The following is a 72,089-nucleotide window of genomic DNA, read 5'->3' as shown; positions in this document are numbered from 1 at the left end:
AACTTAGGGAGGAGGCTTCTGATTTTGACATGCATGAGGCCAAGGCTTTTTCGATCGCAGAAGTCACACAATGAGGGTGACTGGGGACATGCAGGGCCTGGGTTTACCTCCACATCACCGAGGAACAGAGGAGTAGTAGGATGAGGGTGCGGCTAAAGGCTCATCAAAACTGGTCGCCTAGAGCGTTGGGGACAAAGAATAAAAGGAGCAGATTTATGGGCGTGGTAGAATAGATTCTGGGCATAATGGCAGACAGGGGTATGGAGGGGCGCGGGTACAGCGGAGGCAAGCCCAGGCACTGGGTGATGATAAGAGAGGTTGTATCTCTGGCATGCTGGTCTCAATGGGTGAGGTCACCGCATGTGTGGGGGGTGGGACAAAGGGGGTATCAGAGGTACGGAGAGTGGAACTACAGGGTCCATTGCAAACCAAAACAATGATAATGAAAACTAGCCTGAACAACAGTATGCAAGGCATATGATATTTGAGAGAGACATACAATAAGGCATAAAGTGATTGCAGGTCTTGATTGGGAGAGCTAGCTAAAACAACAGGTAAGATAACAGCAGCAATAACAGGGTGCTAGTCTAACACAGCAACAACAGGTAAAAATGGCGACGACTAGGCGAGAGGGTCGGATTAACTACACACAGATCCTGAGTTAAAGCACAGAGCCGACAGATAAAACACAAATAAACAGAATGGAGTACCGTGAATTAATGGACAGTCAAGCATGCATCAGCTATGTAGCCAGTGGATATAGTTCAGCCCGACTAACCGGTGCCTGTATATATAGCCTCGCTACTGTTATAGCCTCGTTACTGTTATTTTTCACTGTTGTTTTAATTTCTCTACTTACCTATTGTTCACCTAGTACCTTTATTTTTTTAAATAAATTGCACTGTTGGTTAGAGCCTGTAAGTAAGCATTTCACTGTAAGGTCTATCTATACCTGTTGTATTCGGCGCACGTGACAAATAAACTTTGATTTGATGACAGCTGTAGAATATTTAATAAACTCTAATTTTCAGGAGGACAAGTGCAGTTTTTCCCATAAACTTTTAATTGATATCTTGGGATTTTATCACTTGACATAACAGTCATATAGTGGGAAGGATCCTATAAATTAAGACTGTGAATGCATGTACCACTCTGAATAAAGAAATACTGTGCCTTTTAAGATGTGTCACTGGTTATGCATCTACAATACTGGCTGAATGTCTAAACAAAGTCAATTCTGAATTTCAATAGATTTTTTGATTAATTCTCATCAATGACAASATTCTAGAACTGAGTTATCACACATCTAAATCTGGTATCTGGGGTATCTGATCTATTGCTCTGCTAACTAGCTGCTAACTAGCTAGCTAAGACAGAGAAAGAGGATGGAAGAAGTTAAACACTATTCAATTCATTTCAATACAGCACATGGATTCATCATGGATTGGGCACAGGTCWCTGATCGCACTGGTGAACGGCAGCTGACAGTGTCGGCTAGAGATGACCTACAGGAGCTTCCTGCAGGAATTTGTAGTCTTGCTGAGGTCTTCTCTGTTGCTAATTAGCAATAAAAAAAMGAGTAAATTGAGGTGAATATATTGATAAAACTCACCTTGTCTGAGAGAGAATTACACGGTTATCAAAACTTCTGCCAAGGTAAGCCTACAAACACATAGTGAATTTTACAAACACTTCAAATTAAGTATGTGAAAAATGAATGGGGGAAAGACGATTGGAACCATTTCTGTGCTTGACCGCRAGGTTTTATGGGTATTATGAAGTGTCCGCTTTAATGGCGAGAAAACGGGGAAAATGTGTACTTTATTCATGAAACACCATTGTCAACCCCCATTTTCGTATTTGGATGTTGCACACTGCGTTCAGGCAAGGATACAGGCAAGGATCCAATCAAATCCACATTGACATTATCCCACCCCTAGTTATCCACAATTGGCTTAAAAACTAATTTCCACCAATATTGCCCCTGTYTGTCTGTGTGGTGAGCACATTTGTCTATCATTCATTCACTTTGTGTAGCCAGTTAGCGATTATGGCTGCAGTCCAAATTCAAAGTAGACATCCCTCGGCTCTAAACCCTCAGCCAAGGACTGACGTTTTACATCGTCACATCCGAGTGTACCTTAAATGTCTCTTGCCCAAGCGAGTAAGAAATTGAAAAGTTCTTTAAATTGAGCTTTGGCAGCGATTAAAGACTCAAGTCTTCTTGGATATGACGCTACAAGCTTGACACACCTGTATTTGTGGAGTTTCTCCCATTCTTCTCTACAGATCCTCTCAAGCCCTGTCAGGTTGGACGAGGAGTGTCGCTGCACAGCTATTATCAGGTCTCTCCAGAGATGTTCGATCGGGTTCATGTCCGGGCTATGGCTGGGCCACTCAACTCCTGCGTTGTCTTGACTATGTGCTTAGGGTCGTTGTCCTATTGGAAGGTGAACCTTCACCCCAGTCTGAGGTCCTGAGCACTCTGGAGCAGGTTTTCATCAAGGTACTTTGCTCCATTCATCTTTCTCTCAAACCTGACAGGTCTCCCAGTCCCTGACGCTGAAAAACATCCCCACAGCATGATGCTGCCACCACCATGCTTCACCGTAGGGATGGTGCCAGGTTTCCTCCAGATGTGACGCTTGGCATTCAGGCCAAAGAGTTCAATCTTGGTTTCATCAGACCAGAMAATCTTGTTTCTCATGGTCTGAGAGTCTTTAGGTGCCTTTTGGCAAAATCCAGCAGGCTGTCATGTGCCTTTTAATGAGGAGTGGCTTCCGTCTGGCCACTCTACCATAAAAGCCTGATTGGTGGAGTGCTGCAGAGATGGTTGTCCTTCTGGAAGGTTCTCCCATCTCCACAGAGGAACTCTGGAGTMCTGTCAGAGTGACCATCAGGTTCTTGGTCACCTCCCTGACCAATGCCCTTCTCCCCCGATTGCTCAGTTTGGCCAGGCGGCCAGCTCTAGGAAGAGTCTTGGTGGTTCCAAACATCTTCTATTTAAGAATGATAGAGACCATTGTGTTCTTGTGGACCTTCAATGRTGCAGAAATGTTTTGGTACCCTTCCCCAGATCTGTGCCTCCGCACAAMCCTGTCTCGGAGCTCTACGGACAACTCCTTCGACCTCATTGATTGGTTTTTGCTCTGAGATACACTGTCAACTGTGGGACCTTATATAGACAGGTGTGTTCCTTTCCAAATCATGTCCAATCAATTGAATTTACCACAGATAGACTCCAATCAAGTTGTAGAAACATCTCAAGGATGATCAATGGAAACAGGGTGCAGCTGAGCTAATTTCGACTCTATATAAATCAATTTGATTTGATTTGGTTTTAAGTTTTGGAAGATTTTTCTGTACAATGTACAATCGGAGCAAATTGAATTATGGGGAGTTTCAGGCACCGGGGTGAACATCGCAAACTCAATCAAAAACTAGGGCTGAGGGGCTTATGTTGCCAATTTCCCTTGCTTGGATAATCATTTGGACCAACGARGAAGATGMCTGTGGGGATTCCCCCAAGGGCATAAGGCAAGGGTAAGTGGAGGAGGGTGTGTCTTTTATGTGTTTGAAACGCAGCCATAGTTCTTCACTCGCTCCCTTGAGCTAAATCGAGGGCCAACGTTACGTTAGTGAATTGGAACTCCATTTAAGATGGCAATCAAACTGCATCCTTGGGATTCCCCCAAGGGAAAGTGGCTAGAGTGGGGGCTGAGGGGGTAAAAATTGTGTTTTTGGACTGCAGTCTTCTGGGTAGACAGAAAGACATTCCCCAAAACCTTCTCAATTAAAAGTTAACTGCAAAATGGGCTTACCTGGCAGAATTACAGTATATCATGATTATTTACAGTGATGTAAAGTACTTAAGGAAAAATACTTTAAAGTATTTATATTTCTGACAACTTTTACATTTAGTCTACTATATTCCTGGCAACTCACATTACACACACCTGGCAACCATCATTATGCACACCTGCTCTGCCATCGTGATGCACACCTGGACTTCATCATTACCTTACCGTGTCAACTCATGCACTGTATGTATCCAATCCAAATCTCCCCATGCACACCCCAGCAGGGAAATTACTTCCCCTTCCCGTGCCTCAGCGGCCTTGGTCACATKTGTCCATAGACTTTGTAACTGATCTCGCCCTTTCTGATGGTTTTACCACTATTCTGGTTGTTGTTGACAGGTTCCCTCAATCCTGCCATTTTATCCCTCTCTCTGGTCTACCTWCCGCTCTCCAGGTCGCTGAGGCACTATTCCAGCAGGTCTTCCGGCACTATGGCCTTCCAAAGGACATTGTTTCCGACCATGGTCCCCAATTCACGTTGCAGGTCTGGAAAGCCTTTATGGAGAACCTGGGGGACACGGTCAGCCTCACATCTGGGTACCGGCCTCAGTCCAATGGGCAGATGGACAGGACCAACCAGGAGCTGGGGAGGTTCCTAAGGAGTCACTGCCAGGACCGGCAGGGGGAGTGGTCCTGGTTCCTTCCCTGGGCAGAATACGCCAAGAACTCATTATGTGACTCCTCTACCGGGCTGACGCCCTTACAGTGCATCCTGGGATAATCCTGACTCCGTGGACTCTGAGACAGACCGAGGCCCCTGCAGTAGACGAGTGGTTCCGATGTACAGAGGAGGTGTGGAATGCCGCCCACGTGAGGCTCCAGTGCGCTGTCCGCCGTTAGAAGGATCAGGTGGACAGCGCACTGGAGCCAGCCCGGTGAAGGAGTGACGAAGTGAGTTCTGGGCGCAGTGAGGCTCCCGTGTTCCATTCTGGTGAATTTGCTGGCTCTCCACCAGGAACCTATTGCCCTGCCGGAAGCTGAGCCCCAGGTTTGTGGGGCCCTTCAAGGTCCTCCGGAGGGTTAATGAGGTAACTTACCGTTTACAACTCCCCACCAACTACCGGCTCTCACCCCATTTTTATGTTTCCCTCCTCAGGCCGGTGTTTCCTGGTCCCCTTGCTGATGCCTTCCCCCACGACACCCCTCCGCTTCCCCTGGACATTGATGGGTCCCCTGCCTATGCCGTCAGATCCCTACTCAACCCCCAACGTCATGGGGGTTGGCTTCAGTAGCTAGTGGACTGTGAGGGGTACGGCCCAGAGGAGCGCTGTTGGGTTCCAGCGGCCGACATCCTGGACCCCAACATTGGCCCAGGATTTCCYTCTCCGCCGTCCAGACCGGCCCGCTCCTCGCCCTCGTCCTCCTGGCCGGTGTCGTCTTGCCACGCCTACTCCSGTTCCCTCTCTCCAGCGCTCGATGCCYCCGGTCTACTAACCACCGGTCCTGGCAACCCACATTATGCACAGCTGGCAACAATCATTACYCACACCTGGACTTCATTTCCTTGATTACCTCCCCTTAATTTAGCCCTCAGTAGCCTCAGTCTTCAGGCAGTATTGGTTTAATTTACGTTCAGTACGCTACTCCTGTTTTGTTTATCTTCATATTARTAAACTCACCTGCTTCCTGACTCCCTGCATAAAAGTCACAAATGGGTTGCTATCCCTAKTGCTTCTGATCTGGCGGACTCACTAAGCACAAATACTGTGTTTGTAAATGATGTCCGAGGGTTGGAGTGTGCCCCTGTCTGTCCATAAAAATAAAAGGAAATCGTGCCGTCTGGTTTGCTTAATATAAGGAATTTGATGTATAGCAATTTAGATTTTTATTTAGTCACATGCACAGGGTRGCAGGTGTAGTTGCAGTGTACATTTAAATATGTGAGCTCCAACAGTGAGGTGTTCACTTTTAATTACAATGGTGGAAAATTGTCAAACTTGAGTAAAAGCTAAATACATTTAAAACCAGATACTTTTAATCAAGTAGCGTTTTACTGCGACTTTAACTAGTCATTTTCTATTAAGGTATCGTTACTTTTACTCAAGTATGACAATTGAGTACTTTTTCCACCACTGTTTATTTCTATCAATCAGGTGGGCTTTGGTTTTGCAAACTCTGTCATGATATATGCAGCTGCCAAAACATTACCAGACCAACACATTCCTCTCTCGCAAAATGCTCTATTAAAGGGGTATTACACTCATCTAGTTTTTTTTGCCCTAAAAAAAAATGTATTCTGCTGTGATTTAGGCATTGAAATGTGCTCGGAACATCCAGTTGAATTGTTTATCTATGAATAATTGTAATTTTGAAAGTGACATTCTTTTTGAAGTGCCTGTACTCAGCTCCTTGTCAAGTCAAGCACTGGTTATGCTTGAATTCTGGCATTGGCATAGCTAGTGATGAGGCCAGGGAAGTTGAAASGGCTGAGGTGCCCTCTTGTGGAGYAAATGTATATCAAGAGAATTCAATTTCTCACACAGTAAAAAAAAGTAGTTATGTATGGAAGTGATTGTTCTTTCAAATATACAATGACCTTTGGACAGATAATTTCCAATCTTGATCTTAATGTTTGTGTTTCTTGATCTTGATGTTTGTGTGTGTGTTGCTTTTTAAATAATTACATACTACTGAAACTGAATTAATTAAAACATGAGAGTAAGCCATTCAGCATTTTAATTTTCACATTGGTACAGCATGTCTGAAGATTTGAACAAGAATGTCCTCTCTAATGAGAGGAAGAGTTGCTGGTACCTCATGTTCCTCCATCAACTAACATAGGCCAGCATCCCGGAGTCGCCTCTTCACTGTTGACGTTGAGACTGGTGTTTTGCGGGTACGATTTAATGAAGCTGCCAGTTGAGGACTTGTGAGGCGTCTGTTTCTCAAACTAGACACTCTAATGTACTTGTCCTCTTGCTCACTTGTGCACCGGGGCCTCCCACTCCTGGCTCTAACCAGAATAGAAAGAGTTTGCACTGTTCTGTGAAGGGAGAAGTACACAGCGTTGTACGAGATTTTCAGTTTCTTGGCAATTTCTCGCATGGAATAGCCTTCATTTCTCAGAACAAGAATAGACTGACGAGTTTCAGAAGAAAGGTCTTTGTTTCTGGCCATTTTGAGCCTGTAATCGAATCCACAAATGCTGACACTCCAGATACTCAACTAGTCTCAAGAAGGCCAGTTTTATTGCTTCTTTAATCAACACAACAGTTCTCAGCTGTGCTAACATAATTGCAAAAGGATTTTATAATGGTCAATTAGCCTTTTAAAATGATCAACTTGGATTAMCTAACATAATGTGCCATTGGAACACAAGAGTGATGGTTGCTGATAATGAGCCTCTATACGTCTATGTAGATATTCCATTAAGAAATCTGCKGTTTCCAGCTACAATAGTCATTTACAACATTAACAATGTCTACACTGTATTTCTGATCAATTTTATGTTATTTTAATGACAATTGTTTTTTTTTTTCTTTCAAAAACAATGACATTTCTAAGTGACCCCAAACTTTTGAACGGTAGTGTAGGTAATGCATTGATCTACCATAAAACTTCAATTAACTCTCAAATAGGCACCTGTCCCTTTTAATAGSCAGGCAAAGGCATTTATTTCAGCAAATAAACACTTGTTTCAAATAAATGGATTGTTTACAAGGTTAACATGGACACAGCTCTGATATTCCCACAGTCATGTGCATGCAAAATATATTTTTTATTCTGTCATCGTTACTATCCATGGCACCACCAAAAAGAAAACAGGACATCACCGACCGGTAACGCTCTCCATGGTGCTGAAGTGCAAAATCGGAGGTATATGATTGACAGCCTATTCTTCGCAAGTCTGATCTGCATTGGATTTGTTATTCTAATGTTTATACTGGTCACAAACAGCACGGCAGTCTTTTCAACATTTTATTGAGAAATAGCTGAATGTGCGGGGGTACAGGTTAGTCGAGGTAATTTGTACATGTAGGTAGAGGTAAAGTGGGGGTACAGTGACTATACATAGATAATAAACAGCGAGTAGCAGCAATGTCAAAACAAAGGGAGGGGGTGGTCAATGAAAATAGTCCGGGTGGCCATTTGATTCATTGTTCAGCAGRCTTATGGCATGGGGATAGAAGCTGTTAAGGAGCCTTTTGGACGAAGACTTGGCGCRCTGGGTACCGCTTGTCGTGCGGTAGGAAAGAGAACAGTCTGACTGGGTGATTGGAGTCTTTGACCATTTTTTGTGCCTTCCTCTGACACCGCCTAGAATATAGGTCCTGGATGGCAGGAAGCTTGGCCCCAGTGATGTACTGGGACGTACGCATTACCCTCTGTAGCGCCTTAGGGTCAGATGCCGAGCAGTTGCTGTACCAGGTGGTGATGCAACTGGTCAGGATGCTCTCAATGGTGCAGCTGTAGAACTTTGAGGATCTGGGGACCCATGCCAAATCTTTTTATTCTCCTGAGTGGAAAAAGGTGTTGTTGTGCTCTCTTCACGATTATCTTGGTGTTTTTGGACCATGATAGTTTGTTGGTGATGTGGACACCAAGGAACTTGAAACTCTTGACCCGCTCTACTACAGCCTCAGCGATGTGAATGGGGGCGTGTTCAGCCCTCCTTTTCCTGTAGTCAACGATCAGCTCTTTTGTCTTGCTCACGTTGAGGGAGAGGTTGTTGTCCTGGCACCACACTGCCAGGTCTCTGACCTCCTCCCTATAGGCTGTCTTATTTTTGTCAGTGATCAGGCTACCACTGTTGTGTCTTCAGCAAACTTAATGATGGTGTTGGAGTTGTGCCTGGCCATGCAGTCGTGYGTGAACAGGGAGTACAGGAGGGGACTAAGCACACACCGCTGAGGGGCCCCCGTGTTGAGGATCAGTGTGGCAGATGTGTTGTTACCTACCCTTACCACCTGGGGGCGTCCCTTAAGGAAGTCCAGGATCCAGTTGCAGAGGGAGGTGTTTAGTCCCAGTGCCCTCAGCTTAGTGATGAGCTTTGTGGGCACTTTGGTGTTAAACGCTGAGCTGTAGTCAATGAACCGCATTCTCACATAGGTGTTCCTTTTGTACAGGTGGGAAGGGCAGTGTGGAGTGCGATTGAGATTGCYTCATCTGTTGAGGCGGTATGCGAATTGCAGTGGGTCTAGGCTTTCAGGGATGATGGTGTTGATGTGAGCCATGACCTAATGATAGTGGCCTCTAGTGGCTAAAAGGCCAGAGCATTCAAAATGTAACATGTACTTTTTGGTGTCAGGGAAAATGTATGGGAGTAAAAAGTACATACTTTCTGTAGGAATGTAGTGGAGTAAAAGTAGTCAAAAATATAAATAGTAAGTTAATTAAAGTACAGATACTCCAAKAAATGACTTTAGTAGTTTACACCACTGGATATTCTGTTTTAATGCACAAAGGAACCTGTATCTGATAACATGGCCCTTTGGTGTGTGCAGTGACAATTTTAGCATGTAAATCTTGGTGAGGCAAACTCAACAACAAAAAAATGTAGATGCATTCCATTAAAGACTAGGCTCCTGAGTGGCACAGCTGTCTAAGGCACTGCATCTCATTGCTAGGGGTGTCACTACAGACCCTGGTTCAATTCCAGGCTGTACCACAACCGGCTGTGATTGGGAGTCCCATAGTGTGGCGCACAATTGGCCCAGCATCGTCTGGGTTAGAGTTTGGCCGGGGTAAGCCATCATTGTAAATAAGAATTTGTTCTTAACTGACTTGCCTGGTTAATAATWTTTTTTTTTAACCTTAATTTAACTAGGCAAGTCAGTTAAGAACAAATTCTTATTTTCAATGACGGCCTAGGAACAGTAAAGGTTAAATAACAAYTACATTAAAAAAGACAACACTAAACAATACATTAATTGCACTATAATGGCGACAAGCAGGCCCCACAAATGGTTAGGTCCTACATAAAGCTGTCCAAACAGCAGAGCTTTCTTTTATGCACCATGGAGTGAATCCTTCCCACCGCTACACCTGGCTATCAGTGGAGCCTTGTCTGGCAGCAAAACAATTCATTCAGCCTTGTTTACTGCCTTTTTTTAAAAACATAGCTGATATGGCTGACTTGCTTAAACAAATGTGGTTTCTACTGACAATTGAGATGTACAAACTATGMCATAAGGGAAAGATGAGCGGATAAGAGGCATTCTGTAATTTCAATTAAGACATTAATGAYCGAGCGACAACGGACAAAGTCAATATAACTATTTGTTCAGCACTTTTGAAATGTACAGCGACAGAATGCAGAACATGGGCCGTTCTTACAGTATTTTCCCTGTACACCAAGTCAGATAAAGGGGGCATATAAGCAGACAACGAAACTTKTTACAATATTAGATTATGACATTTCTCAAAAACAGGTTATAGGCTACATGTYCAGCACCACCGAGTCAGAACAGTAACGTTAGTTGAAATTAAGAGGTGAAAATAAACCCAACTTTCAGGGTGAGGCACATGGGCAACATACATACTTACACAACATACTTAGTTTTACTTTCTTAGCTACAGTATACATATCTCCCTTGCATATTACATCATTTATGCAGCAGCATACAAGACATTTTTGGACTCACCTTGGCTTGTGCTCACTTAAACATGAAGGTGGCCCAGCGGTTTTGTCATCAAACTTTGTCATCAAAGTCTGGCATTCTCTGAATTTATGGTGGGAACTCGGAAAAAAACCACACAGCCACTCCATTGAATAGCAGGCTACTGTTACTGATTGCTTTGCACTGCTTGCAGTTAGCCACTGATTCCTTCCAAATGACTCATTGTTGAATTTGCCATTTCCAACTTGTTGTGTAATCTTTATGTCCAATGAGCACCGATACATTTCATCTATAATTTCTCTTCTTTATTTCTCTTCAAATGACAAGGATTTAAAAGGATTTGACAGTAGATTGTCGACTTGATTTATGATGATGACTGCTAGCTAAGACTTTGAAAGTAAGATGTTGACATGATCCGTCCAATCAAAGCTACTGTAGATATAACGTGATTTGATGTCATTCTATCTGTTGCCAATGACATTGAGCCTTCTTGGATGGGCACTTCTAATATAACTCTATGGCAGAAACCAAGGGGCTAAAATTTTCAAGCTCTAACCTTAGACTTGGGGATGACATACTGTTCCACGAGTGACAGAAAACTTAGCCAATCATGAAAAAAACTTAGCCAATCAAGGCGCAATGCTCTGTATTTTCTGCTGGCTTGCCCCACCACCACAGGAAGCACTGAGCTAGGCTGAAACACCTGCATTTTGGATCTGCTTTACTCAAGAAAGCAAAACAGASACCATGTTTGTATGCAGCTTTATTAACTCAATCAATTTTTTCTTGTTTTATCGTTTGCAAACTGATATGTGACACGTATTAATGCCAAAATAACAAGCAAAACAGGCAAGCCCCCAACAAATATATATAATTTGTATTTATTTTGAATTTACCTAAAAATGTGAGGCTCAAAACACCTGCCCTGAATGACGGGTCGCCACTGGGTGTGTGCTGTGTGGCACCTTACTTCTAGCTGGTTTACAGTAGTATGCACGTTCTGCGGAAACCTGAGGAAACGACATGGACCGAAGAACACTGTTAGAGGGAGGGGCTACAATTGGCCAACGCGTTTCCCCGCCCATTTAAAAGACATGAGCATGCGCACTTCCATAGAACTCGGACTAAAATSTTTTGCACAACTGTTCCTTTCTTCATACTGCCCGTATCAATTCGCCGGCGTTTTCTTCCTGTAGGTTTCACACATTGTTTTTAACAGATCAAGAATTGGAAATGAGTGGAGATCATTCTCACAACGATAGCCAGGTAACAGTTGGAATATTTTGCAGTGTCAGTTGTGTATGATATTAAAACCGCTTGCTGTTTTATTTGCCTCAGCTACACTAACTTAGCTAGCGTTAGCAAGTGACCTAGCTAGATAACTTGGCTAGCTAATCGCTGTATACTGTATATAAGTTGGCTGCTACAAATGTGACAGTAATATTTACGTGTTGTCGTACTTTTTAATCCTGTTATGTGATTTTCACAATGTTGTAAACGTTATGTCCACACAATTGTAAACTAACTTTAGCTAACTAGGCTAAGGCAGCTAATTGCTGTTGAAAGCCATATAAGACCAGTCACTGGCCAGCCATCACATCAGGGTTGCTAGATAGCTGACGTTAGGCTAGCTAGCTGTTAGACAAAGTTCAAAGTTAAATATCTAGCTAACAAGCCATCAACTAAGATACCTAATCAATCTTTGTTTTAAAATTTGCAGATCGACTCCGGCTCTCGGGTCAATGGTAAGTGTGATGTGTCACAATGGRTTTTCTCCTTCGAATTCTGACCTGTCCGCAGACTCCGCACAGTTAGCTAGCGATCCGTTTTGCATTTTAATATGTGATTTTGCCTGTATGTACTTTGACTATTGCAAAATGAATGGCATCTTGAGGACATTTAAAGTTGTCTGAATCTATTTACTAGCTAGCTAGCATGTGCTAGTTCGCTAGCCAGACAGATAGTTTAGCAAAGGACAGAAATGGCGTCCAGAGACTAAGTCCTCTGCCTCACTCACAAGCGCCTATTGTTCAAATGGGTGGCTCTTTAATAGTTTTTAGACATTTTATAATCTCGATCTGAACATAGATTCATAAAGAACTGGATGTGTTTTATTGGTATGTCAAATTAGATTTTGTTGTTGGCCTTCGTAAAATGCCACATTCCGGGTCTGAAAGTAAGGGTTTGAGGGTTGAGGACTTAGTCTCTGCGCCATTTTCTTTTTTCTGACTGTAGAAAACATAGCTGAAGTGCAGATGGCGGTGATATGGAGGCGAAACACGCAGGAGCGTTTGGATCAGACATGATTCACAGTGCTGAAAGAAGTACAATCATCTGATAGCCCAATTTAGCTTAAACAGCATTCTGTGAATTTATTATGGWTAGCTACTGTTTCTTCATAAAAAGGCTAATTTACTTTAGCTAGTTGTAAACCTATGAAGTATTTAAGTAACACCCTTGCCAGACTTCTTGTACAAGATATTGTAGCAATACATATGTTACTACCATATGTCTGTTATATATATTTTTTAGGACTGAATTCATTGATAGCTTTGTTGCCATGGCCTGACCCACATGGCTACTGAGATCTACCTAAAACAAGTAAAAACCCAGCAGTGGTATTTAACAAGTATGAATGACCTTTTGGGGGTTTCACAAGCTACATGCTTCCCCTTGCCACTAAGTAAWAAAAAAAATTCTGAAAGGTTCTCTACCTGAACAATATCAAACAAGTCATGTCAATATAGGACAATGTGTTTACTTCTCCTATGACAATGTATTTCCTATAAACAAGAAGGGCTCCACTACTAGGCCTTGGGATATCATGGTTGGCTGCCACAACATCCTACAGCGTTTGACAGACCAATAATCTTTCCCAAGGAGTCTTAAGTGTCAGCTTCTATGTCCAGATAGAGGGTGGGTTTTGACATGCAAAGAAGCCATCGCTCTCAATTTGAATATAAAGTTGTTAGAACAGTGCATTGACCCCATTTTCTAATGTGGCATGTCTCATAACAGCCTTTCCTGTTACGTTACAGCCGTATTTATTTTTTAAAAATTGATTAAAAAAAATATATATATAAAGTTTCTCAATCTACACACTACCCAATAATGACAAAGTGAAAACAGCTTTTTAGACATTTTAGCAAAGAGAAATTCAATAGATTAGACATGATTTGGAAAGGCACACCTGTCTATATAAGGTCCCAGAGTTGACAGTGCATGTCAGAGCAAAAAACCAAGCCATGAGGTCGAAGGACTTGTACGTAGAGCTCCGAGACAGGATTGGGTCGAGTCACAGATCTCGAAAAGGCTACCAAAAAATGTAGGCAGTATTGACGGTCCCCATCATTCTTAAATGGAAGCGTTTGGAACCACCAAGACTATTCCTAGAGKTCGCCGCCTGGCCAAACTTAGCAATCGGGGGAGAAAGGCCTTGGTCAGGGAGGTGACCAAGAATCCGATAGTCACTCTGACAGAGGTCCTCTGTGGAGATGGTTGTCCTTCTGGAAGGTTCTCCCATCTCTGCAGCACCCCACCAATCAGGCCTTTATGGTAGTGGCCAGATGGAAGCCACTCCTCCGTAAAAGGCACATGACAGCCCGCTTTGAGTTTGCCAAAAGGCACCTAAAGACTCAGACCATGAGACAAGATTCTCTGGCACCATCCCTACGGTGAAGCATGGTGGTGGCAGCATCATGCTGTGGGGGTGTTTTTTTTTAGTGGCAGGGACTAGGAGACTAGTCAGAATCGTGGCAAAGATGAACAGAGCAAAGTACAGAGAGCCTTGATGAATACCTGCTCAAGACCTCAGACTTGGGCAAAGGTTCACCTTCCAACAGGACAACAACCCTAAGCACACAGCCAAGACAACACAGGAGTGGCTTCGGGACAAGTCTCTGAATGTCCTTGAGTGGCCCAGCCAGAGCCCYGACTTGAACCCGATCTAATATCTCTGGAGAGCCCTGAAATTGGCTGTGCAGCAACACTCCCCATCCAACCTGACAGAGCTTGAGAGGATCTGGAGAGAATGGGAGAAACTCCCCAAATACAGGTGTGCCACACTTGTGGCATCATACCCAGGAAGACTCGAGGCTATAATCGCTACCAAAGGTGCCTCGAAGTACTGGGTAAAAGGTCTGACTACTTATGTAAATGTGCTATTTTTGAATACATTTACAAACATTTCTAAACCTGTTTTTGCTTTGTTTATTATGGGGTATTGTGTGTAGATTTTAGGAGGGGGGGCATTAAATCAGTTTTAGAATAAGGCTGTTATGTAACAAAATGTGGAGGAAGTCCAGGTTTAAATACTTTCCAAATGCACGGTACAAGATGGATTCATTCCTTGATTTGTGCTGATGTATTGCATTTAAGATCTACATGAAAAGCGAATGTACCCTCATTCTATTACTAGATATTTGTGAACATCATTGCAAGCCCTACAAGTGCTAGCCCTACAAGTGCTTGCCCTGTAATAGAATTTGATAATTTATAGCATGTAAGAACTATAGCCTACATTCATACGGCAATCCCTAACTATTTTTGCCTCTGTAGGGTAACTTTGTATCCTATTTGGTTGTAAATACAATATTATTTTCATGATCTGACAATCAGAAATATGTTTAGTTTATTGGTGTCTGAACCAGTAGCTTGCTGTAGGGTATAGAACCTTATTACTGAGTCACTTATTTTTAAGCCTCACACCTTTTCAAAACATGCCTTAATGGCAATGCATGAAAGTAATTTAACGTATTAAGTTTCTTTGGCTGTCAACTCTTGTTTGACTGAAGTGCCTGTGTTGTCTGTCAACTAGAGAAGATGGGAAATTATTGGAATTAAGGATAATAAAATGTATGGACGAGCAATGTCAGAGCGGCATAGACTAAGATACTGAATTCTATACTATTCTACTGTGTATATACATATGAGATGAGTATTGAAGCTAGACGAGGCCTGTTAACTTGTCTTGCTCCACCTTTTCTTCCATGTTGATACTGTATCCCAGTAAAAATGTGCCTTAGCTGTCACTGCGCACTAGGAGGAGCTGTCTTACCATGTAAGGCATATCCTCTCCCACAGCACAAATTCATAACTTCATCTGCCCACAGTACTCCAATCCTCAGTCTGACCTGAATTTGTAAACTTTATTTGAAGTGTGTTCTATTGATAGTGTTTGSTCTGTCATAAACAAGGGCCCCAAAATGCAAATGTACCTCAAGTTGACTGGATAAGATGGCCCTAATCCAAATGCTACCAGTACCAACCAGTCATTTATTCCGGTTGACACATGCCCACACAATCTGACAGGCAGTATTCAGATTCACACCTGGGTGGTGGATGAGGGCTCTGGCCTGAGCTTAGAGTGGGATCGTGTCTTTCTAGTCATGCATTCAGACATTACAACACTAGTATCTTCCCATGTCTTTTTATGCACTTGCGTATTTATTTTCTCAATCAGCCTGTTGGGGACTTTAATTTGAACTACCTGTTTAGTTTTCACCATGGGAATCTTGTCTGAACTTGTTTTGAGTGGTATCGTTTACTCGTTGTTCCGGGTGCGGTAGATGTCTTTTGTTCTTTAGTTTTGGCCTGCCGGGTTTAGAGATGGGTTGGAGAAGGTGGGTATTTTTCCTATTCCTTTGACAATAGCGCTCACCAGCTCATAGTCCTGAAACCCGGAAATTAGTTACCTCTGGTTTGTTCAGCCATTCCTTTGGGGGAAGGATATGGTTTGGGATAAKCRCTGAWKTWAMWTCAGYGMTTAACACAGGCTAGGGAGACCTTATACATTTTGTTCTSAGATAGTCAGTTAATGAATTATYAAGCCATTGTGCTTTTTAATTATACAAATGCTTCAAAATTCAGTGACATTTGAGGATTCTCAGAACAAAACTAAGGTCTCCTAAGCCTGTGCGGCTTTTATCCCAATACTCCATTTATTTCCCCATATGCTTTATCCAATGAACCATCGAGTTGGTGCCTACAAAAAGACACCATTGCTATTGCTCTCTATGGTCATCATTTATTTAGCTATTTTTCCCTTGTTTTTATTTTGCAGATTCTCACAAGCATAAAGATAAGTACAAGGATAAAGAACACAAACACAAGGACCACAAGAAGGACAAGGAGCGTGAGAATTCAAAATATGGCAACAGGTATGAGTCGCCACTCTCTTAAGCAGGGTTGCATAGGTAAATGAGTCTGTCTAGTAATGGAAGGGGAAACCTAGTGTGCCACTGGGGCAGTAATTTGACACCCAAACATTTGCTTTGAAGAGCTCTTTAACGTTGGTGTTTGTATGGTCGTGTCTGATAAGCAGGTTGTGCATGAATGAGCATAGGGTAAGAGTCACTGTTTTTGTTGCTCCAGTCTAGTAAATCCTAAACATTCTCTAGTTAGTTGATTTCCCTATTGGTATTTAGGTCTAGTAACTGATCCTGATGGAATGTTTTTGTAATCTGTCAATTTCCAGTGACCATAAGGACTTCTCTGAAAAGAAGCACAGAGAAAAGGAAAAGGAGAGAATTAAGCACAAAGATGGCAGCACAGACAGACATAGGGAAAAAGACAAGAGGAAGGAGGTGAGGGTGATAATTGTCCCATAGAGATGGCAGCATTGCTACCATTTTGGTTTAGATGTGCCAATCAGTATGTCAAATTTTTGTCCAGTCTCACCTTCAGTGCAAACCGGAATTTATAGCGCTTAACAATATGCATGTTTTAACTCTTCGTTGTCATCTTGCAGATCAAGCCGAAGGAAAAAGAGAATGGCTTTTCCAGGTAAGTTTAGTTTATGTATTGTACATTTCTGCTGTATACAATTGCTGGTTACATATCTGATTTCAAATGCACAATGAATCTAAATGTTTGCTTCCTATCACCAGCCCTCCTCGCATTAAGTCTGAGCCGGACAAGGATGACGTCTACCACTCTCCCAAGTCCCTGAAGAGAGAGCGTGACCATGATGAGTAAGTAGATCTGGACTGACTTCTGTCAGCTGGCCCATTTTATTCCTTAGTCTTTGGCCCTGTTGTATTTGTACAATGAAGATTTTTAGTTTTAGTTGCCATGTTTAGACCAACCCCATCTGGTTTGTCCTAATTCTGTTGGGAAATCTAATGTTCGGTCATTGTTGGCWTTGCAAGAACTCCCCAGCTTCCTTTTGGTGTAGAGAAGACCAAGATCGTTGTTGAATCTACCATTGCATTCAGGCCTCATCATAAGGTGTTTTGTTTTTTTCAGAACTGAATTCAAACCCAAAAAAATTAAACTTGAAAATGACAAAGTMGACAAGAAGGCAAAGAAGAGGAAACAAGATGAGGTATGGGAAACCTTCAGATTAATATTGGCTCTATTTCAATGATCKCTTGAGAGAAAGACTCATGCGTTTCTTCTGTGTTTCTTGTAAAGGACATCAAGCCCAAAAAGACACAAAAAAACAAGAAAGGGGAAGTTGCTGATGGGAAAAAGAAAGCGAAGAAGGAGCCTGAGGAGAAGTGGAAGTGGTGAGTTTCGTAGTTGCCTGCCAGCTGTGTTGCTACACAGACTTGTCGTGAAGGCACACTGTGGTGCTTTGTTATGGAATGCTCAAATATGGATGTTCTGTGTGTCTTTGTTGGACAATCATTTCCTTTTCACCAATCTACGTTCTTGTACTCTGTTGCACTACAGGTGGGAAGAGGAGAGGGCAACAGATGGTTCCAAATGGAGTTTTCTGGAACATAAAGGCCCAGTCATGGCAGCACCTTATGAACCTCTTCCCAGCAATGTCAGATTTTTCTATGATGGTAAGATTAATACACAAGTGCGGCTAATTTTATGACACTTGGTCTATCTGTGTAAGTTTCTCAGTGGAAATGGTGGGATTGGCTGATTTAACAAGTCTGTTAATCTATGTAGGGAAGCAGATMAAGCTCAGCCCAGAAGCTGAGGAGGTAGCCACCTTCTTTGCCAAAATGCTGGACCATGAGTACACTACCAAGGACACCTTCCGGAAAAACTTCTTCAAAGACTGGAGAAAGGTAGGGGGTGTTCAAGGCTGTATACTTAGGGTTTGCAAATTACCTGCTTATTAAAAATCTCATTGGTTTTAATTGTATAGTAATTCATGACTTGTCTAACTTCGTCCCCTCTCCTACAGGAAATGACCTCTGAAGAGAAGTCTAAGATTACAGACCTGAAGAAGTGTAACTTCAATGAGATGGGGGAATACTTCAAGGCTCAGTCTGAGGCCAGAAAGGCCATGACTAAAGATGATAAACTGGTGAGCTAGAACAATACATTATTTCTTTAAACACGGCTGTCCAATATAGTTCTACCCAAGGCGGCAGAGAATGGTAATTAGAGGTCGACCGACTATGATTTTTCAACTCCGATATAGATTATTGGAGGACCAAAAAAAAGCAGATACCGATTAAATCAGCAGATTTTTTTTATTTTTTTTAAGAAAAAGATTGTGATTATGACAATTACAACAATACTGAATGAACACTTAACTTAATACGTCAATAAAATCAATTTAGTCTCAAATATATGAAACGTGTTTAAATAATGCAAAAACAAAGTGTTGGAGAGAAAGTAAAAGTGCAATATGTGCCATGTAAGAAAGCTAACATTTAAGTTCTTGCTCAGAACATGAGAACATATGAAAGCTGGTGGGTCCTTTTAACATGAGTCTAAAATATTCCCAGGTAAGAAGTTTAGGTTGTAGTTATTATAGGACTATTTCTCTCTATACCATTTTGTATTTCATATACCTTTGACTATTTGATGTTCTTAAGGCACTTTAGTATTGCCAGTGTAACAGTATAGCTTCCATCCCTCTCCTCGCTCCTACCTGGGCTCGAACCAGGAACACAACGCACAACAGCCACCCTCGAAGCAGCGTTACCCATGCAGAGCAAGGGGAATAACTACTCCAAGTCTCAGAGCGAGTGACGTTTGAAACGCTATTAGCGGCACCCCGCTAACTAGCTAGCCATTTTCACATCGGTTACACCAGCCTAATCTCGGAGTTGATAGGCTTGAAGCACAGTGAAGAGCTCTCTGGCAAAACGCAGGAAAGTGCTGTTTGAATGAATACTTACGAGCCTGCTGCTGCCTACCACCGCTCAGTCAGACTGCTCTATTAAATCATAGACTTAGTTATAACACACAGAAATACAAGCCGTAGGTCATTAATATGGTCGAATCTGGAAACTAGCATTTAGGGAAAAAAAGGTTATTCTTTCAGTGAAATACGTAACTGTTCTGTATTTTATCTAACGGGTGGCATCCATAAGTCTAAATATTCCTGTTACATTGCACAACCTTCAATGTTATGTCATAATTACGTAAAATTCTTGCAAATTAGGCGGCCCAAACTGTTGCATATACACTGCTCTGCGTGCAATGAACCGCAAGAGAAGTGACACAATTTCACCTGGTTAATATTGCCTGCTAACCTGGATTTCTTTTAGCTAAATATGCAGGTTTAAAAAATAATACTTCTGTGTATTGATTTTAAGGAAGGCATTGATGTTTATGGTTAGGTACACATTGGAGCAACGATACGCACTGCATCGATTTATATGCAACGTAGGACACGTTAGATAAACTAGTAATATCATCAACCATGTGTAGTTAACTAGTGATTATGATTGTTTTTATAAGATAAGTTAATGCTAGCTAGCAACTTACCTTGGCTTCTACTGCATTCGCTTAACAGGCAGGCTCCTCGTGGAGTGCAATGAGGCAGGTGGTTAGAGCGTTGGACTAGTTAACTGTAAGGTCTTAAAAAATCGGCCAAATCTGTGTCCAAAAATACAGATTTCCGATTGTTATGAAAACTTGAAATCGTCCCTAATTAAATCGGCCATTCTGATTTAATCGGTCGACCTCTAATGGTAATGCATAGTATCTTCAGGCTGATCCTGGGTGCTTCAACTGTACCCAGATCTAACTGGTTTGACTCTGGTGTTCTGCTTATTGTAGAAAATCAAAGTGGAGAACGAGCGCCTCCTCCAGGAGTATGGCTTCTGCATCATGGATAACCACAAGGAGCGCATCGCTAACTTTCGCATTGAGCCCCCGGGTCTATTCCGTGGCCGAGGAGACCACCCCAAGATGGGCATGCTGAAGCGCCGCATCCGCCCTGAGGACGTCATCATCAACTGCAGCAAGTGAGTGAGAGGGTCCTGGTTGCAGGTGGCAATATGAACATAATGAAAGTAAAGGCTTTGTTTTCTACAAGCACTTTCCTGTTTTTCTGGATTACTTTGACACATGGACTGCTTGTTTGGACCTGATTTGTGCATCTGAAGACTTGCTCTCACTCACCCACTTTGTCTCTTCCACAGGGGCTCCAAGAACCCCAAGCCTCCCCCTGGCACCAAATGGAAGGAGGTGCGTCATGACAACAAGGTGACCTGGCTGGTGTCGTGGACAGAGAACATCCAAGGCGCTATCAAGTACATCATGCTGAACCCCAGCTCCAGAATCAAGGTAGGTTGACTAGGGGGCCATCTTCATTATGGCTCATAGTGGATGCAGAGATATCAGTGTACTTTAGTCTTTTAATGAACTCTCACTTGAGATGCCAATGGCCAGGGCTTGACTGCGACCAAAACATTTGCATCTAGATATGTGACAAATGGAAACATTTTAATGTTTAAACTAGTAATATCGTCAACCATGTGTAGTTAACTAGTGACTGTTAAGATTGTTTTTTTCCTTTTAGATAAGTTTAATGCTAGCTAGCAACCTACTTTGGCTCCTTGCTGCACTCGCGTAACAGGTGGTCAGCCTGCCACACAGTCACCTCGTATTGCAATGTAATCGGCATCCAAAAATGCTGATTACTGATTGTTATGAGGACTTGAAATCGGCCCTAATTAAATCAGCCATGCCGATTTTAATCGGTCGACCTCTAGTTTACAAGTTATGCCTGTTTGAAATGTGAGAAAATGAGTTCTTAAATTTGCAGTAATCTACAGCAGCATTCTAGAATTATATTGGTCTAAAGGGTTAAACTTCTTATGGATGAAATCCCGTTAACGGGATCGATTTTGACAACAGCCAGTGAAAGTGCAGGGCGCCAAATTCAAACAAATCTCATAATTAAAATTCCTCAAACATACAAGTATTATACACCATTTTAAAGAAACTTGTAAATCCCACCAGTGTCCGATTTCAAAAAGGCTTTACGACGAAAGCATACCATGCGATTTATGTTAGGTCAGCACCTAGTCACAGAAAAAAACAACCATTTTTCCAGCCAAAGAGAGGAGTCACAAAGCAGAAATGGAGATAAAATTAATCACTGACCTTTGATCTTCATCAGATGACACTCATAGGACTTCATGTTATACAATACATGTATGTTTTGTTAGATAAAGTTCATATTTATATCCAAAAATCTGTTTACATTGGCGCGTTATGTTCAGTAATGTTTTGCTTCCAAAACATCCGGTGATTTTGCAGAGAGCCACATCAATTTACAGGAATACTCAAATGTTGATCAAAATACAAGTGTAATACATGGAATTAAAGATATACTTCTCCTTAATGCAACCGCTGTGTCAGATCCTTTTTTTTTTTTTTTGCTTTACGGAAAAGTACACCATGCAATAATCTAAGTACAGTGCTTAGGCACCAAAACAAGCCATACAGATACCCGGCATGTTGTGGAGTCAACAGAAGTCAGAAATAGCATTATAAAGATTCACTTACCTTTGATCTTCATCGGAATGCACTCCCAGGAATCCCAGTTCCACAATAAATGTTTGTTTTGTTCGATAACGTCCATTTATTTCCAAATACCTCCTTTTTTGTTTGCGCATTTAGTTCACAAATCCAAATTCAAGAGGCGCAGGCACTCAAAAGTTATTACAGTTCGTAGAAACATGTCAAACGATGTATAGAAWCAATCTTTAGGATGTTTTTAACATAAATCTAAAATAATGTTTCATCCYGACAATTCCTTTGTCTTTAGAAATGAAAAGAAACAGAGCTCGCTCTCACGGCCGCGCACCTGACTTAGCTCATGGCATTCTGCCAGATCCCTTAGTCAAACAGCTCTTATTCGCTCCCCCTTCACAGTAGAAGCCTGAAACAAGGTTCTAAAGACTGTTGACATCTAGTGGAAGCCTTGAAGTGCAATCGGACCAAATTTTACACTGTATATTGGATAGGCAAAGACTTGAAGACTTACAAACCTCAGATTTCCCACTTCCTGGTCGATTTGTTTTATTTTTATTTTTTATTTATTTTTTCTCTCTGGTTTTTGCCTGCCATATGAGTTCTGTTATACTCACAGACATCATTAAAACAGTTTGAAACTTCAGTGTTCTATCCAAATCTACTAGTAATATGCATATCTTAGCTTCTGGGCCTGAGTAGCAGGCAGTTACTCTGGGCACCTTATTCATCCAAGCTACTCAATACTGCCCCCCAGCCATAAGAATTTAACTAGCTTGTCCTGCGTTGCATATAATCAATGCGGTGCCTGTTGATTTATCATCGAATCACAGCCTACTTTAACAAACGGGTGACGATTTAACAAAAGCGCAATCGTAGCACCAATGTACCTAACCATAAACATCAATGCCTTTCTTAATAATCAATACACAAATATATATTTTTAAACCTGCATATTTAGTTAAAAGAAATTCACGTTAGCGGGCAATATTAACTAGAGAAATTGTCACTTCTCTTGCGTTCAGTGTAAGCCGAGTCAGGGTATATGCAGCCGTTTGGCCTGCCTGGCTCATTGCGAACTGTGACGACCATTTCTTCCTTACAAAGAKCGTAATTAATTTGCCAGAATTTTACATAATTATGACATTGAAGGTTGTGCAATGTAACAGCAATATTTAGACTTGGGGTTGCCACCCATTCAATAAAATACGGAAAGGTTCCGTATTTCACTGAAAGAATAAACATTTTGTTTTCGAAGTGATAATTTCCGGATTTGACCATATTAATGACCAAAGGCTCATATTTGTGTGTTGTATTATTTGATAGAGCAGTCTGACTGAGCGGTGGTAGGCAGCAGCAGGCTCGTCAGCATTCATTCAAACAGTACTTTCCTGCATTTGCCAGCAGCTCTTCGCAATGCTCGGAGCATAGCGCTGTTTGACTTCAAGCCTATCAACTCACGAGATTAGGCTGACAATACTGTAYTGCCTATAAGGAKATTCAATAMTCAAAGGTATATGAAATACAAATGGTATAGAGTCCTATAAATTCATATAACTACAACCTAAAACTGGGAATATTGAAGACTCATGTTAAAAGGKACCACCAGCTTTCATATTCTCATGTTCTGAGCAAGGAACTTAAACATTAGCATTTTTACATGGCACATATTGCACTTTCACTTCTACAACGCTGCATTTTTGCATTATTTAAACCAAATTGAACGTTTCATTATTTGAGACCCATTTTATTTATATATTATATTAAAATAAGTGTTCATTCAGAATTGTTGTAATTGTCATTATTACAAATGTATAAAAATCGGCCAATTAATTGGTATGGGCTTTTAATTGGTATTCCAATCGGTATCGCCGTTGAAAAATGATAATCGGTCGACCTCGATTGTAAACAGTCATGTTTTTGAGCTAACTTTTAAAGAGTACATCTTTAATGACACCACATTCATGTCAATAGGAATAACACATTGTCTTCCATTGTCTAGACACTCAAACAATTATTTTGTTGTAAATTTGACTAAATTACTCATTCAAATGTACCAAGTATAATATATTATAAAGAAATACAATTATCCAATGTGACCAAAGAACAATATTCAGAAAGTATTTCAAAACCCACACAAAGTAGGCTGATTGACAACGATTCTTACTTCTGTAACAATGCAAACAACTATTTCAAAATGTAGGTAACCTTTTCCAGATTTAGTACAGACCAGGCCTGACACAATGTAGAAATAGTGACCTACTTCAACAATTTGGTGAAATGTAACAAGTATTAGATGGAGGCAGATGAAGATACAAAACAACTGTTCAGAGACAAGATTTTGTAGTCCCAATTTCATATTTCACACGGTCACTTTTAGTGTTTGCATTTAGCCTACATGTCATGGAACTCCTGGAAGCACGGCCCCATTCTGCAACGTGGCACAGAACACCCAAAGGAGGTTTCTACACATCTCACTCTTTGCCCTGTGTTCACTGGATACACACCCCAAACACCCTTTCTTGCGCCCTTCAAACTTCACTTGCTTTCAAATTGAGTTGAAACTCGGTCCACACACCCTGGTGCCACTCTTGGCTCTCCTTTTCCTGCCACTGTAGCCATATCAAACTGAATGCACAAGCTGCATTTTGAAGGASTTCTGGGACCAGCGCCTGCGGTTTCTGGGAAGGGGCCTTTTCAGGTTCCCCCACACAATGTATGCATTTATGATGGAAATGTTGGGCATCCCCAAAAACGCATAATTCCACCATTTTCTGTCTGTGTCCAACATTGTTTGGTCAAGATGGTCAACCCRGCCCATTTCTTGTTGTAATCCATTACAAGCTCTGGAACAGATTRCTACAATTTTTTTWAAACTCCAAAGCCACTGTCACTTTAGGTCAATGCTGTATAGTAAAAGGATGAATGGGGAGACTTAGGGCAGACGCACGTGTGTGCAGTCCCTCTGCTTCATCCTCTTGTTCCTCACGCCACATCTCTATCCCTCCAATCATCTCTTCCTCCCTGCCTTTTGCTGCTGRGCKCTGACTCTCCACATCACTTCCCTCACTTTCACTTAACTAGAGGGAGAGGAGCAACAAATAGGATACAATTGTGCTCAGGAAGGTAATCTCTTGTCACACTCGCTCTTTCTTCCTTCCTTTTTCTCAACCATACTGTCTTCCTAATAAGGGGTTTCCATAATAAATTGTGTGATAGTTACACTCCTCCCAGTCTCCTCTCTCGCACACATACACACAACTCTTGCCTGACAGACTAACTACAGAGTTGACCAATGTTAGCTGATTAGTTATGAAACTGGGACCATTTCCTAATGAATTGCATCAGTAGAAACAACAAACTCAAACTGGACAGTGCTCAATCTCTTCATTCAAAGACTCAATCYTGGACACACTTACTGACAGTTGTGGCTGCTTTGCGTGATTGTTGTCTCTARCTTGTCCTTTGTGCTGTTGTCTTTGCCCAATGTTTGTACCATGTTTTGTGCTGCTACCATGTTGCTGCCTTGCTATGTTGTCTTAGGTCTCTCTTTATGTAGTGTTGTCTCGTTATGTGTCCAACATTTTATTTTTAATCCCAGCCCCGTCCCCGCAGGAGGTCTTTTGGTAGGCCATCATTGTAAATAAGAATTTGTTCTTAACTGACTTGCCTAGTTAAATAAATAAAAACAAGACAAAACAAGCAACTTGTTAGCTGGCTAATGTAAACAAATAACCAACRCTTGAGCTCCACTGTGCTGACATCTACTCTAACATGACAGCTAAACTGTCAAATAGGAAAACGAGGCAAAGTACAGCCTATGAATATCTGCACCAAGCAAACATGACAAATCATAACCTAAACCCAACAGATAACTGACTCTAGCCTTCAATTRGGTGGCTGGTTGRCTGTATGGCTAGCTCGTGAAAGTGACAGCTGAGGTTGATGCTTTGTGAGTGRAGCCCTAATTTACTGCTACTCAACGTTTCTTGCCTGACAGACTAGCTAGTTAAACAACCAACTAGTTAGTTGCAGTGTTTAGCTGTGTGTYTATAGTCAGCTATTTCCATGAGACAGAGCGCAATCATTCGAGCTCAAGGGCTGATGTGCTCACCTGTATCAACCAAATTATRATGACATGATTTGCTAATCTGAGAGCTAATTCCAAGTTTCACAGCATCAAACATCGACAACATATCTGCTGTTTTAAATATTTCACTCACCTCGACAACGCTTTTCAAAGTGCAAGGACGAGTSCGAATCCGTATCACCAACCAAAATAGATACYGCCTCTTTCACAGTGAAAAGTAGTGTCTGTTTCAGCGCCGTCATTTTTGRGTAATGAATAAAAAACGTTAGTCAAATGAGTGTACCCTGTTTCTGGTTGACCACAACCACGTGAATACGACAGCAGGTTGTTAGCAATTTCATTGTGCGATATTGACAAATTCCTACAAAARAAGGCTGTTCGTGAACGCTATAGTAATTTAAAGAAAGGTCGACTGCCTCTCTGGGTTCTAATTATTACACGGAACCCAAAAACCGGGCTGCYCGCTTGCGCCATCGTGCATATTTATTTTGTCCCCCCACACCAAACGCGATCACGACACGCAGGTTAAAATATCAAAACAAACTGAACCAATTACATTAATTTGGGGACAGGTCGAAAAGCATTAAACATTTATGGCAATTTAGCTAGTTAGCTTGCACTTGCTAGCTAATTTGTCCTATTTAGCTAGCTTGATGTTGCCAGCTAATTTGTCCTGGGATAAAAACATTTGGTGGTTATTTTACCTGAAATGCACAAGGTCCTCTACTCCGACAATTAATACACACAACGGTTAACCAAATCGTTTCTAGTCATCTCTCCCCCTTCCAGGCTTTTTCATCGTTGAACTTATATGTGGATCACATCTAAACTTTCATAGTATTATCATGACAACCGGCAACACAGTTTGTCTTTCAATCACCCACGTGGGTATAACCAATGAGGAGATGGCATGTGGGTACCTGCTTCTATAAACCAATGAGGAGATGGGAGAGGCAGGACTTGCAGCTCGATCTGCGTCAGAAATGGAAAGGACTTCTATGTTAGCCCTTGTCAACGCAGATGCTCGGGAGCAGTGTGGAGCAATAATGGAATAACATATATTCCTACATTTATTTCGCAACGCTTGCGCACGCGACGTGAGCGGTGTGGTCAGCCTATTAGACTACCATTTTGTTTATGGGTTTTCATTAACTCCCTATGGTCGAAGTCCGCGTCCCCCCCCCCTGGAAATCTAATAGCATAATACAATCTGCAAAAGAATCTGTTTAAGCAGTGTTTTATTTTTTGCATTAGATGCGTCTGTTCCATCGCATCTGCCTGTGTCGCACTTCCTCATCTGCGAGGAAAGCTACAGCGGTGTTGGTCAGACCATGAGACATCCCGAAAATTGGCCTAATCGTCTAGCGTCCAGTTTGGCCTACAAACTATTATGACCCCTCTATGGAAAGATGACTCTCACAATGGTATTCTCAGTCTGTGGTATTTTACTCGTCTGAAGTCAGTACAGCTGATCAGCCAACTTCTGTCTTACATCCAAACAGTTTGGGCTACACAATAACATGACCCCTCTGTGGAAAGGTGAGTCTCACYGACACGTACATGTCAGTTGTTTTGCTCTGATGCCCACAGACTTGTCTGAAGGTACCAGTTGAAACATTTTATGGAAGTATATATGGAGACTGTTTTGTGCCAAAAATAAGGGGTTAAATACATTTTAATTTTTTACAAATGCTTATCCTATATCAGAGATAAACAATAATCTTAAGAAAACTTCCTTTCGATTTTTTGGGGTGGATCTGTTCCATGTAGTGAATGTTATTCAATGCGTTTATGGGCTAATAGTTGTAAGGCCAAACACATTTTCATCATCATGTTTTTATATATTGTTTTATACTTCTAGGTGCCTTAATTCCAAATCAAATAGCCAAATTGTCCTTGGTATGACCTTAAAACAATTCCATGGTTTTGGGTTTCACGGTGTGTCCCTAACCAGATGGTTAAGCATCATGTCTACTACCATTACTGTACCTCAATTCCAAACTTTTCATTTATTTCTCTTAACTTCTAAAAGTGTTGCCATACAGGACTCTACTGCTATCGCTTACCTTTRTRTGCCACTTTTCCAAAGTTAAAGACMATGACGTAATTGGTCTACTCCAAAATAATTGATTCCTCMGCTCCTTGCAAGTCGACTCCCTTTTCTGAGTGTCAAGAGTCTGTGCGCATGTAAACTCAGCAAAAAAAGAAACTGTCTTTCAAAGATAATTTGTAAAAATCCAAATAACTTCCCAGATCTTCATTGTAAAGGGTTTAAACACTGTTTCCCATGCTTGTTCAYTGAACCATAAACAATTAATGAACATGCACCCGTGGAAAGGTTAAGACACTAACAGCTTAGACGGTAGGCAATTAAGGTCACAGTTATGAAAACTTAGGACACTAAATAGGCCATTCTACTGACTCTGGAAAAACACCAAAAGAAAGATGCCCAGGGTCCCTGCTCAGCTGCGTGAACGTGCCTTAGGAATGCTGCAAGGAGGCATGAGGACTGCAGATGTGGCCAGGGCAATAAATTGCAATGTCCGTACTGTGGGACAGGATGGCAACAACTGCCCGAGTTACACCAGGAATGCACAATCCCTCCATCAGTGTTCACTGTCCCCGAGAGGCTGGACTGGGGGCTTGTAGGCCTGTTGTAAGGTCCTCACTGGCAACAACGTTGCCTATCGGCACACACCCACCATCGCTGGACCAGACAGGACTGGCAAAAAGTGCTCTTCACTGACGAGTCGCGGTTTTGTCTCACTGGGGGTGATGGTCGGATTCGTGTTTATCGTCGAAGGAATGAGCGTTACACTGAGGCCTGTACTTTGGAGCGGGATCGAGGTGGAGGGTCCGTCATGGTCTGGGGTAGTGTGTCTCATCGGACTGAGCTTGATGTCATTGCAGGCAATCTCAACGCTGTGCGTTACAGGGAAGACATCCTCCCTCATGTGGTACCCTTCCTGCAGGCTCATCTTGACATGACCCTCCAGCATGACAATGCCACTACGCACAGAACGATGGCTGATTTCCTGCAAGACAGGCATGTCAGTGTTCTGCCATGGCCAGCGAAGAGCCCGGATCTCACGTCTGGTACCTGTTGGATCAGCGGGTGATGGCTAGGGCTAGGGTTTTTGTAGGACATTGCACTTACTGATAGCCATGTGGGCCAATTTGATTAATCAATATAGCAACAATTAATGGTGGTTTGTTGGTTCGTAGGGAGAAAAGGACTGGCAGAAGTATGAGACGGCCCGAAATCTGAAGAAGTGTGTGGAACGGCTGAGGAACCAGTACCGTGAGGACTGGAAGTCCAAGGAGATGAGAATCCGACAGAGAGCCGTGGCACTCTACTTCATCGATAAGGTGAGACTGCTGCCACACACACACACACACACACACACACACACACACACACACACACACACACAGTTCCAAGTTTGGTTGTAACATGTTCCCTGTGGTGTTGTGCACCAGCTGGCTCTGAGAGCAGGTAATGAGAAGGAGGAAGGGGAGTCTGCGGACACAGTGGGCTGCTGCTCCCTCAGAGTGGAACACATCAACCTGTACCCCGAGAAGGACGGCCAGGAGTTTGTGGTGGAGTTTGACTTCCTGGGTAAAGACTCCATCCGCTACTACAACAAAGTCCCTGTGGAGAAGAGGGTAAGGCCTTGAAGAATTGACATTTGGTTCACCAGAACATTTTCTATGTCCTTTTTCACTCAAGTTGAACTACAATGGTTTCCAGATTACTCTCACTTCAGAGAAACTCTCACCTTGTTATTCTTATGAGTTGTAAATATTCTGTCCTCCCTTTCTTAGGTATTCAAGAACCTGCAGCTGTTCATGGAAAACAAGCAGCCAGAGGATGACCTCTTTGACCGGCTCAATGTAAGAACAAAAAAATACTTTCAATTCACGTTACTTGTGAATTGCAGTGTATTAGTCATGTCACTGGACCTTGTGAGGGAAAATGAATACCCTGTTTGACGTGTGGGAATTGGATATCCTCTTGTAATTCTGCGTCTCTTGCCATCAGTCATATTTAATGGTGGCATTCCTCTCTATCCTTCATCTCTCCAGACCTCCATTCTGAACAAGCACCTTCAGGAGCTGATGGACGGGCTGACGGCCAAAGTGTTTCGTACCTACAACGCCTCCATCACTCTGCAGCAGCAGCTGAAGGAGCTCACCAGCCGTAAGTCCTCACGGTCATGAAGCCCCACCCAGAGACAGAGGGTCTAAGAATGCACAACCTACCCAAAACACATTTATCTCATATTCTGGTTCGGTATGATCAGAGGTGGGAACTGGGAGGAGCTGTTGTAGATAGTTGTGTGCAGGTGGTCACTTGTAATATGGTGTAAAGTCTATAGCAAGAGTCATAGTAATGTCCATTTTCTCCCCTACTTGTAGCGGATGAGAACCTTCCAGCCAAGATCTTGTCATACAACAGGGCCAATAGAGCTGTGGCCATCCTGTGTAACCATCAGAGGGCCCTGCCCAAGACCTTTGAGAAGTCCATGCAGAACCTCCAGACTAAAGTGAGTCACAGGGAGGACACACGGCCAGTTGACCTGACAGATGAGACGGCTCTTTGCTGATGGGAGAAAAGGAAACAAAATACTATTGCTATGATTTGGGATTTTGTTTGGGGTTTATTTGTGACTTGTATTTAGAGTTATGTTTGTCTGCTGGATGCATACTCTTGGTTATTTTGGGAATACTTGGCTCGGTAATGTCTCTTAATAGCTGCATAGTAAGAATCCAGCTATACTTGGCCGTAGTTTCAAGATTATTGACGTTGATAATATTTCTACCAGATTGACGCAAAGAAAGACCAGCTGTCTGACGCAAAGCGGGATGTGAAGAGCGCCAAGGCTGACCTCAAAGTACGGAGAGACGAGAAGTCCAAAAAGTAAGTATGTGGATATGATTGGCTTGTTGAGGCATCCACTGGGTCTTGTACGCTGGGATGTAGAAGTAGCTGATTCTTTCCCTTACTCCCCCAGAGCTGTGGAGACCAAGAAGAAGGCTGTGGAGAGGCTAGAGGAGCAGCTGATGAAGCTAGAGGTGCAGGCGACGGACCGTGAGGAGAACAAGCAGATCGCTCTAGGCACCTCCAAACTCAACTACTTGGACCCGCGCATCTCTGTGGCCTGGTGAGACACGACCGCAACCTTGTTGACAAACATGCACAACGTCTTACACCCGCCATTGCTTGCCACTTGATCCGCACCCACTGTTCTGCTAGTAAATGTTGACGCATGTGGCTGTGTCCTAGATTAGTTGAGGGGTTTGGTGTTGAGGGAGTGAACTCCTGCAGTGTTGATCGTTCTAATATCCTTCTGCCATCTCCTTCCTAGGTGTAAGAAGTGGGGTATCCCTATCGAGAAGATCTACAACAAAACTCAGCGTGAGAAGTTTGCCTGGGCTATCGACATGGCGGAGGATGACTATGAATTTTAAATCCTGTTTGCGGTTTTAATTATGCGATTTTTATTTTATTGGATACTTGTTTTTATCTTAACTGATTACACCCGATGGCCAGCCTGACAAGGGAATAGGTGTGCACTCAACAAGCATGGTGAGGAAGGACAGAGCAGGGGTCAGGATGTATAGGCCATTACAGATGGGAGGACGAGGTGGGTTTGTCTTTGAATGTCTGAGGTCCGATTCGATGGCTGAACTATACCCACACCCAAAGGTGAAACGGTAATCCCAATGATTGGATGAGAACCAGTGGATGAGCTTTTTTGCCTTTTTGGTTCTCTTCGTCTTCAGCCACATGCACGACCTGAAGATGTCTGAACTTTGAACTCTGGGGTCCTATATCTACTGTATTCAACAACAAAAAACGACTGCTTCGTGTATTCATTTCTTTTTTTCACTTGGTCTGTATTTTTAGCCCTCCCATATTAATGGATTCTATATTTTAATAGAAGAGGAAAGTCAAATCATGAAATGAATTCCTTATGTGCGCCTTTTGAGAAAATGAAATGTGAGCTCTAGGTATGAGAGTTGTGGGGGGTCCATGAAAGTGTTTGGGTGAGTGTGATGTTTTAAACTGGACTATGTCGATTGTGTACCATGAATGAGAATGCTTTGACAAGCAAGGGGGAAAATGCTAAACCCATGTTAATATTTACCTAAGCAAGCAGAATGTGAATCATTTGTTTTACAGTATCTATCAGGGACTTATTTTCAATGTGAACCAATTTTATTTTTCTCCCCTTGCGTTGCCAGCATTCTCAATCTTTCTGCATAGCCCTGTCTAGCTCTGGTTTTTAATTTAATAATTTCTGATTGTTTCCGAGAGGGGGAACAAAACTCCCTTATCTGTTACTTGAAAAAAAAAATATTTTAATGTATTTTAAGTTAATGGAAAATGTTTTTTATTTTGTTAGAAGGGTGTGAGGGATATCAACTTTGCCAAAAATGTTGTTACAATTTTAGGCAGTCATTTCTTTTGTTTAAAGATTGAGAACAAAGAAAGTTAACAGGAGTTTCAATGTGAATTATCCATTCATTTTATTCCACTCATGTCTCAGAGGAAAGTTGGTGTTTGTAGCAGTTAACTTCCTTTTCTGTCATAGCCTCCAATCATGTTTTATGCTCATTGTATATTGAAAATGAATTAAACTCCTCAACTCTACACACTGGGTCTATTTTGTGTTATTGTGACACTACTTGTTATTATTATGGCCTTGCACCAAAGGGCTTTTTTTTTTTTTTTGTCAACTTCCTTGACTTAAGTTGGATCAGTCACTATGTTCACCCTGTTGACAGTCACTTTTCAACATACATTTCTCATTTAGGTGTACTGTGGTAATGTTTCAAGAGGCTTCCTGTGTTCCCAGTGTAATAACAAGCTCTGTCTACCCTGAGAACAGGAGGCCCCAGGAAGCATCCCCACTGCCTGTTGATTTTGGACAAGTCGCTATAGGAGGGATCAGGCAGGGTTTGGCACAGGCCTGGAGCTCATGTTTGGACTTTAACATCATGAATCTCTTTATCAATCCTTGACATCTTTTATTTTTAATTAAAAGATTTAGCTTGCAAATTGAGGCTCTGCCAGACTGCAGTGACCATGGCTATATTGTGAGACCAGTTAAGTGCAGATGTCAAGTGCTGTACGTAAGATTTAGTATAGCATAACATGAGTGCAGGTGTCCAAGATGGTCCATTTCCGATTTGAGAGAGCTTCCCAGCTGGGATCCATTCAACATGAGCAGTAACTGGCTGACTGGACTGACAATGAACTTAGAAATCCTTTGTAGGCATTCTATGACGCATGCTGTTCTTTGCATTATTCAATAAATATCAAATCTGTAAGGCAAACCTCTGCAGATATTAGGATTGTGTTATTAATCGCAACATAAAGGTATCTAAATGTGTCAATCTTTAAACACACTATTATACATTATTTCACGTCCCTAGCATTGAGTATGGAAAATCATTCAAAGGACAAGTGAAATGCCATATCGAGAGTAAGCTAGTGATTATCATTAGATCAAGCTGTTCATATTGACATAGGCATACACAAGCATTTTTGTACATAATGGCTCTGATTACAACTTGCCAATACAGTTCACTGGAAAGAATGATTATTAAAAAAAATCTCCTGCCATCGAAGCAAGAGCTCAGTTTCTGAAACCAATTGATATTTCTTGTAGGGCGTTGGTATAGTTTTAACTTTGAGAAAGTGTATCAACTGTCCTCTACCAGTAGATGACACTGTTTAAAAGGAAAACTTGCCAATTCTTACTTGATCTAGATTAATACGCCCCTACAAATATCGAATGAACTCTTTAATTCAATCCCACTTCTGACACCAGTGTAATGAAACCGGCAAGTAGCGCGTCTCGAACCCTCAACCTGGCCCGTAGCCCAGCACGCCATTGACTGTGCCACAAAAGCATGCTCGAGTGGCAGAGTCGATATCTGCGCTTATAAACACGGGGTCGCTACAAACATATGTCATGTTCATATGTCATGTTCTATAATCAATCTACAGGTGTGATAGCTTTTCATGTGGCAGTAAAAACAAGTAAACAGTCTTCCTCAGTGAGTATTTATTCTGGAAAGTGTAGAAAGGATGACACAACAGTGCTTTATGATCAAACTATTTCATAAAAGTTAAAGTGATCATAACACCGTAAGTCCAGATTTCTTTTCATCTTTATTTTTCAAACCAAAATAAATTGGTAACATTCAACACAAGTGCATACACTGCTGGTAGGAGATCACCTCCAATTTAACTTTGGATGGTATAGCACCGTTCTTAGCTATTTAGCAGCTTATCAGAGATGCATGTAGTGACTATGTTTGTTAATATGAAAAATTCAGAAGAATGAAAAGATCTCCTCATTTGGCTCTCTAGCTAGCACAAGATCTACCTCTGTGTCCTCCAAGGCATTTGATCAAATTGACATTTATTTTATAGCATTTGCCGGTATATTTCATATTACAGCTGAATGTTAAGCTTTTACAAGAATACAGAAGCAGCATCTTTTTTTATTTTATTCACAGATATAAACCAGCACAGCAGTAACTTTAATGCACTGGCACCTTTTTTTGATCTCAACATCACAGTAGCTGGAAAGCTATAGGTGATGGGCGGACCGGTCATATCAATGCATTGGGACAGACTTAGTAAGGCAACGTTCGCGTGACAGGCTTCTCTTATGATTGGGTTTGTAGATTCAGCCAGGGCAGTATTGATTTTGACAGAGCTCTGTCAATATATTTATTCTGGGGCAGTGTGGGTTTAGCATTGCTCTCTGCTAGTGCATTGTATTGTCTCTTGCGTGTAGCTCAGGGTTTCTCAAACTCGGTCCTCAGGACCCCAAGGGGTGCACGTTTAGGTTTTTCGCCCGAACACTATACAGCTGATTCAAATAATCAACTAATCATCAAGCTTAGATCATTTGAATCAGCTGTGTAGTGTTTGGGCAAAAAACAAAATGTGCTCCGGAGGACCAAGTTTGGGAAACGCTGCTGTAGCTGAACTGTTGAGTGATCACCAACATTTATACAGAGATAAATAAAACTAGAGGCTCAATTATTTCTGGACTTACAGTGACTATAGAAGAAGAGTAAGTAAAATTGAAAAACCAATTAACGGAGGAAAGTAAAATTCAAGGCAGTGCTGAAGTACTGGTTGCTAAAAAAAAAAGTTACAAATATCAAAGCCAACAATAACATCTCCTAGACACTGCTCATTTTGTCCAGTCAACAAAACCCCTCTTTAGTGCAGTTTCAATCATATACATCTCCCTTTCCCTAAACAGTATCTCTTTATCCCTCTCCCATCTTCCCTCATTCAAGTCAGTTGTCCAGTCAGTGTTAGTCTTCTCTCTGTCTCATCTGGCTTACCACCCTCTATGTGCACCATCCCATTCCCCACACGACCACAAAGAAGAATGAAGAAAGGCRTGAACATCACAGGACTCAAAAGGTGAGAAGTTCTTTCTTTAGAGGATGGCAGGAAGTGATGGGGGTATTCACAGTTACAGTCCAACGGTCCAGCAACAATCACATCTGCTGTCATAATGAACACACCAGACCATGGCCATCTGTAAAGCCAGCCAGCCAACCCATCCTTTACCCCCGGTAGGTTTGGGCCACTCCGTCACACTTCAAGCAGCTCTATTATCAGACGGTCCCTGAAAACACACACGGGACTCGCATTAGTACAATACTGTTCTGATGAAATTACATTTTCCATTAATAAATGTTATATTATGTATTTTTTGAATAAGCACTGTTAAAAGATACAGAAGTTAGTCTCTGATTTCCTCGTAACAGCCAACTCACAAAAGACAATAGACATGATTTATTCACATATATTAGCACGCTCTCTTAATCTATAATTCAATGGCCCAGACTCCAACTCTTCTAAAAATAGCTTCTTAAAACACAGACCTTTGATTGTCTGAACAAGCCACTCTGTATGAATACCRACACTCTCTCCCCCGGTTCATTTCTTTATTCTTCACACAGTAACAACTACAAACACARAACTGACATTTTTTCTTTAACTTCAATTTTACAGTTTACAAAGCCATAAATAAATCCTATCCAATATCAGAGCAATATATAGCTACTGTAGAAATCAACAGTATAGTTGTTGACATTCTGTGATGACGAAGGAGCAATTATCTTTATCATTGAGGCTGGCAGGTAAACAACTGACCTAACACATAGAAATTCCATGAAGGTATGCATGTGCAGGGCAGAGACAACAATAATGCCACCCGCAAAACTAGAAAAGCAAAATGACGTTGAAAAGATGTCGGAAATACGTATGTCCAAGACGTTGAAGTTAGGTTCAATTTAGGTTCTGAATGAAAGGTGAAAATACTTATTTTCCGGACGGTGAAATCAGGTTCCTTTTCGGTTCTGAATGAAAGTTGAAAATATAAATTTTTTGGACGTTAAAAAGATGTAAAACAGGCTGTTGCATTGGCGTTATTAGTCACGATTCCTGGGACTAATCATTTTGGCTATTTAAGCTCTGAATTATTTTTTATTTACCTAGGCAAGAACAAATTATTATTTACAATGACGGCCTACCCRGGCCAAACCTGGACGACGCTGGGCCAATTGTGCGCCGCCCTATGGGACTCCCAATTACAGCCGGATGTGATGCAGCCTGTATACCCAACTTCATCAGGAGTTATCCTGAGCATATTTGCAATGTGTTTACACAGCGGGAAATGCAGAAGTATTTTATTTTTCGCTATGATCAGCTCGTCAAATTTACGGATACAGACTTGAAACCACTGATCATGACACGTGGTGAAACTCCTGGACAGCAGCTGTGAGTAGCCAGATTATCCATTCTATATTGTCCATTTTACTTCGACCTGTCCTGTTTTAGGATACAGTTGAAGTCGTAAGTTTACATACACCTTAGCCAAATACATTTAAACTCAGTTTTCACAATTCCTGACATTTAATCCTAGTAAAACTTCCCTGTTTTAGGTCAGTTAGGATCAGCACTTTATTTTAAGAATGTGAAATGTCAAAATAATAGTAGAGAGAATGATTTATTTCAGCTTTTATTTCTTTCATCACATTCCCAGTGGGTCAGAAGTTTASATACACTCAATTAGTATTTGGTAGCCTTGCCTTTAAATTGTTTAACTTGGGTCAAACGTTTCGGGTAGCCTTATACAAGCTTCCCATAAATTGGTTGAATTTTTGCCCATTCCTCCTGACAGAGCTGGTGTAACTGAGTCAGGTTTGTAGGCCTCCTTGCTCGCACACATTTTTTCAGTTCTGCCCACAAATTTTCTATAGGATTGAGGTCAGGGCTTTGTGATGGCCACTCCAATACCTTGACTTTGTGGTCCTTAGCCATTTTGCCACAACTTTGGAAGTATGCTTGGGGTCATTGTCCATTTGGAAGACCCATTTGCGCCACAGCTTTAATTCCTGACTGATGTCTTGAGATGTTGCTTCAACATATCCACATAATTTTCCTTACTCATGTAGCCATATATTTTGTGAAAGTGCGCCAGTCCCTCCTGCAGCAAAGCACCCCACAACTGATGCTGCCCTACAGCTTCACAGTTGGGATGGTGTTCTTCGGCTTGCAAACTCCCTTTTTTCCCCTCCAAACATAACTATGGTCATTATGCCAACAGTTCTATTTTTGGTTTCATCAGACCAGAGGACATTTCTCCAAAAAGTCGATCTTTGTCCCTATGTGCAGTTGCAAACCCGTGTCTGGCTTTTATATGGCGGTTTTGGAGCCAGTGCATTCCTTGCTGTATTTATGGGATTGATTTGCACTTTTCGCACCAAAGTACGTTCATTCTAGGAGACGAACGTGTCTCCTTCCTGAGCGGTATGACGGCTGGTGGTCCTTGGTGTTTGTACTTGCGTACTAATGTTTGTACAGATGAACGTGGTACCTTCAGGCATTTGGAAATTGCTCCAGGGATGAACCAGATTTGTGTCTACAATATATTTCTGAGGTCTTGGCTGATTTTTTTGATTTTCCCATGATGTCAAGCAAGAGGCACTGAGTTTGAAGGTAGGCATTGAAATACATCCACAGGTACACCTCCAATTGACTCAAAATTATGTCAATTAGCCCTATCCGAAGCTTTCTAAAGCCATGACATCATTTTCTGGAATTTTCCAGGCGTTTAAAGGCACAGTCAATTTAGTGTATGTAAACTTCTGACCCCTGGAATTGTGATACAGGTTTCTCTGAACAATAGCCTAATCTAAATGGCACCCAATCAAATACAAATGTGCTGACATGTTAAGAAACAATATACAGTTGAAGTCTGAAGTTTCATACACTTATGTTGGAGTCATTAAAACTCGTTTTTCAACCACTCACAAATTCTTGTGATACAAACTATGGTTTTGGCAAGTCGGTTAGGACATCTACTTTGTGCATGACAAAGTGAAATAATCTGTCTGTCAACTATTGCTGGAAAATTCTTGTGTCATGCACAGTAGATGTCCTAACCGACTTGCCAAAACCATAGTTTGTTTACAAAAATTTGTAGGAGTGGTTGAAAAACTGGTTTTAAATGACTCCAACATAAGTGTATGTAAACTTCAGACTTCAACTGTATATTGTTTCTTAACATGTCAGCACATTTTGTATTTGATTGGGTGCCATTTAGATTAGGCTATTTGTTCGGAGAAACCTACATGATGTAAAAAGTGTCTGTCTCATTACATTGTCATACATTTTATCTCCAGCCTGTAGGCTACAGAAAGGGCCACCGTATACTATGTCTGCTACATAATTTATGTTAGATCATTTTTGGGGCGGAGCGTTGGTGGAGAGCAGCAGCGATGCGTCTCTCCAACAGCACTCTGGAGAGGCATGCTGGGAAAGGACAAAGGAAATATTTTGCACCCCTGCATTTTGACAAAGTGGGCACTGATTATCACAGGGAGGCATCAGCGCTCACCTAAAAAGCCCATATGCCACTGGTTGAGAGAAATAGTTATTGTTTTTGTGCAGAAATAATTGAGGTTTCGCCTCCCAGTGGTCCAGCGGTCTAAGGCACTGCATTGCAGRGCTAGAGGCGTCACTACAGACCCCGGTTCAATCCCATGGTGTGTCACAGCCGGCCGCGACCGGGAGACCCATGAGGCGGCGCACATTGGCCGTCTGGGTTAGGGGAGGATTTGGCCAGCCCAGGATATCCTTGTCCCATTGCGCTCTAGCGACTCCTTGTGGCGGGCCGGGCGCATGCACACTGACTTTGGTTGCCAGTTGTACAGCGTTTCCTCCGACACATTGGTGCGGCTGGCTTCTGGGTTAAGTGAGCATTGTGTCAAGAAGCAGTGTGGCTTGGCGGGYTCATGTTTCAGAGGACGCATTGCTCTCGACCTTCGCCTCTCCCGAGTCCGTAGGGGAGTTGCAGCGATGGGACAAGACTGTAACTATGAATTTGATATCATGACAAAGGGGTACATGTTTTTTGAAATATATATTTTTTAAACATCAAAATAATTATGTGAGGTTTTATGTGTTGTTGGAGGTGCGTCTTGGACAGTTTAGCTCAAATGCCGCCCTCTTCAATCTGCCTCAATAGGCGGTGGCCTAATCCTGCCTAATGAGCGGGCTGCCCTTGGGTAGATGAGGTGATCACAGATTCAGTACTTTTCATTAGACAACGGTAACTGATAGAACTCACCTGGGCTCTGTCTGCTGCTGACCAAAGGCCTGGCTGGTAACTGGCTGCTGGTGGTCATCCTCCCTCTCTGCCCAGTGACCATGTTGTCCTTCGGCATTCCCTGTCTCCACAGCTCTTTCTCTCTCCCCAGTCTCCTCTGGCCCTGCTGGACTCAACAGCGGCCTCTGTGTGTCTGCACCCCACCAGAATCCCCGCTGCCCTGAGCTCAGCCCCTCAGGTCCTCCATCAAGCTGCTTGTTCACCTCCTGCTCCACCAGTTTCCTATGAACCTCCTGAGGGTTGATCAGTGCCCCTGCGTTGTGGTCTCTGTGGCCCTTTCCTTCCTCCCCCTCTGCTGGTAGGCACTGGTAGCCCTCCAGCCATTTCAGCTGGCTGTTCTTGTGGATATAGCGGCTGTCACTGAACCAGCGGACCACCTCTGGCTTGGGCAGACCCGTCATGATACTCAGCTCCTCGGACTCCTGGCTGCTGGGCCAGCGTGTGCTGGTGAATGCCTGTCTCAGAAGGTGCACCTGTCTGGGTGTTTTCTTGCCCCAGGGGGCAGAGAAGGACGGGTGTGACAGGTCTGAGATGTGTGTCTCAGACTTGAGCTCTGGAGGGAAGGCCTCTGAACCAGGTTTTGAAGCTGGATCGCTCACCATGGACCTCTGCAGGTTGATCTTGATGGGGTCAACTTTTAGTTCAGGGCAGGTCCTGTCATCCCCAAAATGGTCTTCCTCCTTGATAAGCTGCCGCAGGACTGACATAGCTTTCATAGGAACCTCCTTCGTGCATTTGCCATCCTCTACAATAGATATGCCGCTGCCGCTGCTTTTGGTAATGACACTGGTGCTGGTGTTTTCGTTTTGGGCTTTGCTGGCATGGTTCAGGTTGTTGACATTATCATTATTGCTAGTYCTGGAGTAGCCACTACTAATACTGCCGTTGTTGGACTTGTGGATATTGTTGTCGTTACGGTCATCATCACCCATTGTTGATGGGTAATGATCCTGATTAGCTGTGTTGCCGTTGCTATGGATGTTATAGGTGATAGCGCTAGATTTGCTGGTGTTACTCATGACCACTTTACTTTTGTTGCTGCTGCTGAAGCCATCCAAGACAGATGGTATGCTATAATGTCTGCTGCTTTGACTGTTTGGTTTGTCATGGCTATCAGTGAGACAATCATCATTATTGCCAATGTTGGAGGTGCAACTGATGATGCTGATTGGTTTCCTAGTGCCATGGTCCCCGGCGTCATTACTAATGGAGGAGTAACTACTGATGCTGCTGCTGCTACTGCAACTACTACTGCTACTGCTGCTTCTGCTGATGGTGCTAATGACACAACCGTTGTTTCCCGCCAAACCCAACCTTTGCGCAACACTCTTGTCAGACTCCAGGCTGGGCACAGTAGTGGGGATAGTGTTCCTGGCTACTACCTGCGTTGTTCCGCTGACTACTGTCTGATATTTCGGGGGGATCATGGTTGGGGCGACATAAGAGACCCTAGTGGTGACCGGGTGACCAGAGGCTGAAATGCTAGCCGAAGTGGCTATGACTCCAGCATGCCTGCTCACTACACTGCCATGGGATACCCTGGCAGCCTGGTGGCTGGGGCCCACTGGAGCAGGCTGGGCATGGACAGTGTGTTGGTTTACAACATGATTGTTGTGCCGTTGCTTAGGGGGCTGTTTTGGGGGTGCTGTTCCTTGGAAGACTGTGCTGAACATCTTCCTCCTGGCCTCCTCTATCTCCTCGGGGGACCAGCTGATCCCCTGTTTGAGTCTATGGGCGGTAAACCAGAGTTTGATCAGCTCCTCTGGCCAATCAGAGACCACGGTCAGGTAGCAAAGCTCGGCTTTGGTCGGGTAGGGGAACTTACCAAAGGAAGTCTTGAGAAAACTGCTGGTGTCCATGGCAGCATCATAGGTGGGGATGCTGCTCAGGGGAATCATCACCTTTGGGAGGTTTTTGCTGGAATCGGAGGAAGAGGAGGAGAATGAGAAGGTGGGAGGGCTGTGCTGGTGATAGGCTTGATTGGGCACCGTTGTCGTTATCACATGAGTGGGAGGTTTCCTCAACATAGCAGCGCCACTGGTCCTACTGAGAGAACCATTCTGTAGTTTAGGCACATTCGTCAACATGGTGGGGTCTGTCTGCTTCATCTCCTTCCCAGTGTCTATCCTCCGCACCTCTACTGTGTGGGAGACTACAATCTTCTTGTGCTGTCCCTTGGCCTTCATCATCCTCACTATAGGTGTTTTAGTGAAGGAGATTGCAGGATCGTTAGAGTCCTCCCCATTTGTTGTGAACAGGCTCTGCTCCACGATAGTCGCCCCATCGCTCTTCCTGACATGCAGGGACACGGTAACAGAGCCCCCTGACACACCAGGGTGGGCTTTAGAGTTGTGCAGGGCTAGGGCCTCAAACCTGACCACTGACACACCACAGTTCAGGCAGGAGAAGCTGGGTTGGGCCCTGAAGTCTATGTGGCAGCTGTGCAGGTGGTCCAAAAAGTAATTCAGATCTCTGGACTCAAAGCGGCAGGGTGGGCAGCTGTATGTGCCCCCTTTCTGCCATCTGTCACCCCCTTCAGGTCTGGAGGAATCATGGAAGAAATGGCGTCCGTTTTCTCCAGATATGCTGAGGATGCTGTCCTCTGGGATTGTGGGTAGGAGCTCAGGGAGGCAGCCAAGTATGATCTCCTCGCGCATGTGTTTGCTTTTGGATGGGATCATGCATGGCACTGTTGACTTCCTCTTGCTGGCCATTGTTTTGTAGTGGTGTGTAGATGATGGGTGACTGACTGGTTGTCCCGTAAGGTAACGGAGGGCGAGTGGTTTGTGGAGAGGACTGATGGAGTTTAAGTGTCATGGGCCAGCCGCGATGACATTACAGTGTTGCTTCATGTTTGTCCTCAGCTTCTGGGACTCCTCTCACACGACAGCAGGCTGTTTTGGCAGGTCACAGGAAACCTATGGGAGAGAAAACAGAAAAAGATGTGATAAGTTAAATAATTCCTAATAAGAATGCATCCACACACATTCAGGGAAACTCCCAGTCATTTTTACATTGTCATGTGCCTCACTCTTCTGCCAACCTTGGATAAGAGCCACTGTCCACATTTTACAGGCAATAATGTTCCAACCCTTTACATTGTGGTGTAAACAACTTTTGGGAGCTATCTGGTGACATCAGTGCTACCCGATGTTCTCTCAACAATGATTTTGATGACACATGCAACATTACGTTATGTTAAGCAATCAAATCGACAGACTGCATCAAAGGGCCTCCAACTATTTGTCACCCTTTATTTAGGATGACGTACGCTATTCGTTTTGGTAAACACACACATCCATGAATACACACACGCACACACACACACATCCACTCTCTGTAAATATACCCCCTTTGTACTCTAACACACTCACACATGGAGGTTCCTCAAAATTGCTTCAAATTTCACATATGCATGCACGCACACACTCGCACACACCAGTGTTCATTTAGCTACAAAAATATATATATAATTTGGAAAATAATTTCCGGGATGGTAAAACTGTTTCCAGTGTAAACCAGATATAAAGCATGCAGAAAAGATAATGGAACTATATATTTTGAAATAAGATCATCTTTGAGAACTAACAATCATCAAAACTAAAACTAGACAGAGAATCTAAAACTGTTATAATGTTTGAGTCACTCACTCAGATAGCATAAGAACACGGCATTAGCCATATCAAAATGTGTAGAATTGCGGGAAACTAGCTTTAAAATATAATTATTTTTCTCTCAACCCCATGACAAAATGTGTAGAATTGCAGGAAACTAGCTTAAAACAGATATTTTTTTCTCTCAACCTCATGACAAAATGTGTAGAATTCCATGACACTAGGCAAAATGTGTAGGATTGAAGGAAATTAGCTTTAGGACAGCAAAATGAWGTCTCTGCGGCCAAGAGGACGGTTTAAGACTGCACCATTAGCCATGCCCACTCCCCCCAACGCTAACTTTGACGCCGCTGCTGAAAAGAATCCTAGGAGAAACACTGCACACACCACTTAACTCAGTTTGAAGCCTTTTCAGGACAAAGGTCAACTCTGGTCAGTGTTTTCTGCTTATTCTGTTTTTACAGTTATGTAGCTAAATATATAGATAACAACATTCTTAGTACAACAACATAGAATATGAAGCGAGGACACAAATCTGCTTCAATTCCTCACTGCCCTCTCATTAAACACAACCCTCCCCACACATATTCTCTCTCTCCCTCCGCCTCTCTTGCTGTGAATTTGTTGATGTGTGACGGGGTGTTGAAAACTGCTCTTGATCTTATCTAGTTCTCACAGAGATGTCATGATGCTTCGGCAGATAGCTGAGATATGTCTCTCTTTGGCAGACGTTCATCATCATCTTCATCATCAGTCCATATCTCAGTGTCCTTCTCAGTACTTAATAAAACGATTTATTACAAGGTGTGTCAATATAGCACGCAGAATGAGCACACTATTACATTCTTGAAATATCTATAGCCAAATTCTTAAGAGTCAGGTCATTATTCTCTTGAACATGGCCATACTCCTGAAGAACCTGTATGTCTTCAGCCAGTCAAACCGAGTGAAGACATGCGTATGCATTCACCATGGCCTGCTGGTTGGTAAATAAAAGATGAACCTGTTCCGGAATGAAAAATCCCAAATGACTACCCACAGTACATGCTGATCCCGGACGGGCCGTGATGTCCTTTTTGTAACTGCCTTTTTTATTTCTAATGACGGCTCCCTTCCGACTAAAAACAAAACACCAAAAAAAACTAGGTCACCAGCATCTTATGTAGTAATCCCGGTTCGCTGCATCCAGACGTGGGCATTTGCTGTATGTTTAGCTGGCGGGGAGGTCATGATACTTTCTGACGGCACACAGTTAACCCCTGATGAGGACAGTGGGTTTAGTGAGTGCATTCCATTGAGACGTTGGCTACAGCTCTCATGCCAGAGAGTCTGGTCTTCTCATGCTCAACGAATAAAATGCGAAGGTATGGTTTTAGTACTGTGTGGACAGGGGAAAGGCAGCGGACTTACTAGTTAGTTCCCAGTTACAGTACATTCCGAAAGTGTTCAGACCCCTTGKCTTTTTCCACATTTTGTTACGTTACAGCCTTATTAAAAAAATTGATTAAATTAAATGTTTTCCCTCATCAATCTACACACAATACCACATAATGACGAAGTGAAATCAGGTTTTAGATTTTTTTGCACATTTATTAATAAATCTTCTTATGGCTGCAATCCCATTAATGGGATGATATGACAACAGCCAGTGAAAGTGCAGAGCGCCAAAGATTTCAACAGAAATCTCATAATTAAAATTCCTCAAACATACATGTATCTTATACCATTTTAAAGGTAATCTTGTTGTTAATCCCAGCAAAGTGTCCGATTTCAAATAGGCTTTTCAGCGAAAGCACCACAAATGATTATGTTAGGTCACCACCAACTCACAGAACAATTCAGCCATTTTTCCAGCCAAAGAGAGGAGTCACAAAAAGCACAAATAGAGATAAAATTAATCACTAACCTTTGATTATCTTCATCAGATGACACTCATAGGACTTCATGTTACACAATACATATATGTCTTGTTCGATTAAGTTCATATTTATATCCAAAAACCTCAGTTTACATTGGCGCCATGTTCAGAAATGCCTCCAAAATATCCGGAGAAATTGCAGAGAGCCACGTCAAATAACAGAAATACTCATCATAAACTTTGATGAAAGATACATGTTTTACATAGAATTAAAGATACACTTGTTCTTAATGGCAACCGCTTGTGTCAATTTCAAAAAGCTTTACGGCAAAACACAATATTCAATAATCTGAAAACAGCGTTCAGCCACAAAAGCAAGCCATACAGTTACCCGCCAAATTGTGCAGTCAACAAAACTCATTAAAAGCATTATAAATCTCCACTTACCTTTGCTGATCTTCGTCAGAATGCACTCCCAGGACTCCCACTTCACAATAAATGTTGTTTGGTAATGTCCCATAATGTATGTCCAAATAGCTATTTTCGTTAGCTTGTTTGGTAAACAAATCCAACGTCAGGAAGCGCGTTCACTAAAAGCTGACGAAATGTCCAAAAGTTCCGTAACAGTCCGTAGAAACATGTCAAACGATGTATTGAATCAATCTTTAGAATGTTTTTAACATAAATCTTGAYTAACGTTCCAACCAGAGAATTACATTGACTTCAGATGAGCGATGGAACAGAGCTCCCTCTCATGTGAACGCGCATGGTGAAAGCATAGTCAGGTCATGGCAGACCTGACTAATTCCCCTCTCATTCGGCCCCCCTTCACAGTAGAGGCATCAGACAAGGTTCTACAGACTGTTGACATCTAGTGAAAGCCGTAGGAAGTGCAAACTCATCCATATCTCYCTGTGATTTCAATAGGATCTTGGTTGAAAATCGACCAGCCTCAGAATTCCCACTTCCCGTTTGGATTTTGTCTCAGGTTTTTGCCTGCCATATGAGTTCTGTTATACTCACAGACATAATTCAAACAGTTTTAGAAACTTCAGAGTGTTTTCTATCCAATACTAATAATAATATGCATATATTAGCTACTATGACTGAGGAGCAGGCCGTGTACTCTGGGCACCTTTCATCCAAGCTACTCAATACTGCCCCTGCAGCCATAAGAAGTTAAAAAATAAAAAACAGAAATATCTTATACCTCAAAATTGAGCTCAGGTGCATCCTGTTCCCATTGGTCATCCTTGAGATGTTTCTTCAACTTGATTTGAGTCTACCTGTGGTAAATTCAATTGATTGGACATGATTTGGAAAGGCACACACCTGTCTATATAAGGTCCCACAGTTGACAGTGCATGTCAGAGCAGAAACCAAGCCATGAGGTCAAAGGAATTGTCCGTAGAGCTCTGAGACAGGATTGTGTCGAAGCACAGATTTGGGGAAGGGTACCAAAACATTTCTTCAGCATTGAAGGTCCCCAAGAACAAGTTGAGTAAAAGCAGTAAAAGGCCAATGACAGCCCGCTTGGAGTTTGCCAAAAGGCACCTAAAGGACTCTCAGACCATGAGAAACAAGATTCTCTGGTCTGATGAAATCAAGATTTAACTCTTTGGCCTGAATGCAAAGCGTCACATCTGGAGGAAATCTGGCACCATCCCTACGGTGATGCATGGTGGTGGCAGCATCATGCCGTGGGGATGTTTTTCAGAGACAGGGACTGGGAGACTAGTCAGGAGTGAAGGAAAGATGACTACAGAGATACCCTTGATGAAAACCTGCTCAGGACCTCAGACTGGGGAGAAGGTCCAGCTTCCAACAGGACGACCCTAAGCACACAGCAAAGACAATGCAGGAGTGGCTTCGGGACAAGTCTTTGAGTGGCCCAGCCAGAGCACGATTGAACATCTCTGGGGAGACCTGAAAATAGCTGTGCAGCGACGCTCTGCATCCAACCTGACAGCGCTTGAGAGGATCTGCAGAGAAGAATGGGGYAAAACTCCTTAAATACAGGTGTGTCAAGCTTGTAGTGTCATACCCAAGAAGACTTGAGGCTGTTATCGCTGTCAAAGGTGCTTCAACAAAGTACTGAGGAAAGGGTCTAAATGCTTATGTAAATGTGATATTACATTTATTTATTTTTTGCAAAAATGTCTAAATCTGTTTTTGCTTTGTCATTATTGGTTACTGTGTGAAGACTGATGATAAGATGTTTTTTTAATCAGTTTTAGAATAGGGCTGTAARGTAACAAAARGCGGAAAAAGCCAAGGGGTCTGAAAACTTTCCAAATGCACTGCATGCAGTTAATTGTAATGTAGAACTATAATCATTACTGCCTCATCCTAACTGATAGTTTTTCACAAATGTGGCTCAAATTTTGTTTCCTGGTCTCAGAGCTCCTCAATCACCGTACACGTGTTGAAATACTAATGCATCAAGGAGGTTACAAAAAATGTGGCCTACAAAATGTGCATGTAAAATGCTTTTATCTGTCTTCATCACAATGATACAAAGGCCKTGCCATTTAAAAAATACCATGTGATAGAAAATGTCATCTGAGCACTAATAGGTTGAAGTTATTTGTGTCCCGAGTACTGCGCTGAGATATAGCACAGTACCGTTGCCCTGGTACCTCTCCCCCTAAAACATCCAATTCCATGCATGACAAACCCAAGACAGGCACAAAGTTGAGCAAGGGTACATGAAGAACCAGGTCACCATTCAAAAGAATGGGGTGCATTATCTCACGAGCGAGATGTGCGATCAGACAAGACTAGGGCTTCTCAGACAGGGAGCCATTGAATGGTGCACTCTGAAAAGAGGGGCCTCGTGTTTCAGCGCTAAAGTAGACGACTCAGACGGGAACTGTCTCCCGGTGTGTCGTATGTCCCGATACTGGCACTGGCTCTATGGCTGAGATGAAAAGAGTTTAATCTCCATAGACCTGGAGAGTACTGATCTGAACTGAGGCAAAGTAACAGAGCTTTCAGACAAGCTCTCAGAACACCCCCGCTCACTCTTCATAAGCAAAGTCCTCATGTTACCTTGTGTGCTCAACTCAGTCGGAATGATTTCATTTCAAGTAACTATTTAATATTTGGTTTATAGGAATAAAACACTTATAAAAAAAGGTGGTTTCATAGCTGAAGGGGTATAAAGTGGTACACCTTCAATAAAATAGGCCACAGGCACGCATAAATTGTAGGGTCGCCAACAGTTGATATTTGCAAACCGAGATTGGCGTTTGCAATGCCATGTTGCTGGTCACATGACTGAGGAGTAAGAGGACAGAGAAGAAGGAATGACATAGGGAGAGCAGACCCAGACAGACAGCTGGAGTAAGAGGAGGACATGAGTGAAGATGACAGAGAAAGCAATGAAGTACACATCCACATCGTTTTACACCAAAGCTTTCAGAAATATTTATCTTTTAACTCAACTGCCAGTAAACAGTCGGTGATGCTGCAGTCACACAAGGGCTGAGGAGATCTTGGCTGTTTTATGACATTTGTTTTCAATATATTAGRGTGTCAGTGATCCACAGCTGTCTTGAAAGCCTGCTTAGCTGGTATTGAGTTGAAGATCAACAGAAATAGAAACAGCTCCTGGCATAAGTGGGTGTGGGACAGACAGAACTCCTGACAGACATCTAAACGATAGGAGAAATCTGTTTCTGAGTACATCTACCGCCAAATGTCCATTAAATAGATTCAAGTCATGTGAGTGGATCAGCTGGAAACCCAAATATAAGAGACGGATAGCAATTACTTCCCTGAACAGGGAAGACGTTGAGAACAATGCCACCTCATTTATAAGAGAAACGTGATCCAGCGCTGGGAGCCTTATTCAGAGGACTGACCGTCGACTTGTCATTGTTCCATTTCCTGCATGTCTGGATGTCTCCTGTGTCTATTATGCTTTCTGTGTCTGTTATTGACTGAATGGCTGGAATTTAGTGGGAACATAATAATTTAAGTGTATAGCTATGTAATGGATTAGTGATTGCATTCATAAAATCCACATTTACTGTAATGAAAAACACACCTGTATCCAAGGATGTGAGTGGTTAACCTAGTGTTAATACAGTGGGATCTGTCTTCATTATGTTCCCAATTGTATGCCCGTAAATTCTGTATCTGAGTGTGTCTTCAGGGTGTGTGTGTGTTATGTATTTCTACGTGTACCAGTATATGTGTATGTGTGTGTGTGTGTGTGAACGTATGAATGTCTGCTGAGACGCAGGTGTTGTCAGACGTCAACCCCCCCCCACACACACTACATCCGTGACTGCAGCCGGTCCGCTGAGAGACCAGTCGGTGATGCCACTCATGTGTTAACATTGTCATGGCAACCCCTCTCTTCTCCTTGCCCACCACACCCCACACAGAGGAGTCAATCGTCTACACCCACCACGCATCCAGACAGACGTACACACACACACACACACACACACACACACACACACACACACACACACACAAAACAACCTTATATGGCAGGCAAAGGACAATGTTAATCCTTCTGCAGTGCCATCTCTGAAAATGCCAGCCTTGGCTTAGCTGTTCCGGACTATTGGGGTGGGGTCAGTTGTAAAGACACCTTCCCACAATGACAATACCAAAATACCTGCTCAATTACACAGTCCACCCTACTGATTAAGTGTTTGTGGCACCATCTAATAAAAACAAATGAGGTCTACATACATTGCAACGGGTTAGGGCTAATGCCAAAGCATCTCTTGTTCTGTTCAAATACATTTTCATGTCCTCCATCGCAATCTTATATTTTTCACCAGAGCCTTCCTCAATGGCCTGGCTGAATGACGGACTAAATTTGTGTGAAGAAATCCTGAGTCACGGGAGCCTATTTCTGCGTTTTTGATGAATAACTCCTTCAGTTCTGTATCTGGGACTCCAGGCCATTGATTTGGCAACTTAAAAAGAAAAAGGAAGAAAAATGGCGGCGTATTGCGCATTGTACTGTCCAACCTAAAATGGCTGACATCACAGCCTCTTGTAACTGCCAGAGTTTGGCAAATGCCAGCTCCTGCTGACCAAACCTTTCTTGCACGAGACAGAGAAAGTGGCAGGGGCTCTCTCCTCTCTAGCCCCTAGTTTTTGTGCAGAGAAGTTTATTTTGGTTGGAACTGAGCAAACATGCTGTCTCAAGGAATCTTTCGATCGCATTGTACCTCGATACTCCTAAGAAAAAAACGATACCATACGATGAAAAGGAGAGWATAAGAGTGAACCCATACAGAGTGGTGTAGACTTTCAGACTAACAAAACAAAGCTCTCTAAGTAGTATGCTTATGGGACTGTTTTTGTGAGGAGGGGGAAGTATGCTGTTATCATGAATATGGTTGTTTGTACAGAACTGSTGGGAAATAGATCTGGTTGGCATTAGATAGCTGATTTTCCTCTCTGAACTTGAGGAATGTTATACACTCGATGTCAGCTAAAACTGCAAATCATGACCATATGACCTGCTTGAGTGTGCTCTGGCAATGGCTACACAGCACAGTGAAACCTAGGGCACAGAAATGAAAATATTGTTTGACTGGTGTCGATAGACATCAGAACATATAATCTGCAAAGCGGTATATTTGTACAGTAACTAAGGAGTGTCATCCGAGGACGTTTCTTTTTTAGAGTGGAGTGGGCACTCTCGGTCCATTACGCTGTGTCTGTGTATACAAACACTCTCTGTTATGGCCATAGCCAAAACTGTGAGCCGTCCCTAATTGCAGGGAATAAGGATAAAAGGCAATATGCCTGGCCTCATTAGAACAGTTCCGAGAAGGAGAGATGGAAGAACGTTCCCAGGGATCCACAATGGGAATTGACATTCCCCCAGTGTAACCTCCTAGAAGAGTGCAACCCTCTACACATACACACTCACTGGACCAGGCTGAATCTAGCCAGGCTGTGGGAGCTAYCGTGTCTAGCTTTGTATTAGTCAGTAATGAGAGACGTCTGCCAAGCATTGGAGCAAGGGAATAATCCTATTTTACGTATGTCATGCATCTACGAATTTTGAGGGGGCGCTAATGGTAAAATTAGGTGTCTGCATATTTATTCTAATTGAATAACCTTACATTATATTTCATATACCCTGGTAGCATGACATGCTTCTTCAGTTCCAATTGGTATGATGCCTCTGACTCATTGCATGTGCATGAATCACTCACACATTTCCCTGATTACAGGGTTGAATATTTAACCGATAGTTACCGGATGAATATTTTCTGCCGCTCATTCAAGAGGTAGGATACCATCTTATGGTCCTATATGATGTGTATGAACATCAGACACACATAGAGCAGTGGATAAGGTAATATTAGTCAGCATTGGGATCCATGCTGAATACCTGCTGTGTCACAGGCATGTTGGACAGCTAACAGAAAACGCATTGATTATACTGGGTCACTTCATTGGCTAGACACCTAAAGAAATGTGGGTGTCCTGTCTGTTTTAGAGATGGGAGTCATGAGGAAGACCGTACAGCGTGCAATATTRTGACAGGTTGACACACATGAAAAAAGGCAGATCAAAAGATGACAGCTCCCAAAATGCAGTTGATTGCTGAGCTATAAGCATCAGCAAGTCAGTATCGAGGACTGGGGGAAATGAAATGAAAACAATTGTGCAATACATATAASCAATAATGTGTTCAAAGAAACATTACTTAAGAGTTGAAATGAACGATTKATGTCGCCATAAAATTCATAGATTAAAAAGGAATACATTTTTTGCAGAAAATCCAGCTGGACGTCTGGGTCGTCCAAGTTAGGCTACCAGTCATCAAATCCAATAAGATTATGTATTCGTTACATAAAAAGTCCTTAAAACTTAAATACGGGAATAGTCAACACTGACTCACTCAAAAAAGAAGAGGGAAATATTCAGCGTTGTGCAATAAATTCATCAGAAACGTCACATTGTAACGTGCGAGAGAGGGCAAGTAAACGTTGTAGGCTACATTCTTGAAACTAACAAACTGGCAAGTTAACTCGTTCACTCCAGTAGCCTGTTGGGAAACYTTGGCTCTCTTCTTACTTGCGACAATCTTCAGCTCATTCTGTAGAATTAAACATATTCCCCAAAATCCTAACTCGACACCCCCCACCTACTGTCGCCATTTTATATATTTGCGACTTCATATAAACTGCCTAGACTAGACTACAGCGCCAGATAAAATTATATAGCCAAAATTGGAGTAAACAATCTGGAATTATAACTCTAATAATACGAGCTATTCTATTGTACAAGGAAAAGTGGCATTACCTTGATAGTTGGTCCGGAGTAAAATGGAATCCTACATTAATATAGAAATGAATTATATTAMATTAGCTCCGTTCGTTGCGCTTTGAGAGGAGGGGGTGGGTCCTCGCCTCAGATGAACCCGATGAACTGGCGTGAACCCGTCAGTCAGTGAACACAGCAAGGTAGGCTACATTACCTCTCCTCGCACACTGTATGGACAGAAAACAACTATGGTCGGCGGCTGGACGACGCAGACAAAAATTATACGTAGTGTAGCCTATTTCCTATGAACACGTGATTCAAAGCGTCACCCAAAATCCTAAACCCTTTCATCTAAATGTTGGAGAGGGGCGGGGGTCGGACGGTGAATGTATACGCGAGAGATGCGCTCTGAACAAAGCAAAAGTATTGGAGACGAACAACGATCGGTCAGTTTTGAACAGTAGRCTACTGAAAATGTAAGAGTGTATTTGAGCATTTGCCAAATGTGTAGCTTAATCATTTTGACATCATTTCCAATCAGAAAAGGTCTTACCTGCCACGTAAGCCTAATAAAAACAGTCATAGCCTAATGAATATACATAATAATTAGGTCACACCGTTTTGTCAATTTAACCCGTGTTAAGGTGTCTGTCTAACCATATAGGTACTTTGGAGAGTGGTTCATACAAGGGAAAAGTATTGAATAATTYTTATACCTCAATGAATGAGACATTAGGCCTGAATATCAACAAGGCCAATTCAGCCTAATGAAAAGCGCGCGTAAACAGCTAATTTCACAAATGTGTCGCGGCTATGCGCCATATCCTATTTCTATTTGCATTTCCCAGTTATACCGACTCCAGCTTCACAGAGCGACAATAAACTAACTTCACTGGTCCGTTAAATAAGGTACCTATATAAAAAGGACTAGGCTCTTATAGTCTTTGGTTATACTAGTGCGTAAAAAAGAAGGCACATTATGTGGCAATATGGGGACATTGCGTCCATCATTTGCATTTCGAGGTTATTGCCAAAAACACTGTTTCACATTTTGAATTCAATTCAGGAATACATAGACCTTGTCAATCACTTTAAAACATAAATGCTGGGTGTTATTTTAAATATTAAGAATCAATGTCATGATAAGTAAGCCAATTAGACTTYTTCTTGTAGTTTTATCATCATATAGTGTAGCCTGGCCATGTCTATACCTAAAGGCCTATCATGAACCTTCATCGTGTCTGTCCAAATGTAGGCCTACATTGTCACTCATAGGCCACTTGTGTGTAAAAAAAAAAGAAAAAAAAGAAGAAGGCTCCAGTATGTGGCATTGAGAGGCATATGAGGCACATTGCGTCCATCATTTGAATTTCCAGGGTATTTATTATTTTCACTGTCAACAACACTAGTTTCATCTTTTGAATGTTCAGGCATAACCTATACTAATCTCGGTTAACCTATTTGTTCCCACATTTTCCCCAGACATGCCACTGCAAATCTTATGCTATTTGTAACCCTAACATGTATTTTCTTATATATATACATATATATATATTGAAAAGTATGTTTTATTCTCGATGGGAACATAAAAAAAGAAGGCAAGTAGCCTAGTGGTCAGAGCGTTGGACTAGTAACCGAAAGGTTGCAAGATCGAATCCCTGAGCTGACAAGGTAAAAATCTGTTGTTCTGTCCCTGAACAAGGCAGTTAACCCACTGTTCCTAGGCCGTCATTGAAAATAAGAATATGTTCTTAACTGACTTTCCTAGTTAAATAAAGCCCAAATTAAGTGCTCTGCCTATAATACCATTTACAGACTTGTTTTCCTATTCCTCAGCCCCAATATCTATATACCTCAGCCCACTTACCCACACACCTAAACCCAATTAATTACCTACACACCCCAGCCCTGTTACCCCCATGCCCTAACACCCACATTCCAATACCCTAATATTGATACAATCAAGTAGCCTACCGATACACCCATCGCCTAGCCCTAAATGTAGCGTGTCCACCCGGTGAAAACTTTAGTGATGACATTTCCATATGTTATAAAATACATTTTACCAAGACAAATATGATTATTCATGTTCTGAATCGTTCAGTGGGGTCTTTCTCTGACATATCATTAACATTATATCCAAAAAGTCGGATTTCGTAACCTAATACATCTGATAATAGCCAAAGCACCAAACTTTGTGGACAGCGCTTAGCAGCTTTATCACAAAAACTTTCGAGGATTTTACATTTTGTGGTTGTCGCCTTCCAAGTTGTGTCTGGGGGTCGCAAATAGCAAAATTAGCATGGCACGAGCTGAATTAAATGTAAAAGGCTTTGAAAATAAAAAGTTTGAGGTAAGCTCAGTGCTCCGTTGACATTTCACTGAGATACACTTGTTTTGGTGAGAAGTCTTCAAAAAAGAACAGGAACTTAGCATTAATATGAACAACGTATACTAAAATATGAAAATACTACATGRCATGTGTCAAAATCAATATCTATCTTACCTCTATATTGTTTTATGTCCTCTGGATTTGAGAAAAAAAAATTACGAGTTCAATAGTAAGTCTGTCAGGAAGCCTTAATTCTCGCTCAGCATCCAGCCTAGCTGACACGATGCTATTTTKCTGATTTATGACCAAATGTTTTCCTCTGGCCTCCATTGATTTAGCCGCTCTGATTTTGAATATGCTACACGGGTAAATAATACATTTGGAACGTATTATGATAGCGACATGAGATTTTACCCATTGGTCAAAATATGCTTTTTTTATTGGACAACCTACCAAATGCCCTATTTGTTACTCATAGACCCCCGTTCCTTTGCCAATATACCTCATCCCTGTTACTTGCCTATCTCAGCCATGTTACCCACTTTCCTTATGGCTGTATTCCCCAAGTCACCAACAGTAGCCTATATCCAGCTATACACTGCACACCCCAACCCTGTTATTTGCATATCTTAGTCTTGCAACCTCTGACTTGTATACAATAATACTTTCATAGATAAACTCATAGTACAGTGCTATAACACATGTGCCCCTGCCCCATTCACTTTTTTAGTACCAGAGATTTGAATGGGCAATAGAGGTTCATCCAGACCCATTACCRGTATGAGCCTTGTGTATCCCCACACCCCATTACTCATATAAACCAGGTAAATCCATGGGCATACTCACATAAAACAGGTCTACCCCAGTGTCCAAGTCTCAACATTCATACAAACCAGGTCTACTCTTGTGACTATTCTGCAAAACTCACTTAAACCAGGTCTATCATTGTGCAACAAACAAACCCATTGACATAAAATGTTTGTTAAGTTATTACACTAATTCAGTTTATGGGTCTATACATGGCCGATTCCCACTGAAATAACAAAATATGACGTTTAACAGTCAAAATCACTGATTTAAACATATGTAAAGACTAATGGATAATGGTAAAATCCTCTGTAAGATGATATTGACCAAGTATATTCATAACCCAACTCAACTTCAATCTACTGAAAAAAGAAATAATCTGCTGATGAAATATATATAATAAGTTAGAGCCAATGCATTTTCCCATTGGGCACAATGTGACCGCTAGGATATTTTCATAGTCTACCACGAGCATCATGGATTCAATGTATTGAAAATTAAAGGCACATACAGTACCAGTCAAATGTTTGGACACACTACTTTCTTTATTTTTACTATTTTCTACATTGTAGAATAATAGTGAAGATATCAAAACTATGAAATAACACATATGGAATCATGTAGTAACCATATATATATATATTTTATATTTGAGATTCTTCAAAGTAGCCACCCTTTGCCTTGATGACAGATTTTCACACTCGTGGCATTCTCTCAACCAGCTTCATGAGGTAGTCACATGGAATGCATTTCAATTAACAGGTGTGCCTTGTTAAAAGTTATTTTGTGGAATTGCTTTCCTTAATGCATTTGAACCAATCAGTTGTGTTGTGACATGGTAGGGGTGGTATACAGAAGATATCCCTATTTGGTAAAATTACAAGTTCATATTATGGCAAGAGCAGCTCAAAGAAATAAAGAAAACGAAAGTGCATCATTACTTAAGACATGAAGGTTAGTCAATCCGGAAAAGTTTCTTCAAGTGCAGTAGCAAAAATCATCACGCGCTATGATGAAACTGGCTCTCATGTGGACCGCCACAGGAAAGGAAGACCCAGAGTTACCTCTGCTGCAGAGGATAAGTTCATTAGAGTTACCAGCCTCAGAAATTGCAGCCCAAATAAATGCTTCACAGAGGAAAGTAACAGACACATCTCAACATCAACTGTCAGAGACTGCGTGAATCAGGCCTTCATGGTCGAATTGCTGCAAAGAAACCACTACTAAAGGACACCAATAATAGAAGAGACTTGCTTGGGCCAAGAAACATGAGCAAAGGACATTAGACCGGTGGAAATCTGTCCTTCGGTTCTGATGAGTCCAAATTTGACATTTTTGGTTCTAACCGCCATGTCTTTGTGAGATGCAGAGTAGTCGTGAACGGATGATCTCCGCATGTGTGGTTCCCACCGTTAAGCATGGAGAAGGCGGTGTGATGGTGTGGGGGTCCTTTGCTGGTGACATTGTCTGTGATTTATTTAGAATTCAAGGCACACTTAACCAGCATGGCTACCACAGCATTCTGCAGCGATATGCCATTCCATGTGGTTTGCGCTTAGTGYGACTATAATTTGTTTTCAACAGGACCTTGACCCTAAACACACCTCCAGGCTGTGTAAGGGCTATATGACCAAGGAGAGTGATGGAGTGCTGCATTAGATGACCTGGCCTCCACAATCCCCCAACCTCAACCCAATTGAGATGGTTGGGGATGAATTTGAGTGAAGGAAAAGCAGCCAACAAGTGCTCAGCATATGTGGGAACTCCTTCAAGACTATTGGAAAATAATTCCTCATGAAGCTGGTTGAGAGAATGCCAAGACTGTGCAAAACTGTCATCAAGGCAAAGGGTGGCTAATTTGAAGAATCTCAAATATAAATATATTTGGATTTGTTTAAAACTTTTTGGGTTACTACATGATTCCATATGTGTTATTTCATAGTTTTGATGTCTTCACTATTATTCTACAATGTAGAAAATTGTAAAAATAAATAAATAAGAAAAACCCTTGAATGAGTAGGTGTGTCCAAACTTTTGACTGGTACTGTATGATAACTAGACCCTTTAAACATTATATTTACAAAGGAAATATTTTAACATTTCAACAATGTATTTGTTTTTTTAATCTGTTCAATACAGACCTCTGGTGCCAAATTTGACTGTAAAAGTACACCTTGGAGGATATGCTTGTGGCCTTGTGACCATTTTGAGAAATCATATGATTACAATCATATCATATGAAATCATACTTCTCTGAAACATACTAGACACCTAAATAATGCATKATAAATTACTTATAAGTACAATTTAACTTCTCTAGAGCCTGTAAAGTACAACAACAACAAAAATAGTTCACTATTGTGACCGATGGGATTAAATGGGTAAACCCAAAACTCAAGTCACACATTGGCCTAATTTGTCAGATCCTWTACGTATAGTCTGTCCACGAGAGATTAAGGCTACACAGTCATGATCAGGGTGACCACATGTCCCGGATTTTATCAACACATTTWTTTTTTTWWATGGTTGATTTGTGCTGTATTTCAGTCAGACATTCCAACCTGTCTCTTGCAGTCACYTTGCGCTTATGGAAAGAAATCATAAGCATGTGGTAGCCTAAATTGACTGGTGATAAACACTTCTCCAATCATTGTGGAGATCTGATATTCTGCGCAACGCAAGARGAGATGTAGGCCAATGTCATAYGCCTATCATCAACCAATCATATTTCTGAAATCCTTTMGGGCTAAATTCCAGCTAAACTTGGAGAGGACAGTTAGGSCCCACTAACAAAATGCGTGCTTCTGACTAAGAGCTACAAAATTAAGTAAATAGTGACTGAGGCTCTCCATGCTCATTACTTGCTTATTCAACATGTTTTCTGCTACTTCACTCAATCCCATTTTAAGTCTCCCTTCCTAGCAGTGGTGTTATAAAGTAGGCTACTTAAGTTWAAAAAWATATGTTAAAGTAACATGCTACACWGAACAAAAKTATAAACGTAACATGTAAAGTGTTGGTCCCATGTTTTATGAGTTAAAATAAAAAATCCCAGAAATGTTCCATATGCACAAAAAGCTTATTTCTRAAAAATGTTGTGCACACAAGTTTATATCCATGTTCGTGAGCATTTCTCCTTTGCCAAGATAATCCATCCACCTGTCAGGTGTGGCATATCAAGAAGCTGATTAAACAGCATGATCATTACACAGGTGCACCTTATGCTGGGGACAATAATAGGCCAATTTAAAATGTGCAGTTTTGTCACACAACACAATGCCACAGTTTTGAGGGAATGTGCAATTGGCATAATGACTGCAGAAATGCCCACCAGAGTTGTTGCCAGGGAATTTAATGTTAATTTCTCTACCATAAGCTGCCTCRAATGTCGTTTTCGAGAATTTGGCAYTACGTCCAACCGGCATCACAACCGCAGACCACGTGTTAACACGCCAGCCCAGGACCTCCACATCTGGCTTCTTTACCTGTGGGATCCTCTGAGAGGTGAGTAGGGGTGGTGCTGAGGAGTATTTCTGTCGGTAAAAAAACACTTTTATGGGGAAAAACTAATTCTGATTGGTTGGGCCTGGCTGCCAAATGGGTGGGCCTATGCCCTCCCAGCCCACCCATGGCTGCATCCCTGCCCAGTCATGTGAAATCCGTAGATTAGTACCTAATGAATTCATTTCAATTGGCTGACTTCCTTATATGAACTGTAACTCAGTCAAATCTTTGAAATTGTTGCATGCTACGTTTATATTTTTGTTCAGTATATTTCATTCGTTTTGGGGGGTATCTGTACTTTACTATTTATATTTTTGATTACTTTTACTCCACTACATTCCTAAAGTGAATATGTACATTTTACTCCAAAATGGTCAGGCAGGACAGTACATTGCTCCAATTCACGCACCTAACAATATTCTGTATACATCTGGCCCTTCTTTGGACACTGTGTTAACAAACCTCCAAACGAGCTTCAATGCCATACAACACTCCTTCTGTGGCCTCCAACMGCTTTTAAATGCTAGTAAAACTAAATGCATGCTCTTCAACCGATTGCTGCCCGCACRCGCCCGACTAGCATCACTACTCTGGACAGTTCTGACTTAGAATATGTGGACAACTACAAATACCTAGGTGTCTGGTTAGACTGTAAACTCTCCTTCCAGACTCACATTAAGCATCTCCAATCCAAAATTAAATCTAAAATCGGCTTCCTATTTCGCAACAATGCCTCCTTCACTCATGCTGCCAAACATACCCTCGTAAAACTGACTATCCTACTGATCCTTGACCTCGGCAATGTCATTTACAAAATAGCCTCCAACACTACTCAGCAAATTGGATGTAGTCTATCACAGTGCCATCCGTTTTGTCACRAAAGCCCCATATACTACCCACCACTGCGACCTGTATGCTCTCGTTGGCTGGCCCTCGCTTCATATCCGTTGCCAAACCCACTGGCTCCAGGTCATCTATAAGTCTTTTCTAGGAAAAGCCCCGCCTTATCTCAGCTCACTGGTCACCATAGCAACACCCARCCGTAGCACACGCTCCAGCAGGTATATTTCACTGGTCATCCCAAAGCCAAAACCTGCTTTGGCCCCCTTTCCTTCCAGTTCTCTGCTGCCAATGACTGGAACGAATTGCAAAAATCACTGAAGCTGGAGACTTATATCTCCCTCTCTAACTTTAAGCATCAGCTGTCAGAGCAGCTTACCGATCACTGTACCTGTACACAGCCCATCTTTAAATAGCACACCCGACTACCTCATCCCCATATTGTTATTTTTTGTTGTTGATCTTTTGCCCCCAGTATCTCTACTTGCATATCATCATCTGCACATCTATCACTCCAGTGTTAATGCTAAATTGTAATTATTTCGCCTTATTTCGCCTCTATGGCCTATTTACTGCCTTACCTCCCTAATCTTACTACATTTGCACACACGATGCATAGCTTTTTCTATTGTGTTATTGACTGTACGTTTGTTTATTCCATGTGTAACTCTGTGTTGTTGTTTTTGTCGCACTGCTTTGCTTTATCTTGGCCAGGCCACAGTTGTAAATGAGAACTTGTTCTCAACTGACCTACCTGGTTAAATAAAGGTGAAATAAAATAAATAAAAAATAATGCAACCTAAAACATTATTCATGTAGACTACACTGTCCCGCCTAAATCGTCCTGTTGTCCCYCATTTGGGTATTTTAAATGTGGTCACCCTAGACATGATCAATTACTTGATAACACAACTAACATAACTTGATAACACACATGGTTAACTGCGGTAATGATTACCTGGTCTAATTTTAAATACTGAAAACGTCAATGTCATGGTAAGTTCAGCCAAGTAGGCTTTTGCTTATTTTTATCATCATATGATATACAGTACTTTAGGGCAGGCCTACCTATAGGCCTTCGTTGTGTCAAAATATAGCCTGCAATTTACTACGGTAGTCCGGGAATTTGGGGTCGTGATTTGAAAGTGGATACTGGATACAAGGGTTTGTTTGGCTTCAAATTCAAACTGCTGGCCAATGAGCGAGCGCGTTTAGCAGAGCGCTCTAAAGCGCAGGCTTGTGTACACAAATRGGGTTGCACAACTTTCGAGTAACCAATGCCTACTACGGATGGGTTGGAACTGAGTTCAACGCAAAATACAAATGTGCTTTTTTTCTGGCTACATTGTTTCACACGTATAGGAGGATCCCTGAATTMAATGGTTACTGTATATTCTTAATAGTAACATTATGGCTCTATCMCAATGTTTGGACGATTCACCTGGAAGGTGGCCGTCAACAAGGCAGGGAAATTATTTGAATGTACAGGAGTTGTACAACGAAAAGCACCGATTAGCGTTAGAGGAGCTTATTTCAGGTGGAGTTAATTCCTTTCTGGATTTTCTAAGAAAAGAACAAATTCCGAACTTTCTCTCAGATGACGAGATCAAACAGATTGGCCGTGCTGCGGTGGTCCCACGCTGTGCGTCCCTCCAGGGGGYAAACGTGATCATTGAGCAGTCGGTAAGTAGCTCCATGGACTGCTCCTCGGTGACTTACTTTCCCGAGGTCTCAGACGTGGAGCCACCGCTGTTGGAAATCGGCTGGCCCGCCTTTACATCGGGCTCTTACCGAGGAGTCACTCGTGCTGTCGCACACTTCCAACCCAGCTATGGGGAATGCATCTATAGTTGTAAGGAAGCTGCGAGAAGAATGATAAAAAGTGCCACGGAGGTAATAAATGAACAAAATATTAAAATGGTCATCAATAGACATACCACGTGTTGAGTTTTATGTGTGTTGTTTAGTGATACAGATTAATGTTATAGGCATATATGGAAGGACCCATTTTGTATTTGCCTGAATTTGGCACACCTCGAATGTAAAATTCAAACCAGCCATGCAGGGCCGGCTCTAGCCTTTTATGGGCCCTCCTAAGCGAGATTTGGTTTGGTAAATAAGACTAGCCAGTTATCTAATCTAAAAATTGTTAGCTGACATGGCTAATTGAGTGACTGACATAACAATCGAAAAATTGCTGACAATCAAATTTCAAAACTTTCACATTGTGTGTTCAACTATAAGTTGAGACCATGACTGGATTTCTCAGTTAAGTTTTTTGCAGTTCTACACATTTTACCATGGGGCGGAGAGAACATTTTTTAATATTATAGCGAATGCCATGCAATTCTACTCATTTTGGGGTGGAGAAACATTATTTCTGTTTTAAAGCTATTGGCAATTCTACACATTTTGCCATGACTTATGCCATGTTAATGCTATCTTAGTAAGAGTGACTAACAAAATCAATGCCGTACACCCTGGAGGTCAGGGCCCCTTGGCACGTGACCGGTGGTATTCGGCCATGTTTACTACAAGTTTAGATAGTAGGCTAGACTAATTTACCAATCTAAGAATTGTTTGTTGACGCCTATGTTTGGTTTGTGATAAATCGAGTCCGGTCCAAAAAACATCTGTGGTCTTTGAAATCAAGGTCAGAACGGACAGACCAAATTTGTATGTCTTTTCAACGTCCTTGGACGTTGGAGTCGGACGGTGCTCCCTGGGTGATTGACTGGTCTGGTATATAAATATTTGTGAGGTCTGGATTAACCTTTATACTGTTTGATGTTCAGCTTCTCAAAAGCATTGTTTTTTTTCTCCTTTATAATTCACAGATTCTTATAGAAAACTATATTACCCATTTTGAAGAGCAGTAGATACTTGCTCATAAAGGTCAGACAAAAGAAAGAACCCCATTAATGTTAGTCACATGTTCAAACTCAACACATTTCTGGACATGTTGGAACTGTCAGTTTGATGCAGTTTCCTTACCATCCTGATGAGTTAATGTTCCAGAATGGAGAACGAGGAAAAGGCTCCAAACTCCAAGCCTGTGGTTCAGAGGAGCACCTACAGTAATAGTACATAAATMAATGTGTCTGAACATGCTTTTCGCAYTGTTTGTGCAATTTTCTTAATGCTTAGCCTTGAGTGTCGATCTGCCTATGCGTGCAGGTGCGCTGTAGGTAGGTTTACAGCTAAAGTGGAGAAATCAGGTTTGAGTTGCAGTAAATTGAATTTCTCTCTGCTTCAGGCCTTATAGTTGCTCAGCATCAGTTTGAGAATAACAATTTAGAAAATGCCCCAAAGGGCCCTTGATCTGTACGCTATTGAGTTATTATCCTRGAGAGGGCACTAGAAAATGCAATTTTATCAAGAAAAGCTAACATCATTGCAACAAATTTCTAACCTGCTTCTGSAGAACATGAGGTCAGACATCAGCAGGAGTTCTAAAAGCACCTCACAATGAGCCTGATTGTCCCTGTCAGAGAAACMAATTTGTTTGCTGACCAAGCATTACATATGATTGCAATGGCAACAGACCACAGTTGACTGCAAGCGAGGATCATTTAAGTACACAMGACAGAGAGAGTGTGGCCAATAGAGGAGCTGGCTCAGTGTTTTCTCCTRCTTAATGTTTGATTAAGACCTGGTTTGTGGGCACCAGCAAGTATAAGAGCCCATTCAGAGTGACCCTGCCTCACAAATAGTAAGTCAGAAGAGCAGCCTCTTTAAAATTGTAAACCGGACCTGAATGGTGCTTTGACTAACCAATGATTGATGTACCATTACAGGTGATTGCCATAGTGACAGACTCTCTGACAGACCTGGACATATTCAAGGATCTTCAGGAGGCGTGCACGCAGCACCGAGTTCCAGTTTACATCCTGCTGGAACACTCATGTGTGCCCGCATTCCTCAAAATGTGCAACAACATCAATGTGCGCCTGGACGAGCTTCAGGTATGTGGGTGTGATGACTCCACCTTTGTGTCGTATRTCCGATAAGCCATGATTACAGTTTCAATGCATACCTAGTTAAGTAAAGGTTCAATAAAAATCAAATGAAACTGATGATCATATAATGCATTGTTTTCATGATCAATGGAAACATTGCTTTTTTATGACTTACTTAGTAGCATCATCATGCTGTCTGCATGTTTTATAAGTGACTAGTGACAGGCTTGTATTTCATACTGTTTTTGTTTCATTCCTTAAAGCAAATGCGAGTGAGGACCATAACTGGTGGTACGTACTTCATGAGATCAGGGGCCAAGATTACTGGAAAGGTTCATGAACGGTTCATGTTGATTGATGGGAACAGAGTGGCTACAGGCTCCTACAGGTAAAGACTTCCTGCTTTACCAACAAGGCATTATACAGTATAGCATTGAAAAACGTTCTGAGCAATAAGCAATAAAACATTACTAAATACTTTCCCCTTGTATGAATCAAGCTACTGTAAGTGATGTAGCCATCCTTATTTGACTGAAATGGGGTATACAACTGTAAAGCATTTTGGTTAATTCTTAGGTTCAATTGGACTGATGGGAAACTAAACAGCAGCAACCTGATTGAGTTGTCTGGCCAGATCACTGAGAACTTTGATGAGGAGTTCCGCATCCTGTATGCCCAGTCCATGCCTGTTATTACCAGGGGCCCAGCCAGTGCCCGAATCAGTGGCATCTACGACCACCTGCTCATCAAACTCCCTGTCACGTCATCCCCTCAGCCYGCCAGAGAAAGGCCCCCAGTCGAGCCTGTCTGTCTGGAAGTATTGGGGGAAATTGTCTGTCTGACCAGCACACCCAGCCGGGCCCAGGCTGTGGCAGTGCTGCCCCACAGAGAGGAGACTGGTAAGAGCAGCCCGGTCTCGGACTCCTCCACCATAGGGGAAGACTGGATGGAGCAGCATCACATGCAGGAGATCCTGTCTGGAAGTGCTGCCCAGTGCCTGCCTACAGGTGACCCRGCCACTGTCACAGCAGCAGTGGATGTGCTGGTCACACCCCTCGTCACTCCTTGTCATGTCTCCACCCAGACCAGCTGCCCCACGGTGGACAGTGGAGTGCAGACAGATCTGACTCAGTACACTAACCGCCTCTCCCCCAACAAGGCTACAGTTACCCACTTTACCACCACCAATAACCAGACCGACAACATCCAGAATGAAGCTGCCTCCTCAGATTCCATCTCTACCTCCCCCAGGCAGCACCTCGCCCCCCATGGGGTGAACCATTGCCCTGCAATCCGTCACTGTACCTCGCCCCCCGATGGGAACCTGAGGGAGTGCTTCCACAAGCTGACCAAAGAGCGTCAGTATCACTACTCCAACATCCGCTCCAAGCTGGAGCACATGGGGACCATGCTGTCCCACCGCCGTGAGCTGGTAGACCTCACCAACYTGGCCCCGGGGCTCGGGCTGCATAGAGCATGCAAGTCCCAGAAAGAGTGGAAACAGAGGCAGGGGCATAACCCTGGCCTGCTGATGGACAGTGTGGGCATGGACACTTGGCCAAGGGCCAGATGTCTACAATAAAATAACTTATTGGGCTGCAGGGCCTTGGAGATTATGGGTGTRGTGGAAAGGGTTCTGTGTTTCGTAGGTATACACTACCTGAAACAAATGGGTTTAAAGGGCAATATGAAATATTTTGAGGATTATTCTTCCTTAGTCTTAAGATTTTGAAAGTACACTACATGGCCAAACTGATGTGGACACCCCTTCAAATTGGTGGATTCGGCTATTTCAGCCACACCCGTTGCTGACAGGTTAATGAAATCTAGCACACAGCCATGCAATCTCCATAGACAAACATTGYCAGTAGAGTGGCCTATACTGAAGAGATCAGTGACTTTCAACATGGCACCATCATAGGATGCCACCTTTCCAACAAGTCAGTTCATTACATTTCTGCCRTGCTAGAGCTGCTCCAGTCAACTGTAAGTGCCGTTATTGTGAAGTGGAAACGTCTAGGAGCAACAACGGCTCAGCCGCAAAGTGGTAGGCCACACAAGCTCACAGAACGGGACCGCCGAGTGCTGAAGCCCGTAGCGTGTAAAAATTGTCTGTCCTCTGTTGCAACACTCACTACCYAGTWCCAAACTGCCTCTGGAAGCAACGCTAGCACAAGAACTGTTCGTCGGGAGCTTCATGAAWTTGGTTTCCATGGCCGAGCAGCCGCACACAAGATCACCATGCGCAATTCCAAGCATCGGCTGGAGTGGTGTAAAGCTCACAAATCTTGGTTTGGAGTACACTACCTGCACGAATGCATAGTGCCAACTGTAAAGTTTGGTGGAGGAGGAATAATGGTCTGGGGCTTTTTTTCATGGTTTGGGCTAGGCCCCTTAGTTCCAGTGAAGGGAAATCTTACACTGTCAAGATCGGTGTGGAAGAACTTGACTGGCCTGAACAGAGGCCTGACCTCYACCCCATTGAACACCTTTGTGATGAATTGGAACGCCGACTGCGAGCCAGGCCTTATCGCCCAACGTCAGTGCCCGACCTCACTAATGCTCTTGTGGCTGAATGGAAGCAAGTCCCTGCAGCAATGTTCCAACATCTAGTGGAAAGTCTTGCCAGAAGAATTGAAGCTGTTATAGCAGCAAAGGGGGGACRAATGRCATATTAATGCCKATGATTTTGGAATGAGATAGTCTACGAACACGTGTCCACATACTTTTGGCTATGTAGTGTATGTGTTATTGTGTCTGTATTGTGATGCGGCCTTCTTCCTCTTGTTATTGTCAATCTGTCGCCTTTCTTTCAACCCTGTTTGAACATGACTACTTCAGAAATTGACGTTAAATGGCAAGAGATCGGCAGACTGTCATTTGCCTTGACCATTTTTGCCACGAAATGGAAAGTTTTTAAGCATGGACATTGTGCATAAGACACAATCTGTATAGTTTTTATGAAAAATATTTTATTGAAACAATAAGATTGTCCAATGATTTATTTGAGAAACACTAAGTGCAATTCATACATTTATATTTTATGACAATTTTAAGTGAGACATTTTGTCTGCTGTAACTAAAACTTAATTATGCTGGATTCTAACATGCAGTCTAACTTAATCTGAGTACTGAGGAAGTATAGGTTTTATGATATCAATTTATGTACTTTATTGCTGACACAATGAAAATAAAGGAGTACTTGATTTATATTTTCTGTTTTCAGTCATCACTTTTCTTAATACATTTACACTGTCCCATCCTCATAATGAGTACTTCAAACCGGTGACCATGTGTCCMTAAGCCCAATTCTTAATGCTGCTTTTCATGAAATTGCTGATCATTATATTATGCGACGTGATCACTATGGAAATGAACAAACAAGTGACAGTGGAATCACTTCTGTTTTTATGAATAATAATGTTGAGGGCAAAAGCACTTTAAGTCTCATTCATCAGAATATTGTGTTTATATAGTTATTTTATTGATTGATTGCTATACAATATCTATTAGCCATTGTGTGGTGGTTGGGTTCATTGGAACCCTCTGCCACTGGTCTATATTTAACAGCTGGGTATGTGTGGGCCACTTTGCAAGGGAAATCATCTCTTCACTCTGAAGCCTTTGCTTTACATGCGGTAGACATTCATCCAGCAAATATTTTCAGAGTATATGTCAAGGGAAGCTAAGCAACAGCACAAAAAGTAATGACACAATAACAATACAGGTATTACACTTGTGTATGTCCAATATTACGTCATATGTAAGGCCTTGTACTATACTGCCATAGTTCAGAGTGCCATTTGGGTTTGGCAGGAACATGTTGTTTTTTCTCATCTGAGCACAAAGGTCCTGAGATGATCAAGCCAAGATCTTGGCTCCTTTAAAAAATGCCGCCCTCAAATGTGTTACTCAGAGTTTTTGTGTGAGTAATATTTAGCCACATTCAGGATGAACACCGTGACGGGTACTATGGGTTAAACTGTGTCCCAAGTTTGAAGTCTGAAGTTATAAATCAGTTTATTGTTTGGGATTTCCCATTTATTTGTAGATACTTTTGATATATTTTTTATGCAATTTTACAAAAGGAATACATTGGATGGTGTAGAGTTACCTACAAGTATGATAACACCCCTTCATTATTTTGTGAACTGTAGCTAACATTATCACTGTAGGCCTATTGCCTCATAACTAGAATCTCCATAAAATATGACRGTATTATTGCAGTAATAACAATGAAAAAGACATTAACAGCAACAAATCAGTTTTTATTTAGTTTATTTAGAAGCCAGCAGGCTCAATTTACTTTCCCAAAGTAAGGCAGCCATTTTACCAACTCACTTTCAGCCTTGTATATTCATCCCCACAGGGCAGCATATCAGAACCAACTCCATTAATTTATGCAAATGGTCCCAACCTAAGGGATTTGATCTGTGAGCAAATGCACTGGGTGTATTGTGAGAGAAATAATTGAGATTGGGTGATGTAAGACAACCKATGTGTTTGTAATGAAAAAAGTGGCAGACGTTCCATAGCATCGTGCTCTTTGCCTTTTTAGGTTTTTACTCATTTGTAAATAGCATCTTCATGGCAAGATGGRGCCGAAAGACATGGTCGCCCRGTTCATGGCTCCTAAGCAACTTTGCAGTATTTGTTTTTGTGTGTGTGTGTTATTTCTCACATTATTAGCTCATAAGTCTTTTCCATTAATACATACAGCTGGAAATAAAATTTAAGAAGCATTTCTCTACACCCGCAATAACATCTGCTAAATATGTATATGGTACCAATAACATCTGCTAAATATGTATATGGTACCAATAACATTTGATTTGATTTGCATATCCTGCTACACAGTGACAGTATGAATGAAATGTATATCATTTAGTCTATAATTTAATTACTTGTTTTCAATTGCAAGTATATCCTATTTTCAAAGACTGATAGGCTGCTATTATAATAATTATTTATTTTCAATAGTACTTTGACAGGAAAGACAGGCATTCAAAGATTGAAATTAACAGTAGGGTGTGAACTGGCTCTTGATAAGCAATTCAGGTAGTGAAAGCCAGTCTCTTCACAGTTCAAATCAAAATTGATTTGTCACATGTACCGAATACAACAGGTAGACTTTACCGTGGAATGCTAGCTTACGAGCCCTTCCCAACAATGCAGTTATAAAATAGAATAATWWAAAAAATAGTAACACGAGGAATAAAATTAAGCTATATACAGGGAATTCCAGTCGCAGATCAATGTGCAGGGGTACAAGGTGTTTGAGGGACATACAGTATGTCCATGAAGGCAGGGTAAAGTGACTAGGCATCAGGATAGATAATAATAAGAGTAAAATAGAGAACAGAGTAGCAGCAGTATATGATGAGTGTAAAAGTGTGTATGTGTATTTGTGTGTGTGTGCAGTGTATGTGTGTGTGCGTGTGTGTTTATAGTGTGCATATACTGTATGTGCCATTCAGAAGGTGAATGGGCAAGACAAAATATTTAAGTGACTTTGAACGAGGTATAGTAGTAGGTGCCAGATGCACCGGTTTGTGTCAGGAACTGCAACACTGCTGGGTTTTTCATGCTCCACAGTTTCCTGTGTGTATCAAGAATGGTCCGCCACCCAAAGGACATCCAGCCAACTTGACACAACTGCGGGAAGCATTCCTGTGGAACGCTTTTGACACCTAGTAGAGTCCATGCCCCGACGAATTGAGGCTGTTCTGAGGGCAAAAGGGGGTGCAACTCAATATTAGGAAGGTGTTTGTAATGTTTTGTACAGTCTGTGTATAGTCTTGTGAGTGTGCATAAAGTCAGTGCAAGATAGGGTTAGTGCAGATAGTCTGGGTAACCATTTCATGAACTATTTCGCAGTCAAATTAATATTTTGCAGTCTTATGGCTTGGGGGTAGAAGTTGTGACTGTCTCAAAGTTTGACCATGTTCAATCAAAGTATTATGAACTACTATAATGATCTACTATAATTTCTAAGTTACTAATGACCTAAACCAAGAGTGAGTGCTGTCTGAAACAGGTACCGTGTGGGGTTAAAGGGATCTGCCTAATGGTTCATTTCATCAACAGTACCGTGTCTCTGCCACCAGAGAGAGCTCTAGCCTTGTTTATATCAACATTACACACTGTATGTTGTGGTCTATTGTGTCTGTCTCCAATTCCTCTAAAACTCGAGGACCGTTTCTTTTGTCTGGTTACCACAACAGTCCATTGATACATGCATTTTCAGAATGACCAGCTYCTGTAGTAATTAACTCCTATGGAGAAAAACACTGCAATTTGTACACAATCATTGGATCTTAACTTCTTTCTAAAAATGACAGATTTTTTGAATCTCAGGTAAATGACAATTAGAGTCCTTTTACATGTCCTCTTTAGGTAATTTCTCTAATCCCAGGAGACAGAATATTTCCTGATGCATGCTGGGTAATGTCATTTTGGCTGTTATAGTGTCTGACAGAAGGTGTAATGTTGTGTCCCGACACAAATTGAATTAAAATATAATCAGATTAGTAACTAAGAGTATACCATTGTCTATTACCTTGAATCACAATTATGTAAATGAGAATTAACCTTGTGCTTGTCTTTTTTGAAAGCAACATCTCGATCTCCTGTATAATCACTGTTTTCAATCTATAACTGAGGCAGACATGATGCATGCATGCCAGGCATACTAATGCTTTGTGAATTAACSTTTTTGTGTCCGATAGGTCACAATTCTTCATTTCTGGTTTTATTGGTCAGATAAGGTGCACAGTGTGTGTGCTAGGGAATTCCTCTCACTCATAACATCAACAATGGAAGTTCACACACTATTTTGCAGGAATCTTTAGGAATAAAAAAAGTTTAGGGCAAGGGSCACTTGTCTTTTACTTTGTCAAGTATCTCAGTACCAACCCCACCCTGTCCACCCCCCACTAATCTCTTATTGAACAGCAAAGATGGGGGTGAGACAGACAGTAACAGCCATCCCCATTGATTATTGAATTGGTTTCCATCTCCCTGTAGATGTATATATGCACCCTTGGTGCCTGGGTGCTGAGGTATTAGCTGCTCTTCTCTCTGTAGTCTAAGTCACACATTTGCAATGACATTCATTAGAGGGGGATTTGAAGAGCYCACAGCAAGGTATGTACACTCATCCTCTGTGCAATTTTACTCAAATAGTTTTAATACCCATTTCAAATTTGGGGTTTATACTGCAAACAAAAATTAAGGCAGTTTCTGGTCGCCACAACTATCTGGTTAACCCTGCTTGCGTAATGTTTATTTAATTTGACAGACATAAAATGGCTCTCCTGATGGCTAAAATAAACATCTCAATTACCCTGAACACTTTTGATGAGATAAGCTGTTGATTACTTGACCTCCAGTTGGTCAGACTGTGAGCTACAGTATGGACACTCCCACAGGCATCACTCWGTTTTTTTGCAATTTCCACTGAATTTCATCTGTATTTTTACTGCATGTTCAACCAATTATCTCTCCCTCTCTCTACACACACACACACTCACTCTCTCTCTTATCTGGTATCAGCCTGAATAACTTGGTCTAAGCATTTAATTTCAGAAGGCTACTAACTGTTAAAACACCCTGACATATAAACACTGATAAAAACCTGCTCAGTTGGCTGAATCCTGCTTTGTTTAACTGTCCCCTGTCACGATTAATCCTGTTTGTAATGCCATCTCTGCTTTGTTTTCCATGAGGGAGCGCAAGGGCGAGTCATTGCACTAGAGGGAGTGTTCTGCCTCGGGCTCCAAAACATAGATAATAAATGTTCAAGTCATTGGAAAATAAAGTGAGCCTAAAGCATGTAGTCAGGTTTAATGTTGTCGTTCTATAGTTGTTTGGATGGGTGAGTAAGATAGAGTGGCATGTATTGTGGTTCAGATGCATGAAATTTAGTCACTTCCTGGTCTCAAATGCTGATGACACACTATAGTAACGCAGGCGGATGGTATTGTTGATAGACTCTCTGTGCTAACTGCAT

The 72,089-nt window shown here is 42.0% G+C and overlaps 3 protein-coding genes across 6 annotated transcripts; 2 read left to right on the top strand and 1 right to left on the bottom strand.

Moving 5' to 3' along the window:
• The first annotated feature begins 11,520 nt into the window (after nucleotides 1-11,520).
• Nucleotides 11,521-32,069, top strand: LOC111969880 (DNA topoisomerase 1). Of its 2 annotated transcripts, XM_023996237.2 has the most exons (22): nucleotides 11,621-11,686; nucleotides 12,141-12,165; nucleotides 12,656-12,744; nucleotides 16,482-16,578; nucleotides 16,896-17,004; nucleotides 17,169-17,203; nucleotides 17,308-17,391; nucleotides 17,666-17,744; nucleotides 17,834-17,928; nucleotides 18,095-18,210; nucleotides 18,323-18,444; nucleotides 18,564-18,686; nucleotides 20,396-20,583; nucleotides 20,761-20,905; nucleotides 29,415-29,558; nucleotides 29,670-29,855; nucleotides 30,015-30,083; nucleotides 30,276-30,390; nucleotides 30,609-30,736; nucleotides 31,016-31,110; nucleotides 31,205-31,354; nucleotides 31,559-32,069. In XM_023996237.2, exons 3-22 carry the CDS (start codon nucleotides 12,687-12,689, stop codon nucleotides 31,659-31,661), a joined length of 2,241 nt encoding a protein of 746 aa, XP_023852005.1. In that variant the 5' UTR covers nucleotides 11,621-11,686; nucleotides 12,141-12,165; nucleotides 12,656-12,686; the 3' UTR covers nucleotides 31,662-32,069. The 2 variants fall into 2 exon arrangements, with proteins under 2 accessions (XP_023852004.1, XP_023852005.1); XM_023996236.2 differs by lacking the exon at nucleotides 12,656-12,744 and having other exon boundaries at nucleotides 11,521-11,686.
• A 2,183-nt stretch (nucleotides 32,070-34,252) lies between these two features.
• Nucleotides 34,253-63,642, bottom strand: LOC111969878 (zinc fingers and homeoboxes protein 3). Of its 2 annotated transcripts, none has more exons than XM_023996231.2 (3): nucleotides 63,114-63,642; nucleotides 39,872-42,828; nucleotides 34,253-35,860 (listed from the first exon to the last, which is right to left on the bottom strand). In XM_023996231.2, exons 2-3 carry the CDS (start codon nucleotides 42,622-42,624, stop codon nucleotides 35,827-35,829), a joined length of 2,787 nt encoding a protein of 928 aa, XP_023851999.1. In that variant the 5' UTR covers nucleotides 42,625-42,828; nucleotides 63,114-63,642; the 3' UTR covers nucleotides 34,253-35,826. The 2 variants fall into 2 exon arrangements, with proteins under 2 accessions (XP_023851999.1, XP_023851998.1); XM_023996230.2 differs by lacking the exon at nucleotides 63,114-63,642 and adding an exon at nucleotides 52,676-53,108.
• On the top strand, nucleotides 61,372-67,292 carry LOC111969879 (protein FAM83D). Of its 2 annotated transcripts, none has more exons than XM_023996232.3 (4): nucleotides 61,372-62,012; nucleotides 63,917-64,084; nucleotides 64,342-64,466; nucleotides 64,655-67,292. In XM_023996232.3, the coding sequence occupies exons 1-4, from the start codon at nucleotides 61,530-61,532 to the stop codon at nucleotides 65,658-65,660; spliced, it is 1,782 nt and encodes a 593-aa protein (XP_023852000.1). In that variant the 5' UTR covers nucleotides 61,372-61,529; the 3' UTR covers nucleotides 65,661-67,292. The 2 variants fall into 2 exon arrangements, with proteins under 2 accessions (XP_023852000.1, XP_023852001.1); XM_023996233.3 differs by having other exon boundaries at nucleotides 61,374-61,802.
• Nucleotides 67,293-72,089: the final 4,797 nt, after the last annotated feature.

Source organism: Salvelinus sp. IW2-2015, linkage group LG11 (assembly GCF_002910315.2).
Source record: "Salvelinus sp. IW2-2015 linkage group LG11, ASM291031v2, whole genome shotgun sequence".
In the NCBI taxonomy this organism is placed as follows: domain Eukaryota; kingdom Metazoa; phylum Chordata; class Actinopteri; order Salmoniformes; family Salmonidae; genus Salvelinus; species Salvelinus sp. IW2-2015.
This window is presented reverse-complemented; position numbering and strand designations above follow the sequence as displayed.